Genomic DNA, 72,089 nt, shown 5'->3' with positions numbered 1-72,089 from the left:
GAGGAAGGTACATTCTTTTTGTGTTTCAGTGGAATGTTCTGTAGATGTCTATTGAGTCCCATTTTTTCTATAACATCTGTTAACTTTATTATTTCTCTGTTTAGTTTATGTCTGGGAATGCTGCTACAGGGAATGGAACCAACTCAAGAGAAAGAAATGTGTTGCTCTTTTTTAGCAAATGCAAACTATTACAGGAAATCACAACTGGACACAAGCATGCTGCAGTCTACACATACACATACCCAGGCAGAGATCAACAGATCATGGAGGTACCAGCCCCAGTGAATACATCTGAAGCCCAACTCCTGTATCTATAGTTCAGAGAACATCATGGAAGAAGGGGTGAAGAAATTGAAAGAATCAGAATTTCAGGATGCATGCTGTGAATCAGTCTTTCCTAGAAATGGTTGTATAAACAAAAAGTGAACAATAATGCAGACGGGGGCAAAATCTAACTGGGTTCTAGTCTTAGACAAAGAACTACAGGTAACTAATGATGGTTGAGAAAGGGAGAATGAACTTCTTTGGAAATAAGCCCCATAATTATTTATGCAATAAAAGCTGTCAGACCTAAGACTGTAAACTCACAAACAACAAAAACAGACTCAGCGGGTTATATTTATATGGTTGTGCATATATAATATAACAATAATTATCAAAAAAAGAGACTATCAGTTGGGAGGGGGCTATGAAATAGCTTAGAGGGAAGGGACATGGGAGAGGCTAGAGGGAGAAAAAGGAAAATTGGAAGTCATGTGATTATATTTTAATTATATATATATATATATATATAAATCATGAAAAAAATCAACATACTTAGGCAGGTTACAATTTCTGAATAAAGACCTTGGCTTTCAAAAATTTAAAAATAGAAAGAACAGAAACAAAAGAGATACAAATGGGAAGGGCAGAATTCATATTATTTTTATTTGTAGACAACTGATTATAGTCAAAACACTCCATGTACTCTACCAGAAAAATCATTGATCTCATAACATTTTCATTAAAGTAGCAGCATATACAATATAATATATAATGCAATATACAGTCATTTTTCTATATACCAGTAACAGACATGATGAGAGAGAATTAAAGGGGAAACACTATTCACACTAGCTTTAAAAATAAAGTACCTAAGAACAGACCTAAAGAAATGACCGAGTCCTAAAATGGAAATTCTAAGACACTGAAGAAGGAAATTGAAGACACTAGAAGGTAAAAAATTACAACCTGCCATGTTCATGAAATGGAAGACTTAATGCTGTGAAAATGGGTATATTATCAAAAGCAGCCTACAGAGTCAATGCAAAGTCCATCAAATTCAAGTTAGATTTTTATTATTTCTTGCTGTTTACTGCATTTGGGCTTGGGTTTGTTCTTTAGGTTCTCAAAAAAAATCCAAATTTTTGAGATTCATAATAAAGTCACTTATGATTTTTCAGATCTCTTGTTTGGCCCATTTATCATTCAATAATGTGTTGTTTAATCTTCACAAGCGTAATTATTAGAGATTAATTTTCTGTTGACTTTAAACCTTATTTCACTGTGGTCAAACAGGATACATGGAGTTATTTCATTGTCTGGGCTTGTAATGATTTGCTTTGTGTCTCGGTATGTGGTGTATTTTAGAAAGGCTTATTCAGTGTTTGTGTGGAATAATCTGTAGATAACTGTTAGTTCCACTTGATGCTATTTAATTCTGTTTACTATCTATCCAGATAATCCTCCTATTACAGAAGGAGGAGTATTGAAACCACTCATTCTTATTTAGTTGAAATTAATCTGTGTCCTTGAGCTCAGTAGAGATTTTTTTTTAATTAAGTTGGTTGCATCAGAGTTTGGTGCATGTATATTTAGGATTGCAATGCTTTCTAAGTATTATCTTTTTAATTAACATGAGGTATCTTTAAAACGCTCTTCTGATTAGTTTTATTTTGAAGTCTATTTTGTCTGATATCAGGAGAGTGACATCTTTGTTTGCTTCCTGTTCCCACTTGCTTGGGATAGTTCGTTGTTGATTTAACCATCCTTTCTACTGAAGGTTGTGCCTATTTTGAAGGTAAGATGAGCTTCTTGTAGACACAGAAATATGGATTTTATTCTTAATACACTCAGCTCACCTGTGTTTTTCAGTTGGGAAATTGAGGCCATTAATATTTAAAATTATTAAAAGATGTAGTGATCACAATCATTTATTGTTGTTTTCTATTTGTGTTCTTAGCCCTTTTTTGTGCTTCAGTAACTATAGCTTCATTTGCTTCGATATGTCTTAGCTCTCCTTATTCCTCTTTTGGTCCAAAGTATTGATTCCAGTGTTCTCTGTAGATGGATTCTTTTTTGTTTGTTTGTTTGTTTGCTTGCTTGTTTTTGTTTTTGTTTTTTCGAGACAGGGTTTCTCTGTTATTCCCTGGCAGTCCTGGAGACCAGGCTGGCCTTGAACTCAGAAATCTGCCTGCTTCTGCCTCCCAAATGTTGGGATTTAAGGCATGTGCCACCACTGCCTGGCCTGACGGACTCTTTTATAGCCTCTTTATAACATGGAAAGCCTTTTGTTTTATTTTCAACTATGCCAGATGATGTGCCGGGCACAGGAATATAAATTGACATCTGTGGTCTTTTAGAACTTGACATATGTTACTCCAGGTTCTTCAGACTTTTAAATTTCCCATTGAAAAATTAGTATTATTCTCACCTATTTTTCTATGTAAGTTGTGGATTTTCTCTCACAGCTTTCAATATTCTTTCCTTGTTCTGTATATTTAGTGTTAGCTATTGTGTGGATTATACACATTAGTGATTAACTCCGAGTTAGGTTAAGGGAAGAGATGAAGCGCTTCCCCTTGGAATCTTTTTAACCAAGAGTGAGACTAGATTTGAATTCTGTACTCCACACTTTCTGCATCTTCCGTCTTCTCTCTGTATAGGAGTTTGAATCTGTGCCTGCCTGAAGAAGACTTTCTTGCAAATCTGTCTGTCCCTGTGAGTCTTCTGTTTGCGTGTACTCTCCCTGTGTCTTCTGTTTGTGTGTGTCTATCCCTAAAAAAGGAGGTTTCACTTTGTATTTATTGAACAGCACCCAAAGAATCACACGGGGGAAGAAACAGGATACTTGACAGAGACCTTTAACGGTTTTATGAGAGTTTAAGTCACTGGCTGCAAATGATCCCAACTGATCTAGACATCAAACATCATTGTTTATCAACCAATATCCAAAAATGGTTGCTTTAAAACTTTTAGGTAGATCTTAGGAACTTTCTTTCTTTCTTTCTTTCTTTCTTTCTTTCTTTCTTTCTTTCTTTCTTTCTTTCTTTCTTTCTTTCTTTCTTTCTTTCTTTCTTTCTTTTGAATTTAAGCATTTTTACAGTCCAGATTTTATCCCCCTCCAAGTCCACCCTCTGACTGTTCCACATCCTATACCTCCTCCCCCCATCTCCACGAAGATATCCCCACCCCTACCCTCCAACCCCCACCCTACTAGACATCCTGACTCCCTGGGGCCCCCAATCTCTTGACAGTTAGGTAAATCTTCTCTGACTGAGTCCAGACCTGACAGTCCTCTGCTGTATATGTGTTGGGGGCCTCATATCAGCTGGCATACATTGCCTGCTTGGTGGTCCAGTGTCTGAGAGATCTCCGGGGGAGGGGAGTCCAGCTTAGTTGAGACTGCTGGTCCTCCTACAGGGTCACCCCCCCCTTCCCCTCAGCTTCTTCCAGTCTTTCCCTAATTCAACCACAGGGGTCCCCAGCTTCTGTTCATTGGTTGGGTATAAATATCTGCATCTGACTCTTTCAGCTGCTTGTTGGGTCTGTCAGAGGGCAGTCATGATAGGCCCCCTTTTGTAAGCACACCATAGCCTTAGTAATAGTGTCAGGCCTTGGGGCCTCCCCTTGAGCTGGATCATACTTGGGGCCTGTTGCTGGACCTTCTTTCCCTCAGGCTCTTCTCCATCTTTGTCCCTACAGTTGTTTCAGACAGGAACAATTATGGGTCAAAGTTGTGACTGTGGGATGGCAACCCCATTCATTCCTCACTTGATGCCCTGTCTTTCTACTGGAGGTGGACTCTACAAGTTCCCCCTTCCCACTGTTGGGCATTTCATTTAAGGTTCCTCCCTTTGAGTCCTGACAGTCTCTCACCTCCCAAGTCTCTGGTACACTCTACAGGGTCCCTCCACCTCCTACCTCCCGAGTTTGCCTGTTTTCATTCTTTCTGCTGGTCCTCAGTACTTCAGTCCTGTTCCCAATACCAGGTCATGTTCCCCTCTCCACACACACCCCTGTTCCCTCCCCCCCAGATCCGTCCTTCCCTCCCACCTTGTGGTTGTTTTCTTCTCCCTCCCAAGTGGGACTGAGGAATCCTCACTTGGGCACTTCAGCTTGTTGACCTTTCTGATATCTGTGCATTGTATCCTGGGTATTCTGTACTTTTCTTGGCTAATATCCACTTATTAATAAGTACATACTATGCATGTCCTTTTTTGGGTCTGAGTTACCTCACTCAGGATCATATTTTCTAGTTTCATCCATTTGCCTGCAAAATTCAGGATGTCTCATTCTTAATAGCTGAGTAGTATTCAGTGTGTAAATGAACCATATTTTCTGTATTCATTCTTCTGTTCTGGGTTGTTTCCAGCTTCTGGCTATCATGAATAGGGCCACTATGAACATAGTGGAACATGTGCCTGCCCCTGTGGGGCATCTTTTGGGTATATGCCCAGGAGTGGTATTGCTGTGGTTTCAGGTAGATCTATTTCCAATTTTCTGAGGAACCTCCAGATTGATTCCCAGAGTGGTTGTACCAATTTGTAATCCTACCAGCAATGGAGGAGTGTTCCTCTTTCTCCACATCTTCACCAACATGTGTTGTCACCTGAGGTTTTATCTTAGCCATTCTGATTGGTGTAAGGTGTAATCTCAGGTCGTTTTGATTTGTATTTTCCTGATCACTAAGGACTTTGAACATTTCTTTATGTGCCTCTCAGCCATTTGAGATTCCCAGGAAGTTGCTTTCAAACTCTGTATTAGTCGTTTTCAGAAAATGATGCACTTGCATTACTCTGGGTCAGGGGTACATGGGAGAGTAAGTACATAACTTGAGACTGCATCTATGCACTATCTTAGGTTGTAAAAGTTGATTATTCAGGAAATCTAAGGCAAACAAAGTTGTCTGTTACCTTGCTCTCTTAAAGGCAGGTTAAACAAACAGTTTAAGTTCACAGTGGGATATCAGTCTCAACTCTTAAGTGACCTCAAGGTGTATCATTAACTTTGGCTGTGAGGACCAGCAAAAGTTCCAGTATCCTGGAAAATAAGAGAATTTTTTTATAATAATGCATTGCCACAAACTATAATATAGGAAGTTTATTTTTCTCTTCCTATTTGTTTAAGTGTTCTTTGTGCTTCTTGTATCTGTATGGATGTGTCTTTCCTTAATTTGGAGACATTTTAATCTACGATCCAGTTGAAGATCTGGCCTATGCCCTTACCCTGGGATTCTTCTCTTTCTTCTACAACTTGAAGATTTGGTCTTTTAAAGGTATCCCATAGTTACTGTATGTTTTTGTGTGTTTATTTTTTTCATATTCTTTCCTCGAGTGGTCCAATTTCTCTACTATATTTTCAAGTCTTGATATTCTATCTTCTACTTAACTAATTTTACTGGTATGTCCTTTTCTGTAGTTTTCTAATTTGATTACTATTTTTTGTTCCACTTTCATTTCAGCTTAAATTCTCTTCAATATTTTTTAACTCTATCGAATTTAGTTTTCTTTTTTTTTCTTTCTTTCTTTCTTTCTTTTTTTTTTTTTCCGAGACAGGGTTTCTCTGGGTAGCCCTGGCTGTCCTGGAACTCACTCTGTAGACCAGGCTGGCCTCGAACTCAGAAATGAGCCTGCCTCTGCCTCCCAAGTTCTGGGATTACAGGCGTGCACCACCACCGCCTGGCTGAATTTAGTTTTCAAATCCTAAATTTTCTTTGTTATTTCCATCAACCATATACTCACATATTATATATTTGCATTTTATATATTTTCATAGTATATTTATATTTATTTTCATCCTCCTTACACTCAGTGAGCTGTTCATTCACATCTTCTTTAAATTCCTTGCATTCTTTAATCAAGTTGATAATTGTTTAAAGTTTGTGTCCTGGAATTCATCTTAGGAATTCTCACTGGAGAATATTTCTATAGGAATAGTATTTCTATAGGATAGGCAAGAGTTTTTTTCATGCTGTTTGTGCTTTTGTGATGTGACCTGTGCATGTGAACTTCCATCCTTTTGTGTGTACTTTGTAGCTGTCTAGCCTGCCTCAGGTTGGGACTTCATAGGAGTTGTGTGATCAGAGCTGAACTTAAAAATGTGGGGATGGTGGGGGCAAGCTTGCCTCAAGGTTATACTCAGTATCTTGAACATCCATGTGCTCTGCATTCACAGCCTTTCTTGAAAAGGGAAGTTTCTTTTCTGAAGAAAAAAGCATAATTCATCCACAAGGCATAAATTCAAGTATTTATAGCACTATGTCAATTTAGCTAAACAACTGTAAGTACTAAGTACCCTCTAGGACCTAAGGCCTCCTCAGTCATGAAATTGTATCCAGGTTTACCATACCATGCATGGATTTCCTCTTGTGAATTAAACCTCAATACCAATCAGAGAGTGCTTGATTCTTCCCTTAACAGTCATGCTCTTATGGAACCAGTGGAGACACCTTGCCTGGCAGGTTCGTATCTTAGTCCACAGGATTCTCATCTGTATATGACCATTGGTAGATTTTCTCCCCTAGCAGATTATATAGCCTGTATTGCTTAGGGAGTCACTGGGGTCCCTGACTTAGAACTCTTAAGCAGGTATTGTGAACTTGGCACTGAAGTTCATTTCTTGCAGACAGTGAAAAAATGGGTTGTTTTCTGATCTGATAAGCCAGTCTCTGTGTTTTCATTGGGTAATTGAGACTGATAGTCAGATTTGTTATAGAAAAGTGTGTCATATTATTCCTGTTATATTATTAATTGTTTAATGTGTGCTCTTTTACCCCATTTGCATAACAACTTCTTAGCATATTTTTGGCCTACGTGTATTGAGTAGGTATTTGGGTGTATTTTGGATGGATTAGGTAATGATTCAAGCTTACTCATAAATATACTAAGTACTGAACTTTTTACTAATTATTTTATTTATCTACATTTCACATATTGTCCCCCTCCATGAACGCCCCCATACCATCCCTGCACCCCTTTGCCCCTAAGAGGGTGATCCCTCACCCATCCATCCATATCTGCCTCATCAGTCTAGCATCCTCCTTCTCTGGGGCATCAAGCCTCCATAGGACCAAGCACCTCCCCTCCCACTGATGCCAGACAAGACAGTCCTCTGCTATATATGTAGTGGGGTCCCCAGACCAGCCCAATGTATATTCTTTGGTTGGTAGCTTAGTCCCTGGGAGCTCTGAGTGGTCTGGTTAGTTGATACTATTGTTCTTTCTATGTGGTTGCAATCTCCTTCAGCTGCTTCAGTCCCTCACCTAACTCTTCTGTAGAGGGTCCCAAAGCTCACTCCAATGGTGGGCTATACGTATCTGCATCTGTCTCAGTCAGGTGCTGGTAAAGCCTCTCAGAGAATGGCCATTTCTTTAGGTGCTTCTCAGCCATTTGAGATTCCTCAGTTGAGAATTCTCTGTTAAGCTCCGTGTCCCAATTTTTAATTGGTTTATTTGGTTTTGGGGAGTCTAAATTCATGTATATTTTGGATATTAGCCCTCTACCAGGTGTACAGTTAGGAAAGATATCTCCCCAATCTATAGGTTGTAATTTTGTCCTACTGATAGTGTCCTTTGCCTTGAAGAAGCTTTAGTTTCATGAGCTCCCATTTTCAATGGTTGATCTTAAAGTCTGAGCCATTGGTGCTCTCTGTTCATGAAAATTTCCCATGTGCCAATGTATTCAAGGCTATTTTCCACTTTCTCTTCTATTAGATTCAGTGTATATGGTTTTATGTGGAGGTCCTTGATCCACTTGGACTTGAGCTTTGTACAGGAATATGAGAAAGGATTGATTTGCATTCTTCTGCATGCTGACTGCCAGTCGAACTAGCACCATTTGTTGAAAATGCTGTCTTTTTTTTCCCCACTGGATGGTTTTAGCTTCTTTGTCAAAGATCAAGTGGCCATAGGTGTGTGGGTTCATTTCTGGGTCTTCAGTTCTATTCCATTGATTTACCTGTCTGTTTCTGTACCAATACCATGCAGTTTTTATCCCTATTGCTTTGTAGTACATCTTGAGGTCAGGGATGGTGATTCCCCCAGAAGATCTTTTATTGTTAATGTCAAGAATATTATCACAAGGCAAGCCATCTTTAGTCTAACGTGTAAAGGGCAAAACCACATGTAGCTATTTCGTACTGTTTCCCATCTGAAGCTAAAGGTAACACGGCCTGGGATAAGCAAAGCGATAAGATCATCCCCACCCTGAGAATCCACTACCAACAATGACAGGAAAGCCCTGTAGATTTAGGCATCTTTATTGTTTGTTTGCCTCAGACACTGTCTCATGTAATCCAGTTTGGCCTCCAACTTCCTACACAGCTCTGGCTGGCCTGGAACCCCTGACGTTGTTGCCTTCGCCTTCCTGGTCATCTTTATTACAAGCTTGAGTAAGCCTTTGTTCCCACTTCCTTGAGAAACAAGCTATAAAACATAACGAGGGCAGCTGTTAAGGTGATTTAGTTTGATTTAAGTCAAAACAAATTTTATGTATGTATGCTAAAAAAACCAAAGCAAACCATGGACACCTTTAACAAAATATTGGGAAATAAGCTCAAACACAATTACTTTTCAGAACTGTTTTCTGAAAATGGTCCCGATAATGCTGAGTTATAGACGATCATGAGGATCTATCTCATCGCACCTGGTTATTGGAAGTTTTGGGGTCAGGTTTGTGTCCTAAGCTGGAATTTGCTCAGATATTAACATTTGAACAAGGGAATAGCCAATGTATCACTTGTCTCAAATATTTAAAAACTACATATGGTATAACATTAGAATCTATCCTTATTCTGGTCTAAATCTTGTTCCTTGTGTTTGTTGCTTTGCTTTGAGAGAGGATGTAGTCAAGGATGGCTTTGAAATCTTAATCCTCCTGCCTTTATCTTCCAGGTGTTAGGATTGTAGCTATGCACCACCACACCTGACACTACTGTTTGGGAAGGTCACCAGCCTTCTCAAACTGAAGGGGAAGAGCCAAGCCTTCACTGAGATGCTCATACAGGAAGTTGCTGACACCACATGTCAACAGTATCAGTGCCATGCTGACAGCCCAACTACATCTCTAGACAGCTAGAACAGCTCCAATTCTTGCTGCATACCACACATCAACCTTTTTAAGTTCATAATATCAGTTTGTTTTTTTGTCAACTTGACAGTAAACCTAGACCTATATCTGGGAAGTGGGATGGGGGTATTGTCTTGATTAATGGTTCATGCGTCAGGGCCCAGCCCACTGTGGATGGTACCATTCATAGGCAGGTGGTCCTGGGTATATACGATGGATGGTACCATTCATAGGCAGGTGGTCCTGGGTATATAAGATGGATGGTACCATTCATAGGCAGGTGGTCCTGGGTATATAAGATGGATGGTACCATTCATAGGCAGGTGGTCCTGGGTATATAAGATGGATGGTACCATTCATAGGCAGGTGGTCCTGGGTATATAAGAAAGCAGGCTGAAAAAGCCATACAAGCAAGCCAGCATGCAGCATTTCTCCATGACCTCTGCTTTAGTTCCTGCTTCCAGGTTCCTGCCTTGAGCTCCTTCCCTGGCTTCCCTTAGTGACAGAGGGCGACCCAGGAGGTGTAAGCTGAAGTAACCTTTCCTCTCCACATTGCTCTTGGTCATGCTTTATCACAGCATTGGAATCTTGCAGTCACGTCACTGTCTGCAACAGCAAGTACAAGAGTCATGACTACTCTCTGAGGCCTGCCTTTGGGGAACAGACAGCTTCTTGGAGCAGGCCATGGTGACAGCATCGTCCCTTTTGACCCTAACGTCTACTCTCTGCTTCCCCTCCAACCTCCTCCACCAGGCATACCATCGGCAGCAGTTACAACTACAGCAGGCGGCTTCGCCATTTCAAGTCTGACAGTGTCAGGGATTCCATCTTGCTGGTCGGCAACCTGAACAGTGGAAGTCACACAGCCAATGCCTTTATTCCCTTCAGTATCTATGGTTATATGGAGCAGGTGGAAGATCTTTTCAGGAGAACGTAGCAGGCCCAGCTGGCCACAAGGCACCCAAACAATCTGCATGGGAAGGCAACGTACATTACAATGTCAAAGCAACAAAGTATGCTTCTGCCTTGTGAGGGCCAGGAAGACCAGGGCTTCACCAAACACTCTGACAGCTCAACACTGCACTGCTTCACAAAGCTGGGCCCAAGTTCTTTAAGGAATTCTTCCTGCTCTCAGCTATCCTGTACCTTGCCAACATCCCTTCCTCGGTGTCAGAGGAGTTCCTCTAGAACTTCTTCTCAAGCAACAAGGGCATGACCAAGGGCTCAATATTCTTCTAGGGACTGCATCCCTGACTCCTTGCTCTCTGTCCCATCCATCATCCCTACTGGAAGAATCATGAGATGGTTCTGATCCAGATGAGTTCGTTGGAGGAGGAAGTGCAGCCACCAGATAAGCTGCAAATCTACAACTCAAGCAGCCCTGAACAAATAGAACAATGTCGGTGGGATTGCTATCTCAGAATCTGTGATATAGTATAGAACTATAGTAGTGAAACTATGTCACTGCCACCAAACAGACATGTATGCCTGTGGTACAAAACAGAAGACCCAAACATGAGTACTTGTAACTGCAGCCATCTGCTATTTGATAAAGAGGCAAAAACACACCCTGGAAAAAAGACAGAGCATCTTCAACAAATGGTGGTTAAAGGTGAAAACTATATGGCCATGTGTGGATGAACGGATTAGATTCATACCTGTTAATCTGCACAAAAATTGGATCCAAATGTACCAATGGCTTCAATTTGAAACCTGTACCATCAAAGCTGCTACAAGCAAACATATGCCATTCCCCACAAGAGAGAGATGAAGGAAAGGACTTTCTCAGTAGGATCACATTTGTTCAGGAATTAAGGTCACCAATTGACAACAGGGGCCTCATAAAACTGAAAAGCTTCTGTGCAGCTAAGGAAATAATCAAGTGAAGAGGAAGCCCACAGAATGGGAGAGCATCTTGGCCAGCTACACATCTGTCAGAAGGCTAATGTCTAAAATATATGAGGAACTCAAAGAATACATAGTCAAGGAAACAAACAACCCAATTAAAAAGTGGTCTGTGGATGTAGATAGTTTCAACAGAAAATAGAAAGGGCTAAGAAATACCTCAGAAAAAACATGTAACTTCCTTAGCAATTAGGGTAATGTAAACTAAACCAATGCTGACAATTCTTAACGAGACCACGGACAACAATTGCTGCTGCAGATATGTCAGTGGGAATGCAAACTGGAGCAGCCACTCTGGACGTCAGTATGGAGAATTCTCAAAAAGCTAATAGTAAATCTACCACATAACCCAGCTCTGCCCCTTTGGCATACACCCAAGGGGCATCCTACTCCATAGATACTTGCTCGTCTGTGTTCACTATTGCTCTACAGCTAGGACATGGAATCAAATTAAATGTCTGACAACTGGCAAATGAATAATGAAGATATGGTTCCAGAAGGCCTAAGAATCCAGTAGTTGCTCAGTGCCAGAGGCTGGATAGCTCAGTTGGTCTTCAGTATATGCCAGAGTCCCAAAGAAGTAGGCTCTAATGCCAGTGAAGGGATAGACTTGCTAACCAGGTGAGAGCAAGCAGGCCAAGAGAGAGCAAGCTGCCTTCTTCTATGTCCTTCATATAGGCTGCCAACAGAAGGTGTGGCCCAGATTAAAGATGGATCTTTCCAGCCTCAAAGATCTGAATTAAAAGTGAATTTTCTCACTTCAAATTATTTAATTAAGAACAAATTCCCTCACAGGGATAGCCACTTGAATTTAATTAATCTCAGAAGTAGTCAAATTGACAGTCAAGGATAGCTACCACAGAAACCATAAGTGGAGTGAGTTGGTGGGTGTTGGGCTTGAGACAGGAATAGCAAGCAGTACACAGGTAATATGGAGTGAGAAACAACAAAAAATAGGGAAGGGGTCCAACTTGGGAGGAAAGAGGGAGGTCAATACAGACAGAGAAGGAATGTGGGGCAAATAATAGTGTGTGTGTGTGTGTGTGTGTGTGTACTGTGTTATTTGGATTATTTGGTAGATTTATTTTTAGCCTTTTAAAAAAAAGTTTTATATATTTTATGTATGTGAGTACACTGTAGATGGTTGCGATCCAGATGAGTTCATTGGAGGAGGAAGTCCAGGCACCAATTAAGTTTCTTCTATGTTGATAGCCAGAGCATGGGTTCTTGTCATCCTTGGATGTATTGTGGGTATAAAAAGTTAAGTAAAACTATACATAAATGGAAAAAGTTCAGGATTCTACTGCAAATATTGCTAGGGTTGGGTCTGCAGCCACCGAAAACATAACAAAAAGAAACAAACACACCAAAGTGGAGTAGATGGCATGAAATAATCAAACTCAGGGCTAAAATCAACCAGTTAGATACAAATAAAATACAAAGAAACCAAACTCAGAGCTGGTCCTGTGAGAAAATCAACAAGACAGATAAACCCTTAGTCAAACTAAGGAGCACAGAGACAGTATCCAAACTAACAAAAGCAAAAATGAAAAGGGAGACATAACAACAGATACTGAGGAAATTCAAAATATCATTAGATCCTACTACTCAGCCAAACTGGAAAATCTAGATTAAATGGATAATTGTAGTGGCTATTCCTGGTTGTCACCTTGACTATATCTGGAATGAACTATAATCCAGAATTGGAAGGCTCACCTGTGATTCAGATCTTGAGGCTGGGAGATACAAGTTTCTGATTTGGATCTTGGCATGGAAATCTTGAACCATAGTGTCTATGAATCCCAGGAGACTAAGGCAAGGAGATCTCTGAGTTCAAGGCCATCTGGGACAAAGCAAGTCCCAGATCCAGGAGTGGTGATACACACCTTTAATCTGGGCCAGCACCTTTCATAGACCACCAGACTATTGAAGGGAGGGAACCAAAATATGGCAGAGTTCGGTAATTTGTTTAACGCTGCCATTTTGGCAAATCCAGGTCTGGAAGTTTTCCCCATCACCTTGATACTTGAAGGTATGGCCCCCATAGATTCATGTGTTTGAATAAGCTTATGGGGACCAGGGAGTTGAATGTGATGGTTTGTATTTGATTGCCCAATGGAGTGGCACTATTAGGAGGTGTGGCCTTGTTGGCGTAGGTGTGTCACTGTGGGTTGTAGGGTTAGTGGTGTCTTGTGTCTGCTCTGCCTCAGGGTTTGGGATGCTCAGGGAGTTGGGACAAGGGAGTTTGACTGTGCTAACCCCACACCAGCATGGGTGTTGGGCTATGGGAAGCCTCGGGACACTGCTCTAGGGGTGGAGGAGTGCAGTCTGAGGTTCCAGGGACAGCAGGAGCTGGCTCAGGGGTCCCGGGGGCCAGCAAGGATGCTGGACAGTCTGGTTCTCCGGCTCTTGGGCACTCACACACCGCTGGATGCTGTGGAAGAGCTGAGAATGGATTGGGGTCCAGCCCAGGGCCAAAGGGGAAAGGGGTGTGCTCCGGCTGGATCCCATGGAGATAGTCCTTGGGCAGGTGGCTGGGCTTGGTGGAGGCCATGGCTGAGAGCTGAGAGGCCTTCTGCGGGAGATTAGAAGACCACCTCTTTAGGTGAAGGGCTGCTCCATTGCTCCACATGGCAGATCCCAATGAAAAGCGGCAGTCCATGGTTTTAAGACATTTATTGTCATGGGGGAAAGTAGATGAGTAAAACCATACCCCAGTTCTCCCAGCAGGCCTGAGGTTAAATACCTTTCGCAGGGAGGAGTGTCTTGGAATGGGAGTTTATTGGCTAAGCCACCAGGCCTTTAGGTACCTCATTAAAATGGAGATCTGTCTTGAGCCTACATGAACACAGTTCAAGTCCTCTATCTATGGAGGGGCTTGGGGCATTGCCCTTACATGACTGATGGCCACAAATTTATGGAAGCCTATGGTCTCATGTCAGGATCCTAGTGTCTGGGAACCAGGCAAAATGCCTACCACTCCTCAGGGTCACCAGGGTTTCCAACCTTAGCTCAACCAGAAACCAGGCTGCTTTTCATGGTCCATAGTGGGTGTGGGCTTAAGATCCTCATCCTAGCTACCTAGAAGTCAGTCTTCCACTAGCAGCCTTCTGATGAAGATGTAGAACTCTCAGCTCCTCCTGCACCATGCCTGCCTGGATGCTGCCATGCTCCTGCTTTGACAATAAAGGCCTGACCCTCTGAACCTGTAAGCCAGCCCCAATTAAATGTTATAAGAGTTGCCTTGGTCATGGTGTCTGTTCACAGCAGTAAAACTCAACTAAGACAATGATTTTATAGATAGATATCATGTACTCCTTATGGGTATGATTCCTTTTATTTGTCCTAGGGCTTCCAGGTCACAGCTCTGACCCATAATTGTGCCTCTCTGAAAGAATTACAGGGATGGAAATGGAGAGGAGCCTGAGGAAAAGGAGGTCCAGTGACAGGCCCAAAGTGGGATCCAGCTCAGGGGGAGGCCCCAAGTCCTGACACTATCACTGATGCTATGCTGTGTTCACAAAAAGGGAGCTAGCATGACTGTCCTCTGGAAGACCCAACAAGCAGCTGAAAGAGTCAGATGCGGATATTTACCCAACCAATGGACAGAAGCTGCTGACCCCTATGGTTGAATTAGGGAAAAGCTGTAAGAAGATGAGGAGGAGGGTGACCCTGTAGGAGGACCAGCAGTCTCAACTAACCTGGACCCCTGGGATCTCTCAGATACTGGAACACCAACCAGGCAGCATTCTTCAGCTCATATGAGGCCCCCAACACATATAAAGCAGAGGACTGCTGGATCTGGGTTCAGTCAGAGAAGATGCACCTAACCCTCAAGAGACTGGAAGCCCCAGGGAGGTCTGGTTGGTTGAGGGACAGAGGACATCTTTGTAGAGACAGGTGAGCAAGGAGGATGTATGGGATGTGAAACAGTCAGAAGGTGGACCGGGAGGGGAATAAAATCTGGAGCATAAGGAAAAAAAGAAAATAAATAAATAATAATCAAATAAATAATGTCACTGGAATTTTGTAATGATTGTGTTACATTTGTAGACTGATACTGTTAAGAGTCATCAGAAACAAAACTATTAGCCTTTGAAATTGGTTTCTCAGTCATTTACTTAAATTGCAAAACATAGGCAATGAAAATTGTTACAGTATTCATCTCTAACTTAGAGATCCAAATATTTTTGTCCCCACATACTCACAGGTTATCCTACTTTACTAGGAATTCATATAGACATATAATAAAATCATTATTTGATACAAATTCTTTCTTGGCTGATTAAGTTGGGAATAAAGAGCTATAAGACAATATAGTTATGTTAGTTTATTGAGCTTCAAGAGCAGACAGAGTATCTATCATTTATATCTTACAGTAAAGTTAGAAGTAAGGTTTGAATTCCCTCTTTTAGTTCTATTAGTCCAGTGTGGTAATTACAGTTTAGAGAATATACAGGAAAGTGAATCAGTTATGAATCATAGAATTTCTCCTAAATAATATCTGTAATTTCACTCTGGAAACTTTTAAGTACCCTTTTGAAGATCATACAATGCACTATATAGATGATAAGTTTAGATATTTAAAAGATAACTATCACATGATCTGTAATTAGAGGGGTTTTCTGAGAGCAAAACTAGAGAAAAATATGTTCTTAAGCTATACTATAAAAAGCCTTATTAATCAGTTTTGACAATTTCCTTAGCAATAAAAGAAAAAGGCACTGATTTTTAGATTCATGTTTAGCACATCCTGAAGAAGAAAAAGGAGAAGGAAGGAGGAGGAGAACAAGAACAAGAAGAACAAGAACAAGAACAGGAAGAAGAACAAGAAGAACAAAAAGAAGGAAAAGAAAAGGAGAAATATATTAAATTAACCCCCATCGAGAATTATTATATATTTTAATTAAAAACAATTAATTGCAATTATTTATCTTTATGCCTATATGTGTGTGTATGTATGCCTATATAAAGCTTATATGTGGATGTCAGAGGACAGTTCTTAGGGATTATTTCTCTTCTTTCAGTATGTGGTTTCCACAGATCAAATTAGTGTCTTGAGGCTTGCCTATAAGTGTCTTTACACAACGAGAGATCTTGCTGGCTCTATTGTAGATATTTAAATATCAAGGTTAGATCTTTCCCCATGTTTACAGCTATAAATATTCATCAAACACTACAAAAGAGTAAGAAAAGAATCATTGCTGGAGTTAAGGGATGGCAATTACAACAGTGACAACAACAAAAGCAAATATCATAGGCAACTTTAGTTGATGAACATAAACTCAAAAAAATTATTAAAATACCAACAAACCAACTTTAACAACAAATGAAAAAGATTATGCTCTCCAAGTCAGAGACCACAAGCTCACCAATTCCCAGAATTCCAATCCCAACCTTAGACAAAGTACAGGATCCCATGGAGTGCTATCCACATTCTCGGTAAGAAACCACACACTTTCATTGACCCCTAGGATCATGTAAAGCACCTGTTTGCCCCTGAGATCAGAATTGCACCTTAGAAAACCCATGGTATCTCAACCTCCATGACTATAAGCAAGATAACCCACCAGAACTGCTGCCTAGCCATAGAGTCAGAAGCCAGACCTTATTGAACCTGGATATCTCAAACAGAATGTCTGCTACTGAGGTCAAATATTGGCTAGGTGAATTGGGATCAATGCAGTAACTCGAAAAGTCATGAGATCTTACTACTAAAACCCGATACTCAACATAACAGGAAAATTACATGAAATGGATGATTTTCTAGACAGATAGCATGTACTAAAGTTAAATCAAGATCAAGTAAACTGTCTAAACAGCCCCACAATCCCTAATGAAATAGAAGCAGTCATTAAAAGTCTCACAACAACAACAACAACAACAAATGCCCAGGGCCAGATGGCTTTGGTGCAGAATACTACCAGACTTTCAAAGAAGACCTAATACTTCTCAAAGTATTCCACAAAATAGAAACAGAAAGAATACTACCTAATTCATCATATGAAGTCACTCTGATACCTAAACTACACAAAGAGCCAACAAAGAAAGAGAATTTCAAACCAAATTTGCTTATGAATATCAATGCAAAAATTCTCACAAACTGAATCCAAGAACACAGCAAAATGATCATTCACCATGATCAAGTAGACCTCATCCCAGGGATGCAGGGATAGTTCAATATACATAAATACATAAATGTAATCCACTATATAATCAAACTCAAAGAAAAAAATCACCTCATCATCTCATTAGATGCTGAAAAAGCCACCAACAAAATGCAACACTACTTCCTGTTAAAAGTCTTGGAGTGATCAGGAATTCAAGGCCCATGCCTAAACATAAAAAAAAAGCAATATACAACAAACCAAAAGCCAAATCAAGTTAAATGGAGAGAAACCTGAAGCAATCCCATTAAAATCTGGGACAAGACACAGCTGCTCACTCTCTCCATGTTATTTCAATATAGTACGTGAAGTACCAACTATAGTAATTAGACAACAAAAGGGGGTCAAAGGGATACAAATTGTATTTATAAACCATAAATAAAATAATTAATAAATACTCAAAAATAAAAATACTAATGCAACATGATCAAGTAGGCTTCATCCAAGAGATGTAGAGATGGCTCAACATAGTCAAATTGATAAATATGATTTATTTATCAAATAAAAGTTCTGGAGGGCTGGAGAGTTGGTTCAACAGTTAAAGAGCACTGGCTGCTCTTTCAGAAGGTCTGTGTTCAATTCCCACCACCCACATTGCAGCTCACAATTACTTGTAATTCCTGTTCCAGGGGATTAGACACCATCACACAGACAAGCATGCAGGCAAAGCACCAATGTATATCAAATACAAATAAATAAATTATATTTAAAAGTTCTGGAGAGATTAGTGATACAAGAGATATACCTCCATATAATAAAGGCAGTTTACAGCAAGCCCGTAGTCAATATTAACCTAAACAGAGAAACTCAAAGCATTTCCATTAAAATCAAGACTAGAATAAGACAATGTAGTCCACTCTCTCCATATCAATTCAATATACTATCCAAAGTCTTGGCTAAAGGAATAAGATAACTGAAGGAGATCAAGGGGATACAAATTGAAAGAGAAGAAGTCAAAGCAGTTTTCTTTGCATTTAATAATAGTGTGCACAAGCAACCCTAAAAATTCCACCAGTGGACTACTAAAATGGATAAACACTTTCTCTTTTTTTTGTTGTTTTCTCTTTTATTAATCATTCCATTCATTTACATCTCAAATGATATCCCACTTTCCGGTTACCCCCTCCACAATCCCCCCATCCTGTGATATCTTTAAAGTAGATGAATGCAAAATTAACTCATTAAAATCAGTAACTCTCCTGTATACAAATGAAAAACAGATTGAGAAAGAATTCAGGGAAACAACACCTTTCACCAAGGTTTCGAATAATGTAAAATATCTTGGTGTAACTCTAACCAAGAAAGTGAAAGACTTCCATGATAAAATCTTCAAGTCACTGAAGAAAGAAATTTAAGAAGATATCAGAAGATGGAAAGATCTCCCATGCTCATTAATCACAGGATTAACAGGGGAAAAAAGTCATCTTACCAAAAGTCATCTAGAGACTCGATGTAATTTCCATCAAAATTCCAACACAATTCTTCACAGACCTTGAAAGAGCAATTCTCAACTTCATATAGTAAAATAAAAATTTCAGGATAGCTAAAAAGAAATCCTGAATAATAAAAGAATTGCTGTAGGTATCACTATCCCTGATCTCAAGTTGTACATATACATAGTGGAGTTTTATGTACTGATTAAAACAGCATGATATTGGCACAAAATGGGTCAATTAATTGAACCAAACTGTTGACTGCATAGGTGATGAATGATATGTAGTCTCTTGCACCAGAGAACTCACTTTGCTGAAGTTGTTGACAAACAACTTCAGCAAAGTGGTTGGATATAAAATTAGTTCAAACAAATCAGTGGCCTTCCTCTACTCAAAGGATAAACAGATTGAGATAGGAATTAGGGAAACAACACCCTTCACAATAGTCACAAATAATATAAAATACCTTGGTGTGACTATAACTAAGTAAGCAAGAGAAAGATCTGTATGACAAGAACTTCAAGTCTCTGAAGAATGAAATCAAAGATCTCAGAAGATGGAAAGATCTCCCCATGCTCATGTTTTTGAAGCATTAATATAGTAAAAATGGCCATCTTGCCAAAAGAAATCTACAGAGTCAATGCAATCCCCATAAAAATTCCAACTCAATTCATAGAGTTAGAAAGAGCAATTCTCAATTTCATCTGGAATAACAAAAATCCCAGAAAAGCGAAAACTATTCTCATCAATAAAAGAACTTCTAGTGGAATCACCTTCCCCGACCTCAAGCTATACTACAGAGAAATCATGATAAAAATTGCATGGTATTAGTACAGCGGCAGGCAGGTAGATCAATAGAATAGACTTAAAGACCCAGAAATTAACCCACAAACCTATGGGCACTTGATCTTTGACAAAGGAGCTAAAACCATCCAGTGGAAAAAAGATAGCATTTTCAACAAATGGTGCTGCTTTAACTGGCTGTTAGCATGTAGAAGAATGTAAATTGATCCATTCTTAACTCCTTGTACAAAGCTCAAGTCCACGTGGGTCAAGGACCTCCACATAAAACCAAATATACTGAAACTAATAGAAAAGAAACTGGAGAAGAGCCTCAATCACATGGGCACAGGGGAAATTTTCTTGAACAGAACACTAGTCGCTTATGTTCTAAGATCAAGAATCAACAAACGGGACTTCATAAAAATGCAAAGCTTCTGTAAGGCAAAAGACACCATCAATAGGACAAAATGGCAACCAACAGATTGGGAAAAGATCTTTACATCCGGTTAAGGGCTAATATCCAATATATGCAAAGAACTCAAGAAGTTAGACTCCAGAGAACCAAATAACCCTATTAAAAAAAAAAAAAGAAAATATCGAATAATAAAATGATGTATGGAGCTAAACAAAGAATTTTCACTTGAGGAATATCGAATGGTTGAGAAGCACCTAAAGAAATGTTCAACATCCTTAGTCATCAGGGAAATGCAAATCAAAACAACCCTGAGATTCCACCTCACACCAGCCAGAATGGCTAAGATGAAAAACTCAGGGGACAGCAGATGCTGGAGAGGCTGTGGGGAAAGAGGAACACTTCTCCATTGTTGATGGGATTGCAAGCTGGTAAAACCACTCTGGAAATCACCTTGGCCATTCCTCAGAAAATTGGACATAGCACTACCTAAGGACCCAGGTATACTTCTCCTGGGCATATACCTAGAATATGCTCCAACATGTAATAAAGACACATGCTCCACTATGTTCATAACAGTTTTATTTATAATAGCCAGAAGCTGGAAAGAACCCAGATGTCCCTCAACAGAGGAATGGATATAGAAACAATGGTATATATACACAATGGAATACTATTCGGCTATTAAAAGCAATGAATTCATGAAATTCTTAGGCAAATGGATGGAACTAGAAAGTGTCATCCTGAGTGAGGTAACTCAGTCACAAAAGAACACATGTGGTATATACTCACGGATAAGTCAATATTAGGCAAAAAGCATGGAATATCTACGATACAACTCACAGACCACATGAAGCTCAAGAGGAAGGAAGACTTAGAATGGGGAACAAAATAACCAAGGGAATTAGAGGGTGGGAGGGACTTGAGAGGAGGGGGAGGGGGGAAAGAGGGGTAGAATCAGGTATGGGAGGAGAAGGAGATGTACAGAGGGTCAGGAAATTGAACAGAGGTGTGTAGCAATGGGGGATTGGGGAATCGGGAGTAGCAACCAGAAAGTCTCAGATGCCAGGAAGCAAGATCCTCCCAGGACCCCACGCGGATGACATTAGCTGAAATACCCCATGAAGGGGAGGGAGAACCTGTCAAGACCATATCCAGAATTGAGACGTGCCCTGCCCCAGTTGAGGCATGCAGCCACCCACCCATCTCCAAAATTTTAACCAAGAATTGTTCCTCTCTAGAGGAAATACAGGAACAAAGAGTGGAACAGAGACTGAAGGAAAGGCCATCTAGAGACTATCCAACCTGAGGATCTATCCCATATACAGACACCAAACCCAGACACGATTGTTGATGCCAACAAGTGCTTGCGAACAGCAGCCTGACACAGGTGTCCCCTGAAAGGCTCTGCCAGTGCCTGACAAATACAGATGTGGATCCTTGCTGCCAACCTGAGCACAAGGACTCCAATGGAGGAGTTACAGGAAGGACTGAAGGAGCTGAAGGGGTCTTATTTGGTATCAATGAGAGGGTAGGTGGGTATGGGTGCACCCCCATTAATGCAGGGTAATGGGGGATAGGATAGGGGAGTTGCAGAGGAGAAACCGGGAAAGTCGATAACATTTGAAATGTAAACAAATAAAATATCCCATTAAAAAACATTACATTAATAAACCATAAAAACCTTCCCATAAGTAGTGGATTAGTGACTTAGATTTTATAAAACCTACTTTAATAAGGGCTCTTAAATACTTTAACCTCCTTTCTAGCTCATCACCTACCATAGGTAGTGGAAAAGAAAGATTAATAGGAAATGAAATGGGGGTTTTTGTACCTGTTTAGAAATAGTTCTTTGGGGCTATTCTTATCTTTGTTGTCAGCAGTCTAGTCCTCCAACACGAATCAGCAGGAGCAGGCAGTCCAGTTCACTCAGCAATCATCACTCACAAATTAGCAATAGATGTTATGAGAAGCTACAAGCAGCCACCAGAATATCATAAGAAATTCTTTGATGAATTACTTTCTAGAAAGTCACAGCAAGCAAAGATCAATAACTTGGTGCAAGTCAAAACCATGCCAGAGCCACCTCCTACTTACTGTCTGTGGGGTAATATTTATATTTGTTCTAAATATCACACATCACCTCACGTGTCTGCTTCAGCAAAATATCCTTTTACCTTTGTCTGCTTCAGCAAAACATCCTCTTACCTGTGTCTTCTTCAGCAAAACATTTTATGGCATAAATAAATTTCCAAAGAAAGCAGAAATTTCCACTTCAGTTAATGAATTAAACAGTTCTCAAAAGAAGAACCACAAATGGCAAATTAGTTTTAAAGCTTTCAACATTTTTAGCCATCATAAAAATGTACATTAAGACTACTTTGAGATGTCATTTCATGTTAGAGCTACTGGCATTAAAAAAAAAAAAAAGCTAGTTTGAGATACAATCTTAACCATGTCAGGATGGCTCTCATTAGGAAAGCAAATGAATTTGAGAGTACAATGGCCGTGGGATGTTCAGAGAACTGTTTCACAGAACTTCTCCCCACTCTCCTGCTCTTGCAAATACACTGTATACATGTAGAAAGAAAACATAAGAAAGACAGAGCCGGGCGGTGGTGGCGCATGCCTGTAATCCCAGCACTCTGGGAGGCAGAGGCAGGCAGATTTCTGAGTTCAAGGCCAGTCTACAGAGTGAGTTCCAGGACAGCCAGGGCTACACAGAGAAACCCTGTCTCAAAAAACAAAACAAAAAAAAATTGCATTGAAAACAGGGGATAAGAAACCTAACCTAAGCCGGGCGATGGTGGTGCACACCTGTAATCCTAGCACTTGGGAGGCAGAGGCAGGCAGATTTCTGAGTTCAAGGCCAGCCTGGTCTACAGAGTGAGTTCCAGGACAGCCATGCTACACAGAGAAACCCTGACTCAAAAAGCCCAAAACTCCCCCACAAACAAACCAAAAAAAAAAAAAAAAAGAAAGAAAGAAAGAAAGAAAGAAAGAAAGAAAGAAAGAAAGAAAGAAAGAAAGAAAGAAAGAGAAAGGGAGAGAGGGAGGGTGCAGGGAGTGAGGGAGGAAGAGAAGGAGGAAGGAAGAAAGGAAAGAAAGAGAAAAAAGAAAGGAGGAAAGAAGGAAGGAAAGAAAGAGAGAGAAAGGAAAAAAGGAAACAAATGAGAAGAAATACTGGCAAGGATGCAGAGAGAGCAAACCCTATAACTGTTGATGGGAATGCGAACTGGTGCAGCCACTGTGGAATTCATTGTGGAGGTTCCTCAAAATGTTAAAATAAAATTGCCATTTACACAGTGGACCCCATATCCTACTACACACCTGCACGTCAGTCTTTACTCTTGCATTATTACAATAGCAGAGAAGTGGAGCCAACTTAGGTGCCCATTAGTAGTTGAATTAACATAAAAATTTGGTACATATACACAATGGAATTTTATGTAGCAATAAGAAAAAATAAAAATCATGTTATTTTTAGGAAAACTGATGCAGTGGAGATGGTTCTATTATATGAGCTAAGTCAAACTCAGTCAAGCAAATTACTGAATGTTTTCTTCCACCGGTGGCATGATTTTGATTCTTATATGTGTGTACATGTTTGTGTGAGAGTATAAGTAATCAGACTAGAAAAGGAATCACGACAGGGGAAAACAGAGACTGTATGGGAGAAAAGAGAGAGTAATAGAATACATGTGATGCAAATGCAGAAAGGGCATCACTAAGGAGGGGGAGGGAACTGAGAGAGGAGGACAAAACAAAGAAAAACCCAAAACATGTATGAAAATGCCATAATAAAACTGATTTTTATATATGAGTCCATAAAAAAATATAAAAATAATTTTATTCCTAATGATCACCTATGCTACAATTGGCTGACTTATCTTTTGCAAAGTCTTAAATGGTACACACATTTATTATCACGTCAGAAGACCCAACAAATGATCCCCCAATAGCAGGAGCAGGAAAGGCTAATCTTGAATCAACTACACAGCGCGCATTCAGGGGATATCATTCTGATCTTAATTAGCCAAATCTTGGCAGTGGTAAAATCTGGATACCTTAGATTAATGCCTTAGGGCCTGACTTTGTCCTTCAGTGAAAGTGGCAGTAAGCCAACAGGAAGAAAGCAGATACTGACATCAAGAAAGGCACTGAGGCCATATTCTTTTCTTATTAGACATATATGATTACTCTAAATTTTGAATGTATTTTGATTCAAAATTTGAGTCTACTTTGATTATTATAATACAACGAGACAAAGCTTATAAATAACAGAAATGTGTTTCTCACTGGTGACTGGAAGACCTGATAGGAAGGTACTAGAAGATTGGGTATCTAGTAAGGGGAGACTTCCGGGTTTGTTGGTAGCCATCTTTTTGCTGTATCTTTACACTGTAGAAAGGGCAGAAATTCCTGGTGTATTATTTATAAGGGAACAGATTCTACTCATGAAGGCCCTATACTTGTATGCTTCTGGGCTTCAGGACAGGAGCACATTCACGAAATTACAGCAGCTATGGTTGCCTACATAAGATCAAGTCAGTAACATTCTTGTAGGGAAGGGTGAGGGTTCATGAATGATTCACTTGTGACTGAGGAGCTTCTTGGGGGTCGATGAGCCAGTTTTCTTTAAGGATATGGCCCCTGTTAGGTCAATCATGTTCTAGTTGATATCCTCATATTCATGAGTAGCACAGACTGAACTTGACAAGTTATTATTTTAAAGACACAAAATTTGAGGGGAAGATGCTGCCATTACTGGGACCTCCCCCAAAAAGACAGCCATGTCTATAGATTGTTAAGGGGCATAGAGATAAGCCACTCTGGAAACAGTTTCAGGGAATAGTGTCTACTTTATTACACACCAGCAACCTCTTAAGTAGAGGACACCAATTGACTGTGGTTGGTTAGCACATTCCCTTGGATTAGATAGTGAGGGCTGATACCACCAGGGGCTCTATGCAGAAGAAGCAATTTGTAGAGAATGCAAACTTGTCCACAAGCCAGCTACCAGCAACTCAGGATACTTCAGAATTCACTGTTCTGACTTCAGGAGCATGATATGCCATGCTCCATTTTTAGAAGTGCAGTGTGCTAAGTAGGCTAGCCACCAAATCATGCCTGTGTTTTCTCCTACGTCCCCCTCCTCTATATAATTTTGCTTTCCTGTGAGCAGACTCTCCTGATCAATGGACAGAATATGCCAACCACCAATATATTACAAATAAGGAGACAATAGCATCGGTAAATAGATTATAAGCGTTGTGAAAACAAAGAGAGTATCTGGGCATAGGGATAGCATCATTCCAAATTTTAGAATCTTTTTTATAGGACCCATAGCAGAAAATAAGTTGGAGTAATTGGCAAAGAGCTGATGTCAAGGTCTTTTGACCTTCAACTCTGATAACAAGGGAGGGTTAGGTACCAATGCCCAATAATTTTCTCCGACAGAAAGGGATGCAGGGGTGAGTCTTGGAGGAGTTAAGATATGATAGGAATATGATAAAAATCCATTATATGGCGATCTTAAAAAATCATAAAATATTTTAAAATGAATTGATATTTTATTAAATTATATCAAATATTAAAATGTTTTTCAACTTAATGGGGTTATATTTACATCCTCCACACATAATTCACTTTAAGTTATTGTTCTCTTTTGTAATTGTATAGCTAACTGGGCAAGGTCACGTGTCTGTTGCTACCTCAAAATATCTACTGAATACATATCACTTTTCACCACTTTCAAAATAGAAAAATGGAAAGTTTAGCCACATTAAGTTAGGTGTGGTCTGTATTTTAGTTTGGGGGATGTGGATGTACACCTTTATGGTTTTTGGTCAATCAATATATGAATGAGAGTCGTGTTTGATGATTTCATTGCATTAATATTCAGGAAGCTGCATCATAAACAAGAGAAATTCATTCCTCATACTTTTGGAGACCAGGAAGTCCAAGATCAAAGTTCTGATGAATTTAGTACCTGATCAGGGCTCAGGTTCTGTTTCATGGATGGTGCCTTTTCACTGTGACTTGGGATGGAAGGCTAAAGGAAACTTTATGGACTATATTTCTAAAAGCAGAATCCCAAACACCCATACCCAGCAGGAGATGACAAACACAAAACAGTCTCTAAGGCATTTTGTGGAGTTTTTGTCTCATATTTCTTTCTTTGGGCATTTTTATCTTACTAATCACTTGCTTACATATTATGTTTTTCCAATTTTGTGTTTTTGTGAATTGTATGTGGTGGGGTATGGGGCCCCGTAACACTCCATTGGAGAAAACTGATTTTTCTTTTGCAAAGAATGTAAATTGGAGAATGATTGTTGGCCCCGTGGATCATGGTATATTGGAAAGACACAGCATAGAATTGACTACAAATTCTACATTTCTATTAATTTTTTGGCTCTCAGACAAAGCTGGTTTTCTGCAAAGCTTGCATTTCTGCCCATAAAGGAGGAGAGGTCCAAAAGATCACTGGGAAAACAAGCACCAATATCTGCAAAGCATTTAGCTGTAGCAAAATAATTGCAGCACACAATCCCAGCATGTATTTAGCATGTGATGCCTCTGAAGTAGGTCCTATGCAAGTGCTTAAAACATATAGTCTCCTCAGAACTCTGGAGTCACTCTCCTGTATGAACATGTCTAGTTTCTTCCCAAGTAAAATTCAGAATCCTTTGTTTGTGGTGATATACTGTGCTGAACGTAATTTCTATGCTCTCTTTATCTGTTTCAGATAATAAATAATCTGCTACTCAAAAAGGAAAAGTGGCTATTTTTCATATTGTGTTACATGTAAGAAGATGGGTATTTAAACAGTGGAAATAATTTACCCAAAGTCACAAAGCTGCAATATCTTGGGTCTTTCAGGCTACCTAAGACCATGTTTCTAACTTTTGAAAGCAGTCATATAGAGATAAACTTGGCATAAAACAACTTTGATACATATTGGCCCTGGGTTTGAACTCCAACACCCCCCAAAGTAAAAAAAGTTATAGAAGTATATATGCATTCAAACATCATGCTATTCTATAGGAATAGCAGGCCAGGTAATGAACATAGCCGTTAGCTCTAAAGCAGTGATTCTCAACCTGTGGGTTATGACTTCTTTCAAGGCGCATATCAGATATCCTGTATATCACATATTTACAATTCACAGCACTAACAAAATTATAGTTATGAAATAACAGTGAACTAATTTTATGGCTGAGGCCACCACATAAGAACAATATTAAGGGGTCATGGAGTTACAGATATTGAGAACCACTGATCTAGAGCCTTCCTCTCTTCCTCTTCTGTAATTTTTTTTACTCTTTTTCTGAGACATTTCTTTCATGGTCCAGGCATTCTCTGAAATATTTCTTGTCACTATAGGTTTGCTTTCATTTCCTAAAACTTTGTGTAAAAGAGATGCATAATTTCACTGAATGATGTTTTCTTGAGTTGTCTAAATTTTAAAAATCCAGCTAAATTATTCTGAAAGTATTCTGTGCTGATGTGTGGCTATGCTGATAGCTCATTCCTTTATAGTGTTGAGTACTGTGGCTATTTGGTTATCTATTTATGTACTGACAAAACACATTTAAATGTAAATAAGGTCTTAGTTATTATAGCCAAATATACCATAAACATTTATATACAAGGCTTTGTGTGCCTATGTTTTCCTATTTCTTGGAAGTATAATGTCTGGGTCATGTGACAGATGCAGCTTTATGTTTAATAGGATATCCAAAGTGTTTTTCAAATCACTTTATCAGTCATGATCGAATCCACCACATAACAGAACAAATAGGATAAAAATGTTAAGAAATTTACTACATGTTATTGACTTTCTCGATGGTAAGATCTGGCACAGTGTCTTAGTTAGGGTTTTACTGCCGTGAAGAGACACCATGACCAAGGCAACTCTTATAAGGACAACATTTAATTGGGGCTGGCTTACAGGTTCAGTCCAGTGTCATCAAGGCAGGAACATGGCAGCAACTAGGCAGCTAGGATGAAAGTATTAAGGCCCACACACACTTCAACAGGGTCACACTTTCTAATAGGGCCACTCCCTAAGCCAAGCATATACAAACCATCACACACAGTAAATAAAACATCAGAAGGGCAGGCAAACAGAAAATGCAGGTGGAAACTTAGGTAAAGCGTAGTCCACAGGCACAGTAGCCTTTAAAGAAGTCTAAGGTTTGTTCTTAAGAACTTTTAAGGGATTAAATTGGGCTTGTCTATATTATTTACCTTACTTAGACTGATTTTATGGTTTGTTATGTACAAAATATCTTCATAGTAACAGGTGTATGATAGAACAGCAGAAAGTTATAATCCTGCCATGAGATAGATGAACCTTGTCAGAGTTACATAGCTTTATGTTCCAATAAGCAGGGTGTGAGAGTTCTAGTTTCTCTCCATGTGACTGGCACAGGATTGCTTCCTGATTGGAGTTGTTGGCTCTGGCTCTTTGCTTTGGGGCTGTATGACATTTATTTGCATTTCTAGAGAGTTGAGACTTATTATATAGGAAGTCAATCTCATATTGTAATCCTCTTCTCCCACCCCCGCCATGTCCAAGAGGGTGCCCCATCCACTAGACCTCCCCCCTCCCTGGGGTCTCATGTCTCTCGAGGGTTAAATGCTTCTTCTCACACTGAGACAAGACCAGGAAGCCTTTTGCTATATATGTGTCAGGGGCTTCATAACAGCCAGTGTATGCTGCCTGGTTGGTGGCTCAGTGTCTGAGAGATTTCAGAAGTCCGGGGTAGTTGAGACTACTGGTCTCCCTACGGGGTCTCCCCCCTCCTCAACTTCTTCCATCTTTTCCCTTACTCAACCACAGGGGTCCACAGCTTCTGTCCATTGGTTGGGTGTAAGTATCTGCCTCTGTCTCAGTCAGCTGATTGTTGGGCCTCTCAAAGGACAGCCATGCTAGGCTCCTGTCTGTAATCACACCACAGCATCAGTAATAGTGTCGGACATTGGGGCCTCCCCTTGAGCTGGATCCCAATTCAGGCCAATCAGTGGACCTCCTTTCCCTCAGTCTTTTCTCCATCTTTGTCCCTGCAGTTCTTTTAGACAGGAACAATTCTGGGTCAGAGCTTTTTGGCTGTGCTATGGCAACCCCATCCCTCCATCTGATGCTCTGTTTTTTACTGGAAGTGAACTCTACAAGTTCCCTCTCCCCACCATACAGCATTTCATCTAAGGTCTCTCCCTTTGAGTCCTGAGAGTCTCTCACCTCCCAGGTCTCTGGTGCATTCTGGAGCCCCCTCCCCCACCTCCTGGGGTTGCCTATTTCCATTCTTTCTGCTGACCCTCAGGGATTCAGTCCTGATCTCCCAAATACCTAATCATGTTCCCCTTTCCCCTCCTTGTCCCCTCTCCCACCCAGATCCCTCCCTCTCTCTGCTCCCCGCCCCCTGTGATTGCTTTCTTTTCCCTCCCAAGTGAGATTGAGGCATTCTCACTTGGGCCCTTCAGCTTGTTAACCTTCTTGAGTTCTGTGCATTGTATCCTGGATATTCTGTATTTTTTTTTTGGCTAATATCCACTTATCAGTGAATACATACCATACATGTCCTTTTGGGTCTGAGTTACTGTCTTAGTTAGGGTTTTTATTCCTGCACAAACATCATGACCAAGAAGCAAGTTGGGGAGGAAAGGGTTTATTCAGCTTACACTTCCACATTGCAGTTCATCACTAAAGGAAGTCAGGACTGGAACTCAAGCAGGTCAGGAAGCAGGAGCTGATGCAGAGGCCATGGAGGGATGTTCCTTACTGGCTTGCTTCCCCTGGCTTGCTCAGCCTGCTCTCTTATAGAACCCAAAACTACCAGCCCAGAGATGGTACCACCCACAAGGGGCCCTCCCCCCTTGATCACTAATTAAGAAAATGCCCCATAGCTGGATCTCATGGAGGCACTTCCCCAACTGAAGCTCCTTTCTCTGTGATAACTCCAACCTGTGTCAAGTTGACACACAAAACCAGCCAGCACAGTTACCTCACTCAGGATGATATTTTCTAGTTCTACCCATTTGCCTGGAAAACTCAGGGTGTCCTCATTCTTAATAGCTGAGTAGTATTCTATTGTGTAAATGAACCATATTTTCTGTATCCATTCTTCTGTTGTGGGACATCTGGGTTCTTTTCAGGAGCACCCCCATAGAAGCAGGAGGGGGGTAGCATAGGGGGGTTTCCAGGAGGTGGGGTACAGGGAAAGGGGATAACATAAGAAATGTAAATAGGGAAAATATCCAATTAAAAAAACTTAAACTCTTTTTTGAGTCTTTACATGGTTTGTGTACCTGTGATCTCATAAAAGCAAACTGGCCAATGTCCCTTCTTGTTTCTATTTTGTAGAAAAAATTGAGGATCATTAGCATAAGCTCTTCTTTTAAATTCTGGTAGAAAATGTGTGCTAAAACCATCTAGCCCTGGGATTTGGGGGATGGGGTTGGGAAACTTTTAATGACTACTTCTATTTTACTAGGGGTTATAGGTATTTGTAAAATGTTTATCTAATCTTGATTTAACTTTGGTAAGTAGTATGTATTGAGAAAATTATTTCTTTTAGATTTTTCTATTCGGTGGAGTATAGGTTTTTAAAGTATGCCCTTAAGATTCTATGAATTGCCTCAGTGTCTGTTATCTCTCCCCTTTTCTTTATGATTTTGTTATTCTGGATATTCCTTGGACCTTTCAGTTAGTTTAAAGAAGGGTTTTTTTTCTATCTTGTTAATTTTTGTGAAGAACTTACTCTTTTTTAAAAATGATTCTTTGTATAATTCTCTTTGCTTCTATTTTACTGATTTTAGGCCTCCAGTTTGATTATTTCTTGCCATTTGCTCCCCTTGGGTATGATTACTTTTTTGTTCTAGAGCTATTAAGTTGCTAGTATGAGATCTCTTTCTTTTTTAATGTAAGTACTTAATGCTATGAACTTAGTACTACTTTCATTGAGTCCCATAAATTTGTGTATGTTGTGCATTCATTTTCATTACATTCTAGGAAGTCTTAAATTTTTTTTATTTCTACCTTGATCCAATAGTCATTCAATAGAGAATTGTTCAGTTTCCATGAGTTTGTAGGCTTTCTGTTGTTTCTGATGTCCAGTTTTAATCGGTGGTATTTGTATCAGACACAGGGAATCATTTCAATTTTCTTCAATCAGTTGACACTTGTTTGGAGAACATTCCATGACATTGCTGAAAATGTTCTTTTGTTTGGTGAAGTGTTCTGTAAATATCTATTAGGTCCATTTGTTTTATAACATATGTTAGCTCCAGTATTTATTTAGTTTTGTCTGGATGGCCTGTCCATTGGTGAATGTGGGGTTTGATGGGTTTCACTATTATTATGTGAGGGTCAACATGTGATTTAAGCTATAGTACTGTTTGTTTCTTTTACAAACTTGGGAGCCCTTGTGTTTGGAGCATAGATGTTAGGTGTTGAAATGCAATCTTGGTAGATTTTTTTCTTTGATGGGTATGTAATGTGCTTCACTGTCTCTTGTTTAGTTTTATTTTAAAGTCTATTTTGTTAGATGTTAAAAATGGCTGCACCAGCTTGCAACTTAGGTCCATTTTCCTTAGACCTCTTTTTCCAACCCTGTACCCTTAGGTAATATCTATCCTTGATGTTGAGATGTGTATCTCTTGCATGCAGAAGAAAGATGGATCCCATTTTAACATTCATTCTGTAAGTTTGTGTCTTTTTATTGGGAATTTAGGACAATTGATATTGAGATGTATCAATGACCAATGAAGGTTGATTTCTATTATTTTGTTGTTGTTTGTGGTGGTGATGGTGTGAGTGTATGTGTGTTTCCCTTCTTTTGATTTAGCTGGTGTGAGATTGCTTATTTCCTATGTTTTCATGGATGTAGTTAGCCTCCTCAGGTTGGAATTGTCCTTCTAGCATATTCTACAGGGCTAGATTTGTAGATAGATATTTAAATTTGGCTTTATCATGGAATGTCTTATTTTCTCTATATATGGTGATTAGAAAGTTTTGTTGGGTATAGTAGCCCGGTCTTGCATCTGTGATCTCTTAAAGTCTGCAGGAAATATGTGCAGGATTTTCTGGCTTTTAGAGTCTCCATTGAGAAGACAGGTGTAACTCTAATAGGTCTTATATGTTACTTGGTCTTTTTCCTTGCAGCTTTTAATATTCTTTCTTTACTCTGTATTTTTAGTGTTTTGATTATTATGTGGTAAGTGGACTTTGTTTTATGATCCAAACTATTTGGTGTTCTGAAGCTTCTTGTACATTTATAGGCATTTCCTTCTTTAACTTCTTTAGGTTAGGAAATTTTTTTTCTATGATTTTGTTGAAAACATCTTCCAGGTCTTTGGGTGGTGTTTCTTATCCTTTCTCTATACCTATTATTCCTCGTTTTTGGTACTTTTATAGTGTCCCAGATTTCCTGGATGTTTTGTGTCAAGAGATTTTTTAAATTTATCATTTTCTTTAGGCAATGCATCCTTTTCTACTATAGTATCTTCAATGCTGCAACAGATTGAATCTCAGGAGAAATAGTGGCCCCTATTTGTTGGAGGTCTGTAGGCAATCTACCTGGCTTTCTGACAGGCATCTGTGGTTTAGCAGGTGGTTCCCATTGGAGTTGAGGCCTGGGATTCAGCAACAAGTGATGGGGAAGAAGATTAAAAGGGGATGGTTCATGGGATCCATAGGCGATGTGGGCAGAATGCTGTAGCTGGTGTTCAGTTGCAGCACTAAGGATGAGTAAGTGTTCCAAATCTTCATCATTCATTCACCAGTTGATAGAAATCATTCATCTATGCTATTTCTATCTCCTAGACTTTGTGACTAGAGCAGAAATGAACATGGATTTACAGGTACCTCTACAATGGGAATATAGAGTCCTTTGAGTATATACCCAAGAATGATAGGTAGATCATGTGGTAGATCTATTTAGAGCTTATAGTGGAACCACCACACTGATTTCCACAGTGGTTGTACAAGTTTGCACTCACTCTAGCAGTGAGCAAGTGTTTCTCTGTCCCGGACCCATGCCAGCATTTGCCATCATCTCCATTTTGGATCCTAGCCATTGTTATTGAGGTGAGATGAAATCCTAAAGTAGTTTTAATTTGCAGTTTCCTGAGAGCTGGGTGAATTGATTATTTTTAACATGTTCCTTAGCTGTTTGTATTTCATCTTTTGAGAACTGTTTATTTTTCATGCCCTGGTTATTTTTTAGTTATTTGTATATTCTAGGCACCATTTGTTGGGTATGTATGTGGTAAATATTTTCCCATGCTATAGGCATTCACTCGATTGATAGTATTCTTTGTAATGTAGAAGCTTTCCAGCTTCATCAGAAACCATTGATTGTTGGTCTTACTGTGTGTGCTATCAGTGTCCTGTTCAGAAATTCCTTTCCTGTGCCAATGGGTCTTTTGTGTTTCTATGTAACATTAAAGATAATTTTTTAATTTCTGTGAAGAATTGCATTGGACTTTTGGTGAGGATTTCATTGAATCTATAGATTCCCATTCTCACAATATAATCCTTCCAATCCACGATCATGTCTTTATGTGTTTCAAGGCCTTACCTCTATTTATTCTTCAGAGTTGTAAAGTTTTCATCATATAAGCCTTTAACTTTCTTGCTTAGACTTACTGAAACATTTGGGGAAGGGGCTATTGTGAATAGAATTGTTTCCCTGATTTCTTTCTCAGTCTGCTTCTTTTGGGTTTAGGAAGGCTACTGATTAATGTGTGTTCACTTAATATCCTAGTAGTTCTTTGGATATGTTTATCAGCAGTGGGAGATTTCTGGAGTCTTTAGGATATTTAGTGTATAAAATCATCACTGAGAATGAGAATCTTTTGATTGCTCCCTTTCATCTTGTATCCCTTTTAACTCTTAATCTTGTTGCTCTGCCTCATCAAGCACTATATTAAACAAAAGGGGAAATAGTGGATGGAGATCCTTGCTTGTTCTTGATTTGAGTGGAAATGCTATTTGAGTTTTTCTCCATTTAAAAAGATATTGGCAGGGGCTGGAGAGATGGCTCAGCGGTTAAGAGCACTGACTGCTCTTCTAGAGGTCCTGAGTTCAAATCCCAGCAACCACATGGTGGCTTACACCCTCTTCTAGTGTGTCTGAAGACAGCTACAGTGAACTCATATAAATAAAATAAAATCTTTAAAAAAAAAGATATTGGCTATAGTGCTGTATATTGCCTTTATTGTATTTTGAAGGATGAAGGGTATATTTTGGCTTACAGGATATCAGGCCTGTGAAAACAAATCTAGAAATGGCAACAGGAATGTGAAAGGGGTTGGTCACACTATATGAAGTGAGGAAACAAGAATTCCACACCATGGGGCTAGAGTGATGACTCAGCAGTTAAGAGCACTGAGTGCTCTTCCAAAGGTCCAGAGTTCAAATCTCAGCAACCACATGGTGGCTCACAACCATCCATAATGAGATCTGACGCCCTCTTCTGGTGTGTCTGAAGACAGCTACAGTGTTCTTACATATAATAATAAATAAATCTTTAAAAAAAAAAAAGAATTCCACACCATTTTGTAACACCACTAAAAGGGTACAACTAGGATCCCAGTTTCTGAATGTCTTAAGCAGTGTTGTTTGCCTTTCAATTTCTGGATAATGGCTATTCTGACATATATGAGGTGCTGTTTCATGGTTTGACTTTACATTTCACTGTAGTGATTTTGGGCATCTCTTCATATATCCATTGGTCACTTGTATGTTCTCTGTGAAGAAATGCCATTTCAAATCCTGAGACTACTAAGAATTACAGTATTATTTTTTTTTTGTTATTGACTTACAGGAGTTGAGAAGTTGTCTTTGTATGTTAAATGTATCATGCCAGTTCTGGTTCAGTTAACATTGACTGGTACTTTAATTATCTGTCATATACTCTTTTATTTTTGGATAACCTGACAGTTGGGTGCTGATACCTTCTCTTCCTGTGGAATAAAAATGGTTTGTCTTTATTCTTAGACAAAGTTAATTAGGAAATGTTTACTTCTTTGAATTGTAGAACTTTCCTCATTTGTTGATCATTTTGGAGGGTCCCTCCTTTGCTCCTTGATATCTGTGATCTTCAGTCCTGTTGTTCCATTAACTTTAACCCTGGGGGGCTTTGTTTGGGTGGCAGGATATATCAAATTATTGTCCTTTTATCTCTTCCAGAGTTATAAATGGCGATTCCTTGGATCCTTCTTAATAAGACTTAAAAGCTAAGGATTGAAATAATCTTATAGGAATAAAACAAAACAAAGAGGCCTGGAAGGAAGGAAGCCCAGGGAATGTATGTGACCAGGCCCTCAGAGCAAGGGGCTCAGTTTGCCCCTAAGCTTCCTGACAGCTGGAGCAGGAAGGAGCAGGGAGCTCAATTCCCAAGTCTCTGTTTTCTGGAGAAAGGGAGGCTCTGGGACGTTCTCAGTGGACACTTGTCTGGGACTAAAATTCCAAAGGAGTTGATGTTCACAGCAGTTGAGCAAATGTCCAGAACCAAAAGTTGCCTGTGCTTTCAGGAGACTCGAAGAGGTTCATTCAGAGGCAGCTTTCTCAGTGACAGGGGAAGAGAGGGAAGAGAGGCCAACAGTTGTGTCTCCCGAGGAGAGCCCTGCTAGCCTGCCCTGTCTCACAGCAGAAGGAGAGGAGAGGAGCCCAGCTCTGCCACCGTGTCTGTCTCTGCCCTCTCCACCCACTATGTTGGTCTCAGGAGAAGGAGAGCGTGGCTCCGTGTGGAGCTGGGGGCATGGGAGTCCTGCAGACACAGACCTTGGGTGGGAAGGGAAGTGAGGCAGGGAGAGCTTGTGAGTGGAGAACAGAGCCTCTCCATCTCCCTCATGATGCTAGGAGCTGAGGGAGGGCTGGGCCTGGGTGTGATGAACGGGGCCAGGGCAGGAGCTGGTCAAAGGGCTTGTGACAGAGTGACAGTGGGCAGCAGGAAGGGCATGCTAGCGGGGGCTCCAGGTCTCACCCTCCCCATACATTGCCCAGAGCTCTCACTGTCCCCATCCATGGCTTTTCTCTCTGCTGGGATCTCCATGCCACCTGGATGCCCACACAGGTGAGGGTGACTTGCCCCCATCCACCAGGATACAGAGGGGAGAGACCTGTGTCCACATCACCTTCTCCCCAACACTGCGAGACCAGTCTGCCTTCTCCAGCTCAGGCATCGTGGCTGACTTCACCGTCTACTATGATGTGAGCATGGAGGACATGGGAGGCTACAGGCAGTGGTCACAGCTCAACCTCTCACCATCTCATACATTATTCCTCTTGCTCCCTGTATGTCTGACTTCATACAAACCTATAAACAACATAAAAGCTGTACTTATTAACAGGATCGCGTCTAATATTTCAATATGCACACATTCTATGACACTATTTATATCTTCAAACATTTACCATTTCCTCAGGATAAAATGTTTCAAAATTCTTTCTTCCCTCTTTTAGAAATGTCTAGTATATTGCGATCTATGTTCCCTCAGCATGCGGCTTGCTCCAGTCTACCTCCATGTCAACATTCCCTTCATTCCACATTCCCTCTCCCTTTGTGTCTACTGAGTCCTCCCTTCACCCTCACTTTAACTACCACTGCATATAGCTGAAGCTGACTGGCCCCCATCTAGTAAGATTGGAAGAAGCCTGGACTTATAGCATCTACCATTCACCACTTTGGAGATAGTAGCTTTCATCAAATGATGAATCTTGGAAAACTTTAAGCTCCATCATTGCAGATGTGCAGGTGAGAAAACCTGGAAAAATACCAAGAAAATGGGCTCCGGAATTAACATCTTTTCTTTGTTCCCTAGCTACATAAGTATCGCCAAGTCCCATACCTAGCTAAGGTCTCTAAATTCAAGGTAAATGGAATATTTGACATGAAAAGCAAACATATAAAGGCATATGTGTACCAAACAAGGTGAAAGTGATGCTTCAGATGACTGAATGGGATGAAGTATGTCGCCAGTGATGGCAATATGCTTCATTTTCTGATGGAATCATAACTAATTTCCTACAACCAGAAGCATTAGAATTGGAAGTAGTAACAAACATTTGTAGACATTTACAGTTTGTGATATCAAAACATAACACATCAAGCAAAAAAAATTGGACATTTGAATTAACCTTTGTAGATGAAGCCTGTGTGTGTGTGTGTGTGTGCGCGCGCGTGTGTGTAATAAAAGACATTGATTTTTCTTTACATAGCCATAAAAACATGTTCCTGAAAAAAATTCCTGAGCTTTAATAATCTATTTGTTCTCTTCATTCTAATTTGGAAACATCAGCATTAGTTAGACTTTACTTCATGCCCTGGATGAGCTAACCGTTTTTGAGAAGGAAGATATGGGGAAACAAGTAACAGAAATAATTGCTCTGGGTGGCATTAAGACAACAATATTAACATAATAGAATACTAGGGAGAAACTCTAGCTGCTCTGAAGCTGAGGAACCATAGATAAGGAAATAAAAAGGCTACAGGAGGAAAATATGTATTTGGGATAAGATAGAAAAGAAATGAGGAGCCGGGCGGTGGTGGCACACGCCTGTAATCCCAGCACTCTGGGAGGCAGAGGCAGGTGGATTTCTGAGTTCGAGGCCAGCCTGGTCTACAGAGTGAGTTCCAGGACAGCCAGGGCTACACAGAGAAACCCTGTATCGAAAAAAAAAATCCAAAAAAACACCCCCCCCCCAAAAAAAAAGAAAGAAAAGAAAAGAGGTCTTCACTTTCCTTTAAAGGGCATGGCTCTGCAGGCATGGTTATAGTCATAAAAGATAGAATATGGAGACACATACTACAATAGAAGACCTTGAAACGGCATGGCAAGTAGAAAGAAGCATTTTACCCCTCGAAACGGAACAGAGTATACTGCCACCAGGTGGCTGGAAGAGTCTTATTTTTTTCCTCTGAGGCAGAGGTTAAAGGCAAAGTTAACTTTGACTGTAGGGCTTTTCCATTTATGGAAAATGTGAAATGGCTGAATATGGAGTAAATCTAGATCCCCCTTCTTATACTAGAAAAATGTAATACACTCTTAAAGGAAAAAATGACTATGAGGGGGATGTTTCTCTGACAGATGTAAACATGTAAAATGTATCTTAGTTACCGGCAGTAAAAAAAATCAAACATATCACATTAAAGGTTTAAGTTGTACGTTACCTTCTTTCTAACAGTGATTCTTTCTTTTACTATCACATTGGGTGGTGAACACATAATTTCATCTGTTTATTGACCCCTTTCCCTTTGATCCTCTTCTGCTACATGGAAGTGTGAAGCGGGGAATCCAATATTCCATTCTGGCATCATTGAGATATTTGTTTCTTATGTGGCTTTTGCTCATTTTCTTGTGCTAGTTTCTCATACATTTCCCTTTTCTAATCATAGACTTCAGCTTCCTTTCCTAGGAAATATGCCCTTGTTTGCGCACTGCTCTCAACCACAGGAAATACAAATAGGTTTATTTGCCTAAATCCTATACAGACAATTCTTTACTCTTGTAAAATATGATGCAACTGGATTTTGGAACCTTGCCAGATACTTGTTCTCTATACTGGGGATGGGGTGGGGTGAGGAGGTACAGTATTATATTCTTGGTCTGATTTTCAGACCAATATGTAAGCTTTACATCTTGACTTACGTTTTACGAGGCTTATCATTTCTCTCTTCAGAGTGCATAGTGACACATAAATATTCTCTACAGTTAAAACTTCTATATCTATCTAAGTATCTATGTATCTATCATCTCTCTCTATGTAATTAGATAGATATAGTTTCTAGATAGAAAGCTTGTTTTGCTATGCTGAGAATTAAAAAGGATTAAATTATTTTAGTCTATTTCTCTCTACTCTCTTCATCTCATCTTTCTAAATCTAAATATTTCTTGGCCCCTTGCCTAATTATTGTGTAAATCTAGATCCTCATTCTTGTACTGAAGAAATTTAATGCCATCTGAAAGGATAAAAATGACCTTGGTGGGGATGCTTTACTGGCAGATCAAGGCTTTTAAAAATCAGAAATCAAGAATTGACTTTTCTATTTTCTTCACTAGCAACATCGTGACTGACATATAGAAAAGGCAAAAGACATTCTAAATAGGGAGAGGTCCAATAGAGCTATGTATCAGAGTGGGACAAAAAGAAAGCCAAAGAGAGGATTTGGAGACTGTAAGGCTTTGTGGGGCGGAGATTCCAGGGCATGCATGTGGGGCCTCAGGAAAGGCTGGGACAAAGAATGGACATTGAGGTCATTCCAGGAAAGCAAGTGGTTCCAGGAAAAAGATCTGGGGAGAGGGAGAGGCTAGCTGAGGACCTAGACTGGGACTGTACTCTTTGAGGAGAATATTTAAGGTTTGTGGAGAATACTGTTAAAATTATTGTACTGAAGACAAAATATAAGTTTATCTTTAGAACAATGAGGCATTTCAGATACGCTATTGATTATATGGGCAGTACATGGAAGAATAATAAAAGCATGCCAATTCCTCACAGTTCTTATCTCATACATTAAGAATGACATCACCACACCATAGATCAGATTACAACAAAACAAACTATGGCATACGCCAGTACTGAGGAGTCAATTCTATACTTCAGCTAAACAGTTTTGTTCATTACAGTTTATTCTGAAGAGAGTAAAGCCAGATGTGCCATACCTTATTATAATGAGGGGGAAAGTAACTATCTCATGGACAGCCTCTTAGGAGAGTCAGAAAAGCAAATGGGAAATGGCTTTGTTCTATGCTCCTCATAGGCTTATCATCAGTTCATATTTGGGGAGCGCAGCTACACAACCAAGACTTGGATTAAATAAAGTTAGATGTGTGTGCTATATAAGATGGGTGCCAGTCTGAGCTTTTTAAGGAGTTTTAAACACCTACAATTTAAACCGTTTCTTATATGAAAGGATGTCAGAGTGCCATGGGAGAGACTCGGCCCTACTATCCTTCCATCTCTTGTTTTCCTCTGAAGAAAGAAAAAACAGGATCTAGCTCTGTAGTCCTGGGACTTCAGGCCTCAGACTTAACATCACAGAGTAGCCTCCGTGCCCAGTCAGCCTTGGGCTCACTGGCCTGAGCAGATACTAAACCTCAGAGGTGTGGTGGAGGTGTACTGGCCTTCTCTCTTTTGCTTCTCTCCCCTAACCCAGTCCTCAGGCTCTCAGCCTTGGGCTCACTGGCCTGAGCAGATACTAAACCTCAGAGGTGTGGTGGAGGTGTACTGGCCTTCTCTCTTTTGCTTCTCTCCCCTAACCCAGTCCTCAGGCTCTGCAGAGGGAGAGGTGGAGTATGGACAAGGGACCAGCCACCAATCACATCAGGACAGCCCAGGGCATCCATACTGTATGCAACCCATCCCCTCTGGACAAACAGCTCAGTTAGCCTTTCCTGGGCCACTCCCACCTGGGCTCTGCCAAGCAACTGCAGAAAGTGGGAAAGAGGAACTCTATACACTCCTAACACCTGCTAAATTATAGAGTTATACTCAAGGTGCATATCTTTCTACTAGTTAAATCTTACTATACAGCCCAGTCTGTCCTCAAACTCACAATCTTTGGTCTCAGTTGGTTTAGTGTATAATTATTGGCATATGTCACTATGCATGGCTTCCAGACTCTTTACTTGGTGGAAAGAACATACTTGCAGGTAGGTCCTAGAGAACAAGAGCAGTGTGGTTACAAACACATGGAGACACTTGCATATTCTGAACTCTAGTACCTTGTAAGAGGAGGTAAATAGTAGTGGGGAGGATGAAGAATAAAGGAATCTATGTTCAAGGTCCACTAGCCTTAACTTAGCTGGGGAGACAGAAGTCTAAAATTAGAGAGGAACACATATTGTATGTATAGCCCTTGCCTTGCCTCAAAGAATGATGATCCTTCTCCTCACTACTATGCTGACCTGAATATTTACTCTTATTTCATCACTATAGCTCCACCCTGGGATTGATTGATTGATTGGTTGGTTGATTGGTTGGTTGGTTTTACTTATTTACTTTACATCTCAATCACTGCCCCCTCCCGGTCACGGCCCCATAATCTTTCCTCTATGTCCCCTTTTCTTCTCCTCTGAGCCTGTGGTGCCCCCCACCTCTAGTATCGCCCCCACCCTGGCACTTCAAATCTCTGTGAGGTTAGACACATCTTCTCCAACTGAGGCCAAACAAGGCAGCCCTGTTAGAAGAACACATCACACATACGGGCAAAGCTTTTGGGATAGCCCCTGCTCTAGTTGTTCAGGACCCACATGAAGGCCAAGCTGCACATCTGCTACATATGTGCAGGGAGGCCTAGGGCCAGCCTGCATATGTTCTTTGGTTGGTAGTTCAGACTCTGAGAGCCCCAAGGGTCCAGGTTAGTTGACTCTGTTGGTCTTCCTGTGGAGTTCCTGTCCCCTTTGGGGCCCCACAATCCTTCCTTTATTCTTCCATAAGAGTCCGCAGGCTCCATCCACTGTTTGGCTGTGGGTGTCTGCATATGTCTGAGTCAGTGGCTGGGTGGAGCCTCTCAGAGAACAAAGTACTCCTGATGCATAACAATAATTAATAGTGTTAGGGATTGGTGCTTACCCAGTGTTGGTGTTGGGCCAGTAATTGGTTGGCCATTCCCTCAGTCTCTGCTCCCTACACCATTACTTCTAGACAGGATACATTTTGGCGTGAAAATTTTGTAGGTGGGTTGGTGTCCATATCTTTCTACTGGGGTTCCTGCCTGGTTACAGGAAGTGGCCTCTTCAGGTTCCATATCCTCAATGTAGTGAGTCACAGCTAAGGTCACCCCCATTGATTCTTGGGTGCCTCCCGTATCTCAGGTCTCTGTCTCACCCTGGAGATGTCCCCACCTTCTCACCTCCATCAGTTGCTGATTTCCATTCATTTTCATGGCCATCTAGCCATCCATCACTCCTGTGCTTCCCCACACCTGATCCTGAATCCCCCATTCCTCTCCCCATTCACCGTCCCTCCCAGTTCCCTCCCTCAAACTGCCTCTTATGCTCTACCTCAAGACCCAGCTATATCACTCCTGGGCATATAACCAATAGATGCTCCAATATCTCACAAAGACACTTGCTCAACTATGTTCTTAGAAGCCTTATTTGTAATAGCCAGAAACTGAAAACAACCTAGATGTCCCTCAACTGAAGAATGGATAAAGAAAATGTGGTATACCTACACAAGGGGATACTATTCAGCTATTACAAACAAAGACATAATGGATTATTTGGGCAAATGGATGAAACTTGACAATATCATCCTGAGTGAGGTAACCTAGACCCAAAAGGACATGCATGATATGTACTCACTTATAAGTGGATATTAGCCATAAAATACAGAAACCATGTTACACACCACAGATCCAAAGAAGCTAAACAAGAAGGAAGGCCTGAGCAAGGAAGCTTGAATCTCACTTATAAGGGGAAATAAACTACCGTACCTGGGTTTGTAATAGAGAACATGTGCTGTCAAAGCACAAGACAGCCACATGGGGCCTGGTGTGATGTTTTATTTGTTTCTAAGTTGGCAGCAAAATGCTAGAAAGAATACTAAAATCTCCTGTGCTTCTGAGATGGCCTCTAGAAAATTAATTAGCTTCAGGGAAACAAGCTTCCAGATTGAGAGCCTGGATACAGGCCTTGGAAAAAGTACCTTGGGACAAAGAAGAAAAGAACACCAATTAGAGGTTCTGTGAACTTGGCTACTGTACAGGAGGGTCTCAAAGACATGTTTCTAATCTTTTCATGAGAAAAGGTCTATCTCATTTTCAGGGCATAAAAGGGCTAAAAATGGTAAGGTTATTTTTAAAAGATTTGGGAGAGGCGCCCATGGCCAGCCTTTGCATTTACTGTGGGCCAATGGGGAAAAATTCAAGAGGAAGCAGAAGTTCACGCTGAGGCCTGTGCTCTTAACACTGCTGCTCAGTCCCTGATCTCAATGCAGTCTTGACCTGGATCCTACCCCTTCAAGAAAAAGCAGGACAGGGACCCTCTAGTCAAGGGCTGTTGGGAATTTTATAAGCATGCTGTCAAAACCTCCCATCTTTGGGGCTAAAAAAAATTAAATAGAAAAAAATTAGAAGATTGAAAGAAAGAAAGAAAGAAAGAAAGAAAGAAAGAAAGAAAGAAAGAAAGAAAGAAAGAACATGTTGTTCTTGCAGAGGACCTTGATTCAATTCCTTGCACCCACATAGCCTCTTACAATTGTAACTCTAGTTCCAGGGGACCTGATCCCCTGACCTCCAAGGTAAAAGGCATGTATGTGGTAGTGCACAGACAGACATTCTAGCAAAACATTCATACCCATAAAACAAACAAACAGACAAACAAACAAACCTTCTTAGAAATTGAGAAACAAGCTACTGTGGTGCTGAGCTAAACCTATGGGCATGCTGGAAAAATGACTTTAACTACATTTGGAACTGACTCACATTGTACAATGGAATGATGTAATATTTCAGTAGGTCCTCTGGGGCCAATGCATGTTCAAGTGCTGCTAAATGCTAATGCTGCTAAATGAATTGCAGGAAGAGATGTGTTAAGTATGTGTAACACTTCTCTTGCTTCTAAGGGATGTTCCAAATGGGGGTCATTCACTAGAGGGATAAGTACAGCACTGAGTGCCTCCTACCTAGCTCCCTCAGCCCAGTCACACAGTAAAACAATAGGGAGGTACATCACAGTCCATGGGAAAGAGTTAGGAATGGTATTAATTTCCAATCGTAATTGCAATCTTTCTCCCTCACAGAATCATGGACTTAATAACAAAACTGACAGCCACAATGAAGTAAAGGTTATTCTGTGGACAGAGACTAAGAAGACGCTGGGAGGATTAGCTCATACAGGGGCTTCTAGTCTGAACAAAGAACAGAAGTCCCTTTAGTAAGGGGAGACAATAAAGGAGGAGATAATATATGACTTCTTCATGGAAGGCAAGAGTAAAAGGTCCATTTGGCATCTTTTAGAGCTTAATTCTGTTTTGTCTGGCCCAATTCAGCCTCTGGTTTTGCAGCAGTAGCTACCGTTCCAAGTATCTGTTTGGCTGGCTAGGTAACATCTTGTCAGAAACAGAACACTAGTTTAGCAAAAGGGACTTTCTCTCAGGGTTTGAGACAGTGTTTTTCTAGTGACAGCAGAGACAAACATAATTAAGAAAATGATTCTAAAGTCCTGCAGACTGTGTTTCCAATTGGGTCAGTCATCCTCAAGGAGCAATTAAGCTCCAAGTGTCAGCAACCGACAAATATATAGACTAAAGTGCTGACAATACCATGCAGCCAGCAGACTATGGTGCGTCTTGGGGGTACTGGATACAGCACTTGTCATACATGACCTTATTATAGACTAAGCTATAAGACTATTAGAATATACAAAAGCAATAACCAGCATTGTAACCTTTGGACATTACCACCATGAAATAGGTCAGAAATGAGAGCGCCAACAAAATGGTTGCTACCCAGCAAGTGATTGTTTCTAAGCAGAAGTGATATATGGAGAAAGAAATTAAGATGGGTGTTATATAAAGTGTAGGATATATAAAAATTTAGCGGGTTATATTCTATGTGAGCTTGTCTCAGATGTGTCATCTGTGTTGGTGCCTTGGACTTTGGGAACTTCAGTGGGGTAAGGTCCTGGAGCATGTCTAAGTCTGCTTCGCAGGTGGATCAGCTAAACTCAAGGCCACTGGGTCCTAAGGCGTTGCTGCTGTGTTGCTCCAAGAAAGCTATGCATTATAACTGTGGGTAGAAAAGGGACCTCTCTGTTCACCTGTGTTATTTCCATGGTTTCTACCCTAGAGATTGAACCTCACTACATCTTCACTGATTCATGGAAATGAGTATAGAGACTGATGACGTAGTCCTTGGAAATAAGATGCCTAAATGATGAAGCATGGACTGTATGAAGACAAGTATTACTGCAGAATATTATACATGACCCACAACCACTGTTTATGACCCATAGGAACACCCAGTACAAAGGACTCATTAAGGATGAGCATCAATGACAAGAGCATGATAATGAAATCAGAACTACACAGATGAGGATATCTGGATAAGCCTTCACCCAGTTACAGCATTGCAGAAGATACGGTAACTGATCTGCAACTCAAAACTGGGCCTGTAATAAGGAAGACTTTAGAGAAAAATGTATTTTGGAAAGCTGTGTGATCAATGAATAAAGTTTCTGAGGAAATGATTTTACATATGAATAAAGGCTGTGAGAGACACAGGTTGTCAGAGTAGGCCAAGCCATACTGAGACGTGCCTTCTCTTTGTCCTGTCTCTCAGAAAACGATACTGAATGGCATCCTCTTCCCTTGCTTCTCTTGCATCCACTTGCTCCAAGCCCTGCTCTCAGCTGGAGCTCGTTCCCAGCAATAAAGCAGTTTGGTTTGTGATGCAATAGGGCATGTTTCAGGCTATTTTAGGAGAATGCCAGTTATTTTAACAATTATGTCTGGAGAATAAAAATTACATCTGGCACCCAAAGTGGAGTAAGAAAAAAACCATCATGATTAGAGAAGGAGAAAGCTCACCAACATTGCTGAAAGTAGAGGACATCTGACAGAAATGTCACAGAGGACTGGAGACACCTGACAGAAAGTCACAAAAGAGAAATTTGCCTGGGATCATGTCCAGAGGAAACATCGGTTCTTCAAGTTAGCCTGGACACCCAGAGAGACTCAGGAAATTCTGAAGTGGCCCAGAGTAAGGAATGACACAGGTGCCTGAGACAGTCAATTATAGTCAGACAACCCAGAAGACAATGTTAATTGCATAGACAGACTCTTCCTGCATTAAAAATGGGAAACTGTATTTCAGATCCTCTGAGAGCAAGGATAAGAGTTAAGGGGTGAAAATGTTACTCAGGAGACAGCAGGTATTGGGCGAGGATGTGGAGAAAGAGGAACACTCCTCCACTGCTGGTGTGATTGCAAGATGATACAACCACTTTGGAAATCAGTCTGGCGGTTCCTCAGAAAACTGGGCATGACACTTCCGGAAGATCCTGCTATAACACTCCTGGGCATACACCCAGAGGATTCCCCACCATGTAATAAGGATACATGCTCCACTATGTTCATAACAGCCCTATTTATAATTGCCAGATGCTGGAAAGAACCGAGGTATCCCTCAATGGAGGAATGGATACAGAAAATGTGGTATACATACACAATGGAGTACTATTCAGCCATTAGAAACAACGAATTCGTGAAAGTCTTAGACAAATGGATGGAGCTGGAGAACATCATACTAAGTGAGGTAACCCAGTCTCAAAAGATCAATCATGGTATGCACTCACTAATAAGTGGATATTAGCCTAGAAACTTTGAATACCCAGGACATAATCCACAAATTAAATGATGTCCAAAAAGAATGGAGGAGTGGCCCCTGGTTCTGGAAAGACTCAGTGCAAGAGTATAGGGGAATTCCAGAACAGGGAAATGGGAAGGGGTGGATGGAAGAACGGGGGGGGGGGGGGACAGAAGAGGACTTATGAGACTTTCGCGGAGTGGGGACCCAGAAAAGGGGAAATCATTTGAAATGTATATAAAAACATATCAATAAAAAAAAGAACACACATGGTATGCACTCATGGATATGCAGATATTAGCCTAGAAGCTCAGAGTACCCAAGAAACAATCCACATATCAAATGATGCTCAAGAAGAAGGAAGGAAAAGTCCCTGGTCCTGGAAAGGCTCAGTGCAGCAGTGTAGGGGAGTACCAGCACAGAGAAGTGGGAAGGGGTTGATTGGGGAGCAGGGGGAGGGAACAGGGCGGGCTTATGGGACTTTCAGGGAAGGGGAATCCAGGAAAGGGAAATCATTTGAAATGTAAATAAAGAATATATCGAATAAAAAAAAAAAAAAGAAAAAGCTATCCCAGTAGTCACTGCAATTTTTACCGCTGATGTAAACTCCTCCTTACTTTTTTTTTTTTTTTTAAGACAGGATTTCTCTGTATAGCCCTGGCTGTCCTGAAACTCACTCTGTAGACCAGGCTGGCCTCGAACTTAGAAATCTGCCTGCCTCTGCCTCCCAGAGTGCTGGGATTACAGGTGTGTGCCACCACCGCCCAGCTTTCCTCCTTACTTTCACTTGCAATCTTTATATTTTCACCTCTCAAAAAAAGGTTGAAATAGATGTATAAGAAGAAAAATTAGCTATGATAATACAAAGAAGCTAAGATAATACAAATACAAGAAACAGGAATTAAGAGAAGAGGAAGTGTTTAATTGTGAACCTATGGTACCTACTGGTACCTACTAAAATTGAGGATGAAGATAGACAGCCACTGACAATTGATAAGAAGCCCAGCTCACTGGAATGGAGCCTGGCTTTCTGGTGTGGAGCTTGGTATGGAATTAAAGTGTCTAAATGTCTAGTTTATGTGTTGATTCATAAAGATCTAAATGTACCTTGATCAACAGAAAACGAGAGTAAAATTAACTAAAAGACTGAAGTGTGGGGGAAAGAAAAACTGCTGAACTAGATCAGCCTGTGTACTTTTAAGATGTTTTAACATCAGAATGGAACTCAGGAACTGTGTTAAGTTGGGAAAGAGGTTTAGCCTATGAAAGACAATGGGTTCCACCAAAATTGATAAAGATCTGTTCAGAGTAAGTGGAGCTTCCACATGAAACACACAACTCAAGGAAGGAACAGACTCAGAACAACTGCACTGCAGACAACACAGAAAGCAGATCTCCTCTGCATGGAGACAGCTCAACAAACTGGCTGAAGAAGGACAGATTGATCAGTCCAACTGGCAGACTGAAACCCTTGATGCTGAAATGAACATTTGCTGAAGGACAGATAATCATGAATGCAGTTAGGAAGGATCACCTTCACAAGGACAGTCAGATTGTTAAATTTGTGGTATTGATGAGTGTTTCTGTTATAAAAAGTTAAACCATGTATACATTTTAGCATAGAAAAAGGGGGTAAATGTTGCAGGACAGTTGATCATGCAATGAACCCCAAGATAGTATTAATTGCCAAAAAAAAAAAAAAAAGGTTTTCTAGTTGTAATGTGGCTCAGCCCTGAGCACACACCTTAGCATCCAGGACTAGGCCTAGGTTAACAGATTTAGGCAGTCAGCTTTAGGAGAGGACAATTACTTCAGGGGAATAAAAGTTACTTTAACAATTTCCTCTGGAGAATAAAAGTTATTTTTACAAGGGTACATGCATTTAAAATCCGGTTGAGCAGAGTAAAAAGGCCCACACTATTTTTAAGACAATGAATTCTTCTTCTAGGTTTTCCCTGTCATATCTACCCCTGTGACAAATGGTCATTGGAATTTGCAAATATCAGACACAGTCATGAACAGATAGGTGATTCTTCTAAATTTTTTAATATTTTATTAAAACACTCTCTTAGAGCCCGGTGGTGATGGCACACGCCTGTAATCCCAGCACTTGGGAGGCAGAGGCAGGCAGATTTCTGAGTTCGAGGCCAGCCTGGACTACAGAGTGAGTTCCAGGACAGCCAGGGCTACACAGAGGAACCCTGTCTCGAAAAACCAAAATCCAAAAAAACAAAAACCAAACCAAAAAAAAAAAAAGACAAAAACAAAAACAAACAAAAAAACCCCCAAAAAAACCCCAAAAAACACTCTCTTAGTGAGGGTTTCATTGCTGTGAAGAGGCACTATGACCAAAGCAACTCTTATAAAGAAAAACATTTAATTGGGACTGGCTTACAGTTTCAGAGGTTTAGTCCATTATCATCATGGCAGAAAGAATGGCAGTGTGCAGGCAGACACAGAGTGCTGGAGAAGTAGTTAAAAGCTCTAGATCTTGATCTGAAGGCAGCAGAAACAAATGCATTGCTTGAGCACATATAAGACCTCAAATCCCACTCACACAGTAACACACTTCTCTTCCTGTTTCTGGTTCATTTAATAAAACAGTGCTCTCCAGTTCCATTTTACTGCAAATGTCAGAATTTCATTTTTTATAGTTAATATATCTATTTGATCTCATTTTTCTTTACCCATTTATACAAATACCTAGATTGATGTCATTATCTTAGCTATTGTGAATATTGCTGCAATAAACATACGAGTATCACTTTATAGCATCATTTGCAGAAGAGTTATTTCTTCTTGTAATAAAAACAATGTAGATAAAAACCTTACATATTTATTACAGTGTATTTTTCTTGTATAAATGGAAAAAGTAAGGTTAACATTTCTAAACCAACATGGCTATTAAACTTTATATAGTACCAACTCCAAACAAGAACTGGGATAATTTTACTAAAGCTGTTAGTAGAGCTAAATTTTATTCCCAAATCAAGCTATATACATAAATACCATTTGTATATATGTGAATGCATTTTAATGTTTTTATTTATCCTTTGAGAATTTCACACAATATGTTTTGATCATATTCTGTTCCCTCCCTCAACTCTTCCCAGATCTCACCATATGTATTAATCAAGGTTTTTTGTTTTGTTTTGTTTTGTTTTGTTTTGTTTTGGTTTGGTTTGGTTTTGGTTTTTAGTTTTTCGAGACAGGGTTTCTCTGTGTGGTCCTGGCTGTCCTAGAACTCACTTCGAAGATCAGGCTGGCCTCAAAATCAGAAATCCTCCTGCCTCTGCCTCCCAAGTGCTGGGATTAAAGGTGTGCACCACCATGCCCGGCCTTTAATCAAGGTTCTTTAGAGGAACAGAAATGATAGAATGGATCTATCTATATGTTTATAGAAAGGTGGTTTACCTCAGATTGATTACTTACAGGTTGTGGTCCGGCTAGTCCAAGAATGGCTGTCTACTATTGGAAAGTCCAAGAATCCTGTAATTATTTGGTCCAACAGGCTAGATGTCCCTGTTTGTCTTTAGTATATGTTGGAATTCTGAAGAAATGGGCCCTAATTCCAGTGAAGAATTAGATTTGCAATTCAGAGTGAGAGCAAACAACAGACAGCAAAAAAAACTTCCTTCTTCTATGTCCTTTATATAGGTTGTTACCAGAAGGTCTGGCCTAGATTGAATGAATCTTCCTACCTCACAAGATCTGGATTAAAGATGGGTCTTTCTATTTTAAATGATTTAATTAAGAAAAATCCCTCAAAGGTGTACACAGCCAGTTGGGTTTTAGCTAATTCCAGATGTAGTTAAGTTGACACCAGGAATAGCCATTACACCCTACCTCCGTAGTCACCCAACTCAATTTGCTTTCTATTTCTTAATAAAGCAATCAAGCAAACAAACAAACAAAGCAACAAAAACAAAAATGTGAAGTCCAATTTGCATTGGCCAACTACTCCTTTACACGAGGTCTTCCCTGGAGTGCAATTGGTTTATATACCTAGTGCCATTCCATTGATGAAAACTAATTTCACTCTCCCAGCAGATATCAATTGTGAATAGCTTTTAAACAGGAACTGCAGAAGAAACAAAGGAAGGGTGCTGTTTACTGGCTTACTCCCCATGGCTTGCTCAGCCTGCCTTCTTTTTTCTTTTTTTCATTTATTGATATATTTATTTACATTTCAAATGATTTCCCCTTTTCTGGACCCTCACTCCCCGAAAGTCCCATCAGTCCCCTTCCCTCCCCCTGTTTTCCCACCCAACCCTTCCCACGTCCCCGTTCTGGTTTTGCCCTATACTGCTTCACTGAGTCTTTCCAGAACAAGGGGCCACTCCTACTTTCTTCTTGTACCTCATTTGAAGTGTGGATTATGTTTTGGGTATTCCAGTTTTTTAGGTTAGTATCCACTTATTAGTGAGTGCATACCATGATTCACCTTTTGAGTCTGGGTTACCTCACTTAGTATGATATTCTCTAGCTCCATCCATTTGCCTAAGAATTTCATGAATTCATTGTTTCTAATGGCTGAATAGTACTCCATTGTGTAGATATACCACATTTTTTGCATCCACTCTTCTGTTGAGGGATACCTGGGTTCTTTCCAGCATCTGGCAATTATAAATAGGGCTGCTATGAACATAGTAGAGCATGTATCCTTATTACATGGTGGGGAATCCTCTGGGTATATGCCCAGGAGTGGTATAGCAGGATCTTCTGGAAGTGAGGTGCCCAGTTTTCTGAGGAACCGCCAGACTGATTTCCAGAGTGGTTGTACCAATTTGCAACCCCACCAGCAGTGGAGGAGTGTTCCTCTTTCTCCACACCCTCTCCAACACTTGCTGTCTCCTGAATTTTTAATCTTAGCCATTCTGACTGGTGTAAGATGAAATCTCAGGGTTGTTTTGATTTGCATTTCCCTAATGACTAATGAAGTTGAGCATTTTTTAAGATGCTTCTCCGCCATCCGAAGTTCTTCAGGTGAGAATTCTTTGTTTAACTCTGTACCCCATTTTTTAATAGGGTTGTTTGGTTTTCTGGAGTCTAACTTCTTGAGTTCTTTATATATATTGGATATTAGCCCTCTATCTGATGTAGGATTGGTGAAGATCTTTTCCCAATTTGTTGGTTGCCGATTCGTCCTCTTGATGGTGTCCTTTGCCTTACAGAAACTTTGTAATTTTATGAGGTCCCATTTGTCAATTCTTGCTCTTAGAGCATACACTATTGGTGTTCTGTTCAGAAACTTTCTCCCTGTACCGATGTCCTCAAGGGTCTTCCCCAGTTTCTTTTCTATTAGCTTCAGAGTGTCTGGCTTTATGTGGAGGTCCTTGATCCATTTGGATTTGAGCTTAGTACAAGGAGACAAGGATGGATCAATTCGCATTCTTCTGCATGCTGACCTCCAGTTGAACCAGCACCATTTGTTGAAAAGGCTATCTTTTTTTCCATTGGATGTTTTCAGCCCCTTTGTCGAAGATCAAGTGACCATAGGTGTGTGGGTTCATTTCTGGATCTTCAATCCTGTTCCAATAATCCTCCTGCCTGTCACTGTACCAGTACCATGCAGTTTTTAACACTGTTGCTCTGTAGTATTGCTTGAGGTCAGGGATACTGATTCCCCCAGACTTTCTTTTGTTGCTGAGAATAGTTTTAGCTATCCTTGGTTTTTTGTTATTCCAAATGAATATGAGAATTGCTCTTTCTAACTCTGTGAAGAATTGAGTTGGGATTTTGATGGGTATTGCATTGAATCTGTATATTTCAGCCTGCCTTCTTATAGCATCTGTGACCACCAGGCTCAGGAATGACACTACGAAAAGTGAGCTGGACCCTCCCATATCAATTATCAATCAAAAAACGCAGATGTGCCTACAAACCAATCCCATGGAGGCATTTGTTTTTTTGTCAATTGAGGTTCGTTCCTCTTCCCAGAAGACTCTACCTTGTATCAAATTGACATAAGACTAGCCAGTACTCTAGAGTCATTGAGCATTGTTTTAAACATATTTCTTACCTAAAACCAATGGGCTACAGTGACACAAGATTATTTATAGCTACTCTACTCTGTTTCATTGGCCTCTGTATCTGCTTCTATGCTAGAATGCTGCTTTGGTTAGTTTTGCTTTGTAGTAATATCTCAAAATTGGGTATTAGGCCTCCTCCCTGATCCTTTTAGCTATATGGGGTCTTTGTCATTCCATATGAATTTGAGCATTTTTCTACTTCTATGAAGCACATCATTGGTATTTTGATGAGGACTGCATGGAACCTTTGGTAATGCATTCAATTTTAACAATATCAATTCTGCCAATCTATGAACACAGGAAGCATTTTCTATTTTTTTGTCAATTACTTTTACCAGAGTTTTGTAATTTTCATTGTAGAAACCTTTAACTTTCTTTATTTGTTGTACTTATTGTAGACAGAATTGCTTTTTGTGATTTCTGAGTCAGTCACTAATATATAAAATATTACTGATCTTTGCATATTTTGTATTTTGAAACATGACTGAGCTTAATACAAGGAGATAAAAATGGATCAATTCGCAATCTTATGCATGCTGACCTCCGGTTGAACCAGCACCATTTGTTGAAAAGGCTATCTTTTTTCCACTGGATGTTTTCTGCTCCTTTGTCGAAGATCAAGTGACCATAGGTGTGTGGATTCATTTCTGGGTCTTCAATAAAGGACCTCCACGTAAAACAAAACTCACTGAAACTAATAGAAAAGAAACTGGGGAAGACCCTTGAACACATGGACACAGGGGGAAAGTTCCTGAACAGAACACCAATATCTTATGCTCTAATATCAAGAATTGACAAATGAGACCTCATAAAATTACAAAGTTTCTGTAAGGCAAAGGACACTGTCAAAAGGACAAAACGGCAACCAACAAACTGGGAAAAGATCTTCGCCAACCCTACATCCGATAGAGGGCTAATATCCAATATATACAAAGAACTCAAGAAGTTAGACCCCAGTGAACCAAATAACCCTATTTAAAAATGGGGTATAGAGCTAAACAAAGAATTTTCACCTGAAGAAATTCTGATGGCTGAGAAGCACCTAAAGAAATGTTCAACATCATTAGTCATTAGGGAAATGCAAATCAAAACAGCCCTAAGATTTCACTTCACACCAGTCAGAATGGCTAAGATTAAAAACTCAGGAGACAAAAAAAAAAAAACAAAAAAAAACAAAAAAAAACTCAGGAGACAACAGGTGTTGGCGAGGATGTGGAGAAAGAGGAATACTCCTTCACTGCTGGTGGGATTGCAAGAAGGTACAATCACTCTGGAAATCAGTCTGGAGGTTCCTCAGAAAACTGAATGTGACACTACCAGAGGACCCTGCTATTCCTCTCCTGGGCATATACCCAGAGGATTCCCCGGCATGTAATAAGGAGACATGCTCCACTATGTTCATAGCAGCCTTATTTATAATAGACAGAAGCTGAAAAGAACCCAGATGTCCCTCAATGGAGGAATGAATACTGAAAATGTGGTATATTTACACAATGGAATACTACTCAGCAATTTTATTTATTTATTTATTTATTTTTATTTACATTGCAAATGATTTCCCCTTTTCTGGGTTCCCACTCCCCGCAAGTCCCATAAGCCCTCTTTCGTCCCCCTATTCTTCCATCCACCCCTTCCCACTTCCCTGTTCTGGAATTCCCCTATACTCTTGCACTGAGTCTTTCCAGAACCAGGGCCCACTCCTCCATTCTTTTTGGACATCATTTAATTTGTGGATTATGTCCTGGGTATTCAAAGTTTCTAGGCTAATATCCACTTATCAGTGAGTGCATACCATGATTGATCTTTTGAGACTGGGTTACCTCACTTAGTATGATCTTCTCCAGCTCCATCCATTTGTCTAAGAATTTCATGAATTCATTGTTTCTAATGGCTGAATAGTACTCCATTGTGTAAATATACCACATTTTTTGTATCCATTCCTCCGCTGAAGGACATCTAGGTTCTTCCCAGCTTCTGGCTATTACAAATAGGGCTGCTATGAACATAGTGGAGCATGTGTCCTTATTGCATGCTGAAGAATCCTCTGGACATATGCCCCTACTCAGCAATTAAAAACAATAAATTCATGAAATTTGTAGGCAAATGGTTGGAACTGGAAAATATCATCCTAAGTGAGGTAACCCAATCACAAAAGAATATACATGGAATGCACTCAGTGATAAGTGGATATTAACTAGCCCAGAAGCTCTGAATACCCAAGACACAAGTAGCATATCAAATGACTCCCATGAAGAAGAAAGGAAAGGGTCCTGATCCTGGAAAGGCCTGATCCAGCATGGTAGGGGAGTACCTGGACAGAGAATAAGGAGGCAGGTGATTGGAGTTTGGGTATAGAGAAGGCTTATGGGATATATGGGGAGGGGGGAACTGGGAAAGGGGAAAGTGTTTTGGAATGTAAACAAAGAATTTAGAAAAGAAAAAAAAGAAAAGGGAAGTAAAGAGAAATAAAAACACTTTATGATAAAATTAAAGATTTACATGGGAAAAAAAGAAACACGACTGAATTTATTCAATTGTTATAGTCTTCAGTTGTAGTCTGTAGGGTTTCCTATATATTAATATATCATCTGCAACAGATAATGATTTCCCTTTTCCTATCTGTATGTCTCTTATTTTATTCTCTGGTAAAAAAAATTTTGGCTTAAGCTTCTGTTGAATAAGAGCAGAGATAGTGAACTCCCTTGTCAGCTTCAGTCCACGAGCAAGCCGGTCTTCCACAGTGATCTCAGTGCCCAGGGTGTTGTCTGTGTCCCACTTCTCTATAAATGTTAGCCCCTTACTCAGTCCATTTGTACTTGGTTTCCAGACTGCTGTTCACTTCCATGGTATCCATGTTGGCAGAGTCTGAACTGGTCAATTCCAATCCATTCTCAGACTTCGTTTTCAAATCAAGTTTTATTAAGCTAAAGCCTTGGTGAAGACATCCCTGGCAGACCTGCCAAGATCAGCATATGTGGAAGGGACAGCCGTGTTCTCAGAGGAGGTGAGCGCGGGAGCAGTGGCAGCTATGGCAGGGGTTGCAGTGAGGAGACTGGGAGTCTACACACAACTTTAATCCCAGCACTCAAGATGCAGAGGCAGAGGCAGATGTATCTCTGCGAGTTCAAGGCTAACCTGCTTTACATAGGGAACGTAAGGCTGACTAGACCAAAAGAAATTAAGAAAACCATCCAGGATCTAAAAATGGAACTAGAAACAATAGAAAAATTACAAAGTGAGACAATCCTGGAGCTAGAAAACCTAGGAAAGAGTTCAGGGGTCATACATGCAAGCATTAGCAACAGAATATAAGAGATAGAAGAAAGAATTTCAGGTGCAGAAGATACCATAAAAAAATATTGACATGAGCCAGGCAGTGATGGCACACTCCTGTAATCCCAGCACTTGGGAGGCAGAGGCAGGTGGATTTCTGAGTTAGAGGCCAGCCTGGTCTACAGAGTGAGTTCCAGGACAGCCAGGGCTACACTGAGAAACCCTGTCTCAAAAACCAAACAAAACAAAACAGAAAGAAAGAAAGAAAACACTGAAACAACAGTCAAAGCACCTTAAATCCAGGAAATCCAGGACACAATGAGAAGACCAAACCTAAGGATAATAGGTATAGAAGAGAGTGAAGATTCCCAACTTAAAGGGCCAGTAAATATCTTCAACAAAATTATAGAAGAAAACTTCCCTAACCTATAGAAAGAGATGCCCATGAACATCCAAAAAGCCTATAGAACTCCAAATAGACTGGATCAGAAAAGAAATTCCTTCCATCACATAATAATCAAAACACCAGATGCAATAAATAAAGAGAATATTAAAAGCAGTAAGGGAGAAACATATAAAGTAACATATAAAGGCAGGCCTATCAGAATTACTCCAGACTTCTCACCGAAGACTATGAAAGGTAGAAGTCATACAGATCCTAAGAGAACAAAAATGCCAACCCAGGCTACTATACCCAGCAAAACTCTCAATTACATAGATGGAGAAAAGAAGATATTCCATGAAAAAACCAAATTTACACAGTATCTTTCCACAAATCCAGCCCTACAAAGGATAATAGATGGAAAACACCAACCCAAGAAGGGAAACTATACCCTAGAAAAAGCAGGAAATTAATCTTTAAACAAACCCACACAAACATAATTCCACTTCTAACAACAACAACAACAACAACAACAACAAACCTAGGAAGTAACAATCACTTTTCCTCAATATCTCTTAATATGAAAACTTATATTACCAGCATATCCTAATTGAAATTCAAAAATATGAGTAATTAGAAATTAGTTGGCTATCACCCAGTAGTCTCTCTAATTTGGTAATTGCAAAGTATGTCCAATATTGTACAATCCATATATACTTTCTGCTTGTTTGTATGTGACAGTGTCTTGCTGTGTACCACACAATGGTCTTGAAATCATCCTTCTCTTATCTCAGCCTCTCTATAAGTAGGATGGTTTATTTGATGTTTTTATACCATACTATGATTTTCAGAACGGCTTACATATTTCAAAATTCTTCATACATCCAAACGAAATGTAGACAATTAATTTGGGAGGTGGCTCGTAAGAGAACAACAAAGAGTGAGACTGAATGTTTTGCTTCATATTTATAATTGTTGTATCAATTTTGAAGAAGATGACCCTATAATTTACTCTTTTTCTGAGATGAATGCTTTTCAAACTCATAACAGCCAATGAACCAGAATCTTACCCTCCCCTAATGTCTGTGCTACCCTCCAAGCAGAACCATTGTTCATTGAAATAGTTGTTGAATAGCTTCATGGATAGACCATCTTAACACACACATACATCATTTCTTAAATGAATGTAACTGTTCCCTGTGGGCTGAGAATGATGACAATCACTCAAGTCAAATAGCTTTGACCATAGCAGGAAATTTGTATCCAAATAATTGTATGTACAATTCATTCCTTGGCACAGCAGAATTGTCAACTCTTAGCCTAGCTACTATGGAGGTAAAATCCTTTGGTGATGTGAGGGACATTGAAGTGCAGCCTTATTACAATGAACTCCAGTGTCTAGAAATTGTTCTTATTTGGGGTTTCTACCACAGTAAGAGCCAAGATTTTAAGCTCTACTAAAAATAAAACAAAAAAATTAAGAATGAAAAAATATAGTACATACTTTGGGGAGTATGATTTATGCATTCAATAATTTTTATAAACAAATCTAAAAATTTACTGATTAAAAGCCCAAGCCTGTGGAGATGGTTAAAAACATAGTGGTGCACTCTTTCCTGGGGAGGATTATTTCTTCCACTGTCAACATTTTTTAGTTGCTTATAGTTTATATGTTTAGGGTTGAGGCCCCAAGAGCGTTCCCCCATCCTTATTAGCATATCTGTTGGTATCTGGCCTTGTTCAAGTTGGTGAAACTTGCATCAGTTGGTTATGCAATACCAAATGGTTAGCCCTGAAAACTTTCACATACAAGAAACATCATATAGACTTAATAGGTTGTATTTATATATCTAGGAATACATGTACAGACACATATAGACGTGCACAAAGACAGACAGACAGACATATAAACTCACACATAGGGCACAGAGGCCAGAGGCACTATACTCATGTGTGTGTGTGTGTGTGTGTGTGTGTGTGTGTGTGTGTGTGTGTGTGTGTAAAACAACAATTAAAGAAAAAGTCTCCATGAATTCAAAGAAAAACAAGGGGGTTGGTACATGGTAGGGGTTGGAGGAAGGAAAGGGAAGCAGGAAATATGTGATTATATAATAATCTCAAAATACACTTAAAATTATGGGAAAACATGCATATTGTTGTTTTTAATGCATCCTGCGGGGATGGAGAAATGAATGGTTCAATAGTTCAAAATATGTACTGTCTTTTGCAGATGACCCAGGTTTGTTTTCTAGCATATATGTCAGGCCACTCACAATCTCCTGTATCATAACTCGAACTGCAAGAGATCTGATACCCTCTTCTGGGCCCCAGAGGCACTATACTATGTATATGTCATGTATACCCACATTCAAGTAAAATCTTTAATAAATATGACTAGGACTTTCTTTTGTTTGCTCAATGTAAAATTTCATGTTAGTCAAATTTAACTTTATCTTTAACTTGTGGCAAAACAATATCTTTTTTTTCTAAGATTGGATTTCAAAGTAACAATCTATGGGAAAAGTGAAATTTACTTCACCAGAAGCCAAATTGTGTCAATGTTTAGTACACTACGCAATATTTTGTGGCACAAATTTGTCAGCTGTTGTGGTTCATGCCTTTAATCCAACACTCAGGAGACAGAGACAGACGAATTTCTATAATTCCACTTGATCTGTGTAGTGACTGCCAGGGCTATCCAGTGAAGATTCTATTTCAATGAACAAACAAAACAACAAAACAAAAACAACAACTCATGGTACACGCTTGAATTGACTAAGTTAACAAAGGTTAGTTTGGAGGACCATGCTAAGATGGCTAAGAGTAAATAACTTTATTTCATTAATTTATGTATTCACTTTACATCCCTATTAAATTTTTTTGCAGCCCCTCTTACTCCTCTCCTCCCATTTTCACCTTCCTGTCCCCTCTTCCTCCATTCGCCTTTTCCTCAGAGAAGGGAAACACACACACACACAAACACACACACACACACACACACACACACCTATACCCTGGGTACTAATGCGCCTTGGCACTTCAAGTTGCAACAGTACTAAGCACAGCCTCTCCCACTGAGGCCAGACAAGGCAGCCCAGCTAGGCGAAAGGGATCCAAAAGTAGGCAACAGAGTCTGACAAAGAGGCAGCTCCAACTCCAACTGTTGGGGGATCCATATGAATACCAAGCTGAACATCTGCTACATATGTGTAGGGGGAAATAAATGTATCTTACTATTTAGATGAACAATATCCCAGTTTCCCAGGACCTTGCCTGATTTTTAGTACTAAAATCTGTATATCCCAGGAGTCCTTCTAGATAGACTAGTATAATGATTGGCACTCATAACTATAATTCACATCTGTAGCTGCAATCGGTTGCTGATATAGTTTGCATGTCCATGATTTTTTATTTGTGATTTCTTCTTTTCCCTTTTTAATTGAAAACAGTGTATTCAGCCTATTTTGACCATAGTTCCCCTCCCCCAGTACTTTCCAGATCTTCTCCCACCTCCCCACCCCACACAGCTTCATGCCCTTTCTTTCTCAATGTCTGTAACTTTTAATGGAGCAGCTCCTGAACTATGGCAACCAATTTTCGAAACACAGAAAATTTCTTGATGTGTTTACCTCAAAATATAAATATTGATGTTGAGAAGATAATAGTGTTTGAGACTGAATATTTTTCTTATCATACCTCATTCAATTCAAAGTATCTTGTATAAGTCACAGGAGAAAGGTCTTTTAACTACAGTTTGTATGAGTCTAGGTTGAATGTCTTGCTTCTCTCAGAACGCAAGATGATGGAGACTGTAAAGACTTGTCATAAGACCATATCACACACCACAGAGCCAGGCTTTTTACTGCTCAGCTGAACTTTTAAGTTGCTTTCTTGATGCTGGCCTATCTGATAATTTGTATTATAACTCTCCACTCCCTTTTGTTTTGATATTCTTTTTAGTATACAGGATTCAGTGTTTACTAAGCTGCACCTTTGGGTTTTCTTCCTACATTGTCTGTGTATTTAATGAACCACAAATCTGAAAGTAGCTAACCCCATCCACTGGCAAATTGGTCAGGCTGCTCTTGTCTTATGTCTGCTTGATAAGATCTTTTAAAGAAGCCTTCAGCTTTCCTTATCATTTTGTTGACAGAGCTGAAGGCTTAGGGGCCCTTTGGGGCTAGCAGCTGGTTCTTTATCACATTACACTCTACCACTATTTTCTGCAGATGGCTCTTGTACATTCTGACCCCAGACCGCCAGGAATGTGTGTTTATGTAAATTTAAAATGCAGCACACTTGTAACCTTTTAATGCCTCAGAATTATTGATGTAGTGAGAATGTTGGGTAATAGAAAAAGCCATTCATCTCACAAGGACCCTGTAGGACAAAGTTCAGTGGCTAAAAAATATTTGGTAGAAAATAACAGTAAAACAATAACAAGAAGTAGTTGTACTTTATGAACTAGTAATTCTATGCCTAATTCCATGTGATAGAAAGTTCTTCATAGGCATCCCACCATAATAAGAATATCAGAGCTGTATTATTTTGGACTAGCAGAAAGAAATGCAAATGTCTACTAATAGAATGCAAACTAAAATATAGTGTTTCCATATAATGTGAATTTCAATTCTCACTGCCAATTCTGCTTTTAAAATCACTGAGTATTATTTTTTTAATGGAGTAGAAAAAGTGGGTTTATTATCTATATAAACATTTTTTAAATGGAAGAACACACATGTGAGGGCAGATAAAACTGAACTTGAAATTTCTATAATTGTTAAATAGACATTTTATTTAGGAATGAGTTCAGATTTCCAGAAAAGTCGCAAAGACAAAACAAATAATTCCTGTATACCTAATGTGTATCACTAAATGGTGGCTAATTTTATTCCTTTGTATTTCCATGGTGCATTTATGAAAACCTTGAGACCAACATGGGTAAATATTTCTAATTAACCTCTATCCTTTTGTTTTTGCCTACTAGCGTGTTTTTCATGTTTTAGAATGCAAAGCAGATTGTATTTATTAACTATGTCTCCCAGCTTCTGTATGTCTGTAACAGTCTTATCTTGTTCCTTGTGACATTGACAATTAAGAAGAGCGCTGGACTGAAGATTTATGAAGAGTTTGTTGACTGCCATTCCATTTGGGTTTTTCTTATGTCTTTCTTAGCCATTAGACTGTGGTTAGGAGGTTTCCCATCATATTGAGAGTGCAGGGCAGCCACATGATATTAGTGGTGGCAGTCTTGTTCATTTGCTTGTGGTAGCATTTGCTGGGTTTATGCACTATAAAAACTAGTATTTTTCTCTTTCAGTATTATATTCTTTTTAGAATGAGCTCACGACATGCAACCCAAATTGAAAATGGCATAGGGGTTGGGGTGGTTTAGCACCATCTCCTATAAGAGTATATATTTTACTTGCAATTCTTCTCCAAGAAAGGCTTCTACATTGAGTCATTTGATTATTTCTTTCTTATTGGTGAGGACATGTGGATGTTTGAACCTTTGTATATGCATACCGTTCTATAATTTAGTGCTCTATCGTTTAGTTTCTCACTCAAAGTGTACCAGCTTTGGTCACTGGGAGATTTTTTAGTTAGGGTATAGTGGTCTTCCAATATAACCTTTTCTGGGTTTGTAGTTTGGAAGTGGGAGGAAAGCATACATAAACAGTTTTATGAATTTTAAGCCACATCTTCTGATTCACAATTTGAAGGCCATGATTTATAGTATGTTTACCAAGTTGTGAAACTGTTACTACCATCAATTTTAAAATATTTACATCACCCAAGAAATAAACTCTGTAACTATTAGTACACATTCCCAATTTTCTCCCTCTTCCTACTAATTTATCTGTCCTCACCTCCCCTGAACAAGAAACAGAAAGTATCATTTCCACATGAGTGACATTATGTGGTACATATATATTCATGTAAGACTTACCTTTGCCATGGTGTCTGTTCACAGCAGTAAAACCCTAAGACAGAAGTGAAACTTATTGTTTAATTTCCATGATAATTAGTGATGTTTAGCATTTTATTATATACCTGTTGGCCATTTTTGTGTTTTTCTTTCAGAAATGTCCATTCAGATCTATTGCCTAATTTAATATAGTTGATTTTTTTTTTTTTTGCTATTGAGTTGTCTGAGTTCATTATGTTTTGTGGAAATTAACCCCTAATCAGATGTATAGTTGGTAAATGCTGTCTTCCATTTCTAAGGTTGTGTCTTTACTCTGTTAATGGCTTTCTTTGCCGAACATAACCTTTTCTATTTCAAATAATTCCATTTGTATATTTGCCCTTTTTGCCTATTATTTGGAGGCAATATTTCCCTCTCCAAAGTCATTACTCAGACCAATAGCATTGATAATTCTATCGTATCTTCTAGTAATTTCAGCCTGTAATCTATTTTGAGTCATTTTTCTATATGTTAGTAGATGTGTCTAATTTTCTTCTTTGTGTGGATATCCAGTTTTCCAATATCACTGATTAATGAAAGTGTTCTTTTTCCATCATGTGTTCCCATCATCATGGTAAAAAAAAGCTGTTTGCTGAATTGTTTATGTATGACATGAAATTAGAAGGGGGGACAAGACAGGGTTATAGCGGTAAGAAAGACAAATATCACATTTATTCTTATGAATCTAAATCAATACTAGTACAAAGACTAAGACTCGAAAGCAGAGGAAAGACTATTTTATGAAGGAAGGAGCCAAGCAGGAGGTAGGGGAACAGAAAAAGAAAATGAGTAATTATGAGCAAAGTACAATGATATACATGGATGGGAATGTCATAGTGAAACCTATTATTTTGCATGATAAACAAAAGTCAAATAGAAAGCACTTGGCTATCGAGGTATGTGCTTATCTCTAAGTTTTTATGTTGTTTAAACTTTGCTCTATGTTTGTATACCAGTACCATATTGTCTTGTCCTACATAATAGTATATTTTGAAATCAGGCCGAGTGATGTCTGCAATTTTGTTAAACAACATTTGACTATTTGGGGCATTTTGTGGTTTCAAACAATTTCAGTTTTCTTTTTTCTATTATTTGGGGGAAACACATTGTTATTTTAATTGCAAAACAGTAGACATTCCATTTATTTTCTGTAATTTTTCATATATGTTTTTAAGTTTTCTGCAATATGATATAATGTAATATGTTATCTGATCTTACACTTCAGTCAATTTCACCTCTTATTATTTTAAATTTTTCAACTATTGTGACTGGGATTTTAAAACTTCATTTTCATTGATTCACTATTGATGATTATAAATACTGTTGACTTTTGTATGTTGACCTTGTATCCTGCAGCTGTGTCTATTAGATTTAGCCATTTTAACTGATACTTTGAGATTTTTATCTATAATATCATTTTGTCTACAAGCATGGACAACTTAAAATTTTCCTTTCTAATTTTGAGTTTTTCCTCCATTGCTTAATATCCCTGGCTAGTACACAAAGTACTGTGTTGAATAAAAGTCACAAAAACGAGCATGACTTTGTTATTCCTCATAGGAAGGAAAAACATCTCTCCATTTAGCTTCCCCTGCTAACTCCCCCAATTGGTATAATGTAGACTTCGGATTTTTCACCCATGGCCTTTATTTTGTTGAGGTATACTTCTTTCATCATGCCTTAAATATGGTATGTCCCCTAAAGGTTTGTGCTCTGGAAGATTGATTCCAAGGTAAAAAGTTCTCATGGGGATACCACTTTTAGAATAAATTAATATAGTCCTTATAATGCTGTTACTTTCCATGAGAGCATGTTTCTACCAAGACAATTTATTCCTTGAGTATGTCCTGCTCTGCTTATTGCCAGCTCCCCTTATGCTTCCACACTATGTTGTAATGCATCATTAGGCCCTCATCAAGATGATAGCATCACACTACTTAGGCTATCCAGCCCCCACAATCCTGAGCTAAACAAATCTTTATACTTCACAAATTAGTTATATTTGGTTTTTTTTTAATTCTTTAATCTTTTTTTTTTTACAGTCCAGTCTTTCTTCCCCTCCCAGTCTGCCCACTGACTGTTCCTCATCCCATACCTCCCTGCCCCTCCATCTCTAAGAGGTCTCCAACTGCTGGGCAAAGAATATCCTGTCACATTCTCCTTAGCTTCTGCAGGCAGCGATCGGTCCTGGAGATCTACACGTGTGTCTTCCTTTCTGCTCCACAGCTTGGTTCAAATTCCCTTCCCCCTCTCTCTCCTTCTCTTCCTTCTAGGACCTAGAAATCCCACCTTATCCTTCGTCCAGTGATTGACTTCTGTTGTCTTTATTGACCTGTTAAAATGGGGAGAAAGTTCATATGGAATCACCTGAGTAATTGATCCATGCCTGTAGGGGCAGCCCCTCTTGAGGAAGCAGAATTAGCAACAAAATACAAATATCACCAGGGCAACCCACAACAAACTTTTATGCTGATGGCTTTATAAGTGACTTTTTTTTCTGATATATTTTTTATTCGATATATTTTTTATTTACATTTCAAATGATTTCCCCTTTTCTAGCCCCCCACTCCCCGAAAGTCCCATAAGCCCCCTTCTCTCCCCCTGTCCTCCCACCCACCCCTTCCCACTTCCCCGTTCTGGTTTTGCCCTATACTTCTTCACTGAGTCTTTCCAGAACAAGGGGCCACTCCTACTTTCTTCTTGTACCTCATTTGATGTATGGATTATGTTTTGGGTATTCCAGTTTTCTAGGTTAATAACCACTTATTAGTGAGTGCATACCATGATTCACCTTTTGAGTCTGGGTTACCTCACTTAGTATGATGTTCTCTAGCTCCATCCATTTGCCTAAGAATTTCATGAATTCATTGTTTCTAATGGCTGAATAGTACTCCATTGTGTAGATATACCACATTTTTTGCATCCACTCTTCTGTTGAGGGATACCTGGGTTCTTTCCAGCATCTGGCTTTATAAGTGACTTTAAGGGGAAAGGAAGAGAGCTTATGGGACTTTCAGGGAGTGGGGATCCAGGAAAGGGGAAATCATTTGAAATATAAATAAAAAATATATCGAAAAAAAAGAATTAGGAGCCCAAAAATGTATTTCCCCTTTAAGTGATCTGGCCTCTCTGATATTGTTTAATAGAAACAGAAAACAAAGATACATTATATACATAATTTCTTAGGAACACACACAATACAGGGGTATAGAATTTTGGTAAATGTCTTTTCCACATGTATTAAAAAAGTAAAAACATTTTAGTCCTTCATTTTGTTGATGTGATGTTGAACTGTCCTTGTACCCCCCAAAAGCATTCTGCTGAATCATTGTGAATATTTTTAACATGTGGTTGAATTTAATCTACGACTACTTTGTCAAGGAATTTTCTATGTGAACCAGAGTGTATCCTAGAGGTTTCTTTGTTTGTTACTGCTGTGTCCTTGACTGATTATGGTATCAACATAATGCTGACATTTTAGAGGGACTTTGGAATTATCTTTGCCTATTCAGTTCTTTAAATAGTTTGAAAATAATTTGTATTAAATTTCTAAATATCTGATAGAACTCATTAATGAAACCCTGAGGTCATAGACTTTTCTTTAGTAGATGATTTATTATTTTTGACTTAACCTTTTTCATTAGTAATCTGTTCTGTCTAGAAATGTCTCCTAAGTTATCCCACTTTCTGACATATTGTTGCTTTGTTAGAGTCTTCTATGTTCCTTTCTCTTGTAGTTTCAGTGGTAATGTTTCATTTTCCAGCTCCGATTTTTATTTGGCTGACTCTACCTAAAGGTTTGCCAGTTTTGTTTAATTTTTCACAACCTTTTTTTTAACCACTCCCTTGAGTATCATGATGGTGCTGTGGCCTTTCTCTTTGAAGTAAAGCCACTTTGTGCAGTTCAGGCAATTCTATAAATTATGTCCAAGGCCTATGAGGACATCAGAAGTGTTCCATGGCAGAGACCATAGATGCCCATAGCAATAAAGAAGACTTTCTTATCTTCTCCTTTACAGAGAGAAGTCTTCCCTGGTTTCAGCTGTGAAGACTGAGTGACAAAGGTCAGGGAGTTTTGAGCCCTGATTCAAATTTCTGTGCTCTATGAAGCTCCTGCCTCCCTCTTGCACTCCTGCTGTCTCCTTTGACTAGCATAATAAACCTGTACATGTTTATTCATCCTTTATTCCTTTTTTGTGTGTGAGAAATGAGTGTTAGGCATCTCTAGTCATCCATCTTGTTAATGCCATTTCCTTGATGTATTTTTGTAGTATTTTATTCTTTTATTATGTTTTTCTTCTTTGAAAGGGGCTTACAAGGTAAGATGGGTCAGCCAGTGAAAGTGCCCGAGTTTGAGCTTAAAGGATGGAAGGAAGTTGTTCTCACAAGTTGTTCTCTAGACTCTATATGCATGCTGTGGTACATGTGCGCACATGCACACACACATACACCAAATATTTTTTTAATTTTTTTATTCGATATAATTTATTTACATTTCAAATGATTTCCCCTTTTCTAGCCTCCCACTCCCTGAAAGTCCCGTAGGCCCCCTTCTCTTCCCCTGTCCTCCCACCCACCCCTTCCCACTTCCCTATTCTAGTATTGCCCTATACTGCTGCATTGAGCTTTTCCAGAACCAGGGGCCACTCCTCCATTCTTCTTGGACATCATTTGATATGTGGATTATGTCTTGGGTATTCCAGTTTTCCAGGCTAATATCCACTTATCAGTGAGTGCATACCATGATTGATCTTTTGAGTCTGGGTTACCTCACTTAGTATGATATTTTCCAGCTCCATCCATTTGTCTAAGAATTTCATGAATTCATTGTTTCTAATGGCTGAATAGTACTCCATTGTGTATATATACCACGTTTTTGGTATCCATTCCTCTGTTGAGGGACATCTGGGTTCTTTCCAGCTTCTGGCTATTATAAATAGGGTTGCTATGAACATAGTGGAACACGTATCCTTATTACATGCTGGGGAATCCTCTGGGTATATGCCCAGGAGTGGTATAGCAGGGTCCTCCGGAAGTGACAAGCCCAGTTTTCTGAGGAACCGCCAGACTGATTTCCAGAGTGGCTGTGCCAATTTGCAACCCACCAGCAGTGGAGGAGTGTTCCTCTTTCTCCACATCCTTGTCAACACCTGCTGTCTCCTGAGTTTTTGACCTTAGCCATTCTGACTGGTGTGAAGTGAAATCTCAAGGTTGTTTTGATTTGCATTTCCTTAATGACTAATGATGTTGAACATTTTTTAAGATGCTTCTTAGCTATCTGAGTTGAGATTTTGATGGGTATTGCATTGAATCTGTATATTGCTTTTGGCAAGATAGCCATTTTAACTATATTAATCCTGCCAATCCACGAGCATGGCAGATTTTTCCATTTTCTGAGGTCTTCTTCCATTTCCTTCTTCAGAGACTTGAAGTTCTTGTCATACAGATCTTTCACTTGTTTGGTTAGAGTCACACCAAGGTACTTTATATTGTTTGTGGCTATTGTGAAGGGTGTCATTTCCCTAATTTCTTTCTCAGCCTGCTTATCCTTTGAGTATACGAAGGCTACTGATGTGCTTGAATTGATTTTATAACCTGCCACTTTTGGGCTCCTAATTCTTGTTGGCTCTCTAGTAAAAGTAACATGGAACCTGCACTCTAACAAGGGTCCCTAAATTGTATCACAACATACTAGAGAAGCAGAGAGATTCATGAAAAAGTTCCATGTATATGAATATTCTTGCATCTACCTTTATGAATACTAATTAGTCTTGCAAAAATGCTTTAATCCCTTTTGATGGAAATGACCCCATGGCCTAAGTCCCTTCCTCTTAACCTGTCTCCATTTTATTAATGCTATTTTTATATTTATTTATTTTAGCATTGAATCACTGAACTCTACTCCTAGGTACCTTTCATTATTTGTCTTGTGAGGCTGGGAATTTTTAAAATTTGAATGCTTTGTTATACTTTTATTTAAAAAATTGTCATTGTGTCCTTTCTATTCTTTCTTATCTGAGCATAAGTGGGTAAAGGTGGCCAATTAACAGCCTGAGTGCTTTGATATTCAATTTTTCATCATTTTAAAATTTAGTCTGCCATGAAGTCTCAGAACATGGACTAGGATGTGCACCATGTTCTTTGCAGAGATGCTTTAATAAAGACTTTAAATCAAATTTCAGACAGGAGAGTCTTCATTTTCACTTGAGACTTTACCAGAATGTGTCTTGCTGTCCACATTTTGCTCATCACTCTGATAACAGCAACTTAGCTAATCTCTGAGAAGTTCTAGGTATTACTTTAATTTCTCATTTTTCTGGGTTATCATCATAATTGTTCATAATTCTCCACGTAAAGCAACAGATGTCTTTTGAAGCCTCTTCCTTCAAGTTCTTCTAGTCTCTGTTCATTATCTAGTTCAAAAAGTCTTTACAATTTCAGGATTCATAACATCATTCCACTCCTCAATACCAATTTTCAATTTTAGTCAGTTTTGTATTGCTTTTACAAAACACCCAAATCACCATCCCTGACCTCAAGCTATATACAGAGCGATAATGATAAAAACTGCATGGTGTTGGTACAGATATAAATTCCGTTGATCAATGGAATAGAATTAAAGACCCAGAAATAAAACCACACACCTATGGTCCATTTGATCTTTGACAGAGAAGCCAAAAATGAACAATGGAAAAAAGAAAGCTTCTTCAATGAATGATGCTGGTCTAACTGGCAGTCTGTATGTAGAAAAATGAAAATAGATCCATATTTGTTACCTTACACAAAGCTCAAGTCCAAGTGGATCACTGACCTCAACATAAAACCAGATACACTGAATCTAATAGAAGAGAAAATGGGAAAGAGCCTTGACCCCATTGCATGGGGGGAAATTTCCTAAAGAAAACTCCAATGGCTCAAGCTATAAGATCAAAAATTGATAAATGGAACATCATGAAACTAGAAGGCAAAGGACATAGTCAATAGGACAAATTGGCACCATACAAATTGGGAAAAAATTCTTCACTAACCCCATAGCCAATAGAGGGCTAATATCCAAAATTATATATAAAGAACTCAAGAAGCTAACCACCAAAAAATAAAAAAATAAAAAAAAATGGGGTATAAAACTAAATAGAATTCACCACAGAGGAATCTTGAATGGCTGAGAAGCACTTAAAGAAATGTTCAAAGTCCCTAGTCTTCAGGGAAATGTAAATCAAAATGACCCTGAGATTTCACCTTACACCAAACAGAATGGCTAATCAATCAGGATCATTCCTGTCTGAAAGAACTGCAGGGACAAAAATGGAGAAGAGCCTGGGGGAAAGGAGGTCCAAAGACAGGCCTGAATTGGGACCCATCCCAAGGGCAACTCCAGGGCCTGACACTATTACTGATGCTATCGTGTACTTACAGACAGGAGCCTAGCATGGCTGCCCTCCGAGAGGCCCAATAAGCAGCTGAAAGAGCCAGATGCAGATACCCAACCAATGGACAGAAGCCGGGGAACCCCTGTGGTTGAATCAGGGAAAGACTGGAAGAAGCTGAGGAGGAGGTCAACCCCATAGGAAGACCAGCAGTCTCAACTAACCTGGACCTCTGAGATCTCTCAGACACTAAGCCACCAAGCAGGCAGCATACACCAGCTGATATGAGGCTCTCAATGCATATACAGCAGAGGACTGCCAGGTCTGGCCTCAGTCAGAGAAAATGAACCTAACTCGTGAGATTGGAGGCCCCAGGGAGTGGGGAGGTCTAGTGGGGTGGGGATGGGAAAGTGGGGACATCCTCTTGGAGATGGGGAGGAGGTATAGGATGAGGAACAGTCAGAGGGCAGACTGGGAGGGTGATAACAACTGGATTGTAAAAAAAGATTAAAGAATAAAAGATAATAAAAATAAAAGGATGGAAAAAAGTAATCTAATCAAATGAGATCAGGAAGGCTTGGTAGAATTAATATTCTGAGAATGACCATCTTACCAAAAACCATTTATAGATTTAGCAGAATCCCAATCAAAATCCCTATCTCATTCTTTACAGACAGATTTTAAAAAAAGCTATCCTATAATACATAAGGAGCCACCAAAAAAACAAACAAACAAACATACTTAGCTACCCAAATAATCCTGAGGAAAAAGAACAATTGTAGAAGGGTTGCGCTTTCAGATCTTAATATATATTATAGATCCATGGTAATAAAAACAATATGGCTAATGGTACAAAAACAAAGACATAAGCCAATGGAACAAAATACAAGACTGAGGTAGGCATGGTGCCGAATGCCTTTAGTTCCAGCGAAAGAGGCAGAGGCAGGCAAATCTCTATGAGTTTGAGGGCATCCTGGTCTACATAGAAAGACCATGTCTCACAGAATAATGAGAATGGGGAAGAGAAAAATAAGCAAAAATTATTTGTAGATGACAAGACTCTCTGAATGAAGATCCCCAAATTGATAAAAGTTACCAAATTCAGCAATATTTCAGGATATGCAAGATGAAAATATAAGATGACAGTGCATTTTTAAAGAATCAAAGATTCAAACCTGAGTTACATGTTACTTCAGCCATTTAATATTTAAAAGATTCCAAAAACATAAGCTGTAAAAAAAGCAAGCATCTTCAACAAGTGGTGCTGGGAAAGCAGGGTGTTCACAGGCAGAAGGATGAAATTAGACCCATATCTATCACCTTGCACAAAAAGTAATTTCAACTAGATCAAACACTTAAATGTGAAACCTGAAACACTGAACCTGCTAGAAGAAAGCATAGGCAGTACTCTACATGATATATATGTAAGAAATGACTTCCTGAATAAGACGCCATTTAACCTCAAATTAAAGCCAACAATAGACACGTGGGACTTCATAAAACAAAAAGCTTCAGCGTAGAAACAACCAACCAGGTGAAGAGAAAGTTCACATAATGTCAACTACACATCTGACAGAGGAGTAATATCAAGGATATATAAAGAATGCCCCCCAAAAGAATAGAAAACAAATAACCCATTCAAACAATGAGCCTAAACAGAGAGTTCTCAAAAGAAGAAAAACAATGGCAAAGAAATATCTCAAAAATGTTCATTATCCATAGAAATTTGAAATTAAAATTGTTTGAAATTCAAAACAACCATGAGATTTCATCTTAGCCCAGTAAGAATGGCAAACATCAATGGAACAATGGACAACAAATACTGGAGGGCGGTTGAGGAAAATATAATCCTGATTCACTGGTTGTGGGATTGCAACCTGGTGCAGCCACTCTGGAAATCAGAGTGGATCATTCTCAAAAGACTAAATAAATAAAAATAAACCTACCACATGACTCAACCAGACCACTCCATGGCCTATGTCCAAAAGACTTGATAGCCTACTGCACAGATACTTGCATAGCCAAGTCCATTGCTGCCCTGCTCACAATAGGTAGGAAGTGGAAACAATCTAAATGTCCTAAATATCTTGATGACTGGATAAAGAAGATGTGATACATATACACTATGGAACACTATTCAGCTGTAAAAAAATACAACTATGAACTTTGCAAATAAATAGATAGAACTAGAAAATATTATATTGAGTGAGATAATCCAGATCTTGAAAGACAAATGGGTAAGGGTCTGTCTGCCTTTAGCCTACTCCTTGCCCTGGTAGGAGCTGCCCTTGGCTTAGCAGGGGGACCAACTGGAGTTGGGGGTCTGTGGGACAGCAACAAGTGGTGGGAAGGGAGGTTAGGAGGGGATGGTTTGTGGGATCCACAGGAGATGTGGGGAGGTGGAAGTGACACCACAACTGGTGTTCTTTCACAGTACTAGACATGAGACTGGGATAGTCGATCAAGGGAAACAGAGAGTGTCCATTTCTTTATCACAACATGGGTTAAACAGTTCTGAATACAAGCAAAATCAAATGAAACCATTGAGTAAATTAGTGATGAATAATGGCCAAGCTTTCTGAATACTATCAGAAAGGGAAACTACAGACAATCAAGAAAGACAGATACAAATGTGTTCTTGGATTGGAGTTCGGCACGACTATAAGAAATTGTGTTTAGCTTACTTCGTACAGAAATGGATGAATAAAATCAAT

This window comes from Apodemus sylvaticus, chromosome X (genome assembly GCF_947179515.1).
Source record: "Apodemus sylvaticus chromosome X, mApoSyl1.1, whole genome shotgun sequence".
Lineage (NCBI taxonomy): Eukaryota > Metazoa > Chordata > Mammalia > Rodentia > Muridae > Apodemus > Apodemus sylvaticus.
Note: the sequence above shows the minus strand (reverse complement) of the source record.